At 40.1% G+C, this 72,089-nt stretch overlaps 2 protein-coding genes and 1 long non-coding RNA gene across 3 annotated transcripts; 1 reads left to right on the top strand and 2 right to left on the bottom strand.

Annotated features, from left to right (window-relative positions):
* Window positions 1-45,562: 45,562 nt before the first annotated feature.
* Window positions 45,563-46,301, top strand: LOC114404928 (probable calcium-binding protein CML25). Its single transcript, XM_028367650.1, has one exon. It carries the CDS (start codon window positions 45,619-45,621, stop codon window positions 46,075-46,077), a length of 459 nt encoding a protein of 152 aa, XP_028223451.1. The 5' UTR covers window positions 45,563-45,618; the 3' UTR covers window positions 46,078-46,301.
* A 2,209-nt stretch (window positions 46,302-48,510) lies between these two features.
* LOC114404927 lies at window positions 48,511-49,641 on the bottom strand. The gene is made up of 4 exons (XR_003665158.1): window positions 49,493-49,641; window positions 49,286-49,375; window positions 49,001-49,085; window positions 48,511-48,635 (listed from the first exon to the last, which is right to left on the bottom strand). It is a non-coding gene; the product is annotated as an uncharacterized LOC114404927 (long non-coding RNA).
* Window positions 49,642-49,898: 257 nt separating this feature from the next.
* Window positions 49,899-65,338, bottom strand: LOC114420880. Its single transcript, XM_028386622.1, has 12 exons — window positions 65,292-65,338; window positions 60,045-60,333; window positions 52,557-52,769; window positions 52,190-52,453; window positions 51,557-52,092; window positions 51,201-51,408; window positions 50,863-51,116; window positions 50,613-50,780; window positions 50,436-50,540; window positions 50,265-50,337; window positions 50,078-50,173; window positions 49,899-50,000 (listed from the first exon to the last, which is right to left on the bottom strand). Exons 2-12 carry the CDS (start codon window positions 60,327-60,329, stop codon window positions 49,899-49,901), a joined length of 2,304 nt encoding a protein of 767 aa, XP_028242423.1. The 5' UTR covers window positions 60,330-60,333; window positions 65,292-65,338.
* Window positions 65,339-72,089: the final 6,751 nt, after the last annotated feature.

Raw genomic sequence — 72,089 nt, 5'->3', positions numbered from 1 at the left:
ACTCCCAAACACGTTTCCATGTCATGCAGCTCGCCGGAATGCAGCAAACAGGAATCCTCCTTACGCCCATTATGGGGAATCACACCTCCCTTTTGTAGGGCCTCAAGATAAACCTCCTAGGGGTTGCCACATCCTTTAAAGGTTTAGACCTGCGCGGCCTATCGGACTCAACGGCGTTAACCGCTCCCCCTCCATGATTGGCGAGCGGGTTGGTTCTCACATTGGGCCGATCCTCTTGGAAAGTCAGCCATCCAGCATCTACCAAATGTTGGACCTTGTATTTAAGGGCCAAGCATTTTTCAATGGAATGCCCCGGGACACCCCCATGGTACTTGCAAGTTGCGTTAGGGTCATACCACTTTGGGAAAGGGGGTTGGAGGACCTTTCCGGGAGTTACCACGGCCAAATGGTTGGCGATGAGGGACGGCAAGAGGTCTTCGTACGTCATTGGGAGTGGGGTGAATTCTTGAAATGGCCTCGGAGGGAAGTTCCTTGTTGCGTTGGAATTACCGGCCGGGCGAGTTGTGTTCGGAGTTGGAACTTGGGGAGCTTCCCTCTGGGTAGGTGCCTTAGGCTGCACAGGTGCTGAACTAGAGGCGTTCCCGGTATGAGCCAAGAAGCTTGGGTGATCTTGCGCGTACTGATGGGTACCATGAGGTGTCTGTGGGGGTTTGACCCACGCGGGTGTTGAAGAGACGGCATGGGCATCTCCTTCCTTCCTTTTTTCCCCCGTTGTCCCGATTCTTTTGGCATTCGCACTCATGGAGGAAACGTAATCGAACTTTCCTCTTTTCAACCCTACCTCGATTCTTTCCCCGGCAAACACTAGGTCCGCGAAGCTGGATGGCATGTAACCTACTAGCTTCTCATAGTAGAACACTAGCAGAGTGTCTACCATCATGGTGATCATCTCTCTTTCTACCATGGGAGGAGCCACTTGTGCCGCTAGGTCTCTCCACCGCTGTGCGTATTCTTTAAAGGTTTCGCCCTCTTTCTTGAACATATTCTGCAGCTGAGTGCGATCGGGAGCCATATCGGAATTATACTGGTATTGCCTTAGGAAGGCAGTAATCAGATCCTTCCAAGTACGGATACGGGAAGCTTCCAAATTAGTGTACCAAACTACCGTGGCTCCGGCCAAGCTATCTTGAAAAAAGTGTATTAATAGCTTCTCATCCTTAGAGTGTGCGCCCATCTTGCGATAGTACATCATGAGATGGTTTTTTGGACAAGTTGTCCCTTTATACTTGTCGAAGTTCGGTACCTTGAACTTCGGGGGGATAACAACATCGGGTACTAAGCAAAGATCCGTCATGTCAGCGAACGGATAGTCCCCAAATCCTTCCACGGCTCTCAATCTCTCCTCGAGGAGATCGAGCTTCCTCCTTTCTTCAGTTGCCGGGGGCGGTCCTTCTGTGGACAAAACTATTGGTTGTGTCGTGATGTTGGGCTGAGGCAACATGCTGGGTGCCGGCCCTTCAGGGATCGGGGGATAGAACTCGACATCCCTTCGAGCATAGTCTTGAGGGTCTTTGTGGACCTCATCGGGCTGTTGAGGAGGTTCTCTTTCAAGGACGGGAGAAGCAATATGGCCTGCATCGTCTTGCAGGACGGGTGGTGAGTAGTTGGGCGGCAATCCATAAGGGTAAGCCGCTCGGTTGTATCCCAGATGAGGGTTGCCATCGTGCCCCAGTGTGTCCCTTCCCCGTCCTACTATGTTTGAGGGAAGATGGTGCGCAGTTGCCAAGAAAGTTGGGTCTGCTTCGGCAGCCGAACTGACGGCGGCAGCGATGGCCACGTTTTTCTCCATGAGCTGCCTCATTCCTAACATGGCCTCCATCATGGAAGCCATCTGTTCTTTCAGAGCCGACATGTCGGCTTTCATCTGTTCCTGTGTCTCCTCTTGATCACCCATCGTTCTAGATTTGGATCTGGTGCGATAGGGATGCCTTGTGGCGCGTTTAGTTATGGTGTTTTTCCCTAAAAAACCAAACGTGAGGAGTGGGTAAAGAAAGAAAGAATGCATGCTAGAGATAAAATGCGGGAGTGATTTGATTCGCACAAGCTTTTTTTTTTGGAGTAGAAACATGGGACCAACTCATTTTATTTCAAAAAGTCGTATCTAGTCAAGGTCTGAGAGACCATACAAGTTTCCTAGGGATTTCTAATTATGTGGGTCATTAAGTCTATCATATGCTGACAATAGCCGAGAAGCCCATGAATTTCTTCGGGGGTGGAGTAGGTGTCCACCATCGCCTTGGCCTTGGCTAACAATCGGGGAAGTTCTTGACTCCCGTTCAAGGTAAGAGCAAACCGATCCATCCACATGGTTGCCTCTTGGTGTAAAGAGTCGATCACCCTTCCTCTAGCCTCTTTTTCCACGTATACTTGGGCATACTCGTCCACGACCCTATGCTCGTGGGCCGTGGCTAGACCTAACTCTTCTTGGTACTTGGCGATGATAGCTAGCATGTTGGTCTCCATCTCGCATAAACGCTGAGACAAGCTCCTTTTGGACCTTGAATAGGCAACTAACTCCTCTTTCAAGACCATGCTATGTGCTCGCGACTGGTCCCTCTCTTCCCTTCGCAACTTGAGTTCACTGTTGCTACCCCACAGAGCTCCGCGAAATTTGTTACGGCCATACTCTTCCTTGCGAGCCCTCTTGGTCTCTTGTTCAAGGGCTCTTGCGGTAGTTGCATTCTCTTCCCGTAATCCTACACACTCCTTCCGGATATGTGTAGCGGCCAACTTGAACTTCTCCTTGGCAAGTTTTGCCTTTCCTAACTCGCTTTTGAGAGCTTGGACTTCTTCGTCCTCTTCCGGTGCTTCAAAACTCTCTTCGCCGACGACTTTTAACTTGGCAAGCCAATCTAAACCTCGTATATGAACTTTCAGCCATTCATGGTAACCACCAATGATGCCATTACGAATGCCCCTAAGTTCTTGATCTTTCCTTAACGGGGTTTCCCATGCCTTATGGATTCTTTGTATAGCCTTGAAATTTTGCGCGCCGAAATCCCTCACAAGGAAAGGAGACATGCTTTCTTCCGTCGGTGCTCCCCTCATGGGGTACCCTAGTTGTCTTATAGCGAGCGCAGGATTGTAGTTAATACAACCCCTCGTTCCTATCAGCGGAATGTTTGGGTACCCTCCACATGAGAAAAGGACTCCCTCCTTTCCTTCCTTCCATCGAGGGAACCAATTGATTGTTCTACCTCCTATCCCAACCAAAAGCTGGTCCCAATCTATTCTTCTCTTTTCAGTACACGAGTGATGGCTCTGGAGCGGACATGGATGCCTCGTGTCTTGCTGGAACAGGTGTGAAACCAACCAAACACAGAGGGCGGGCAAGCAACAGATGATCCGTGCGCTACTCTTTTCGCACCTTCGGTTAAATGTGTCAAATAAATCTGCCAAGACAACTACCACCGGACTTTCCTTGCTATGGTGGTATGCAAGGAAAGCGTCGATTGCTGCTAGGTCCACCAAACCATCTACGCTTGGAAAGAGGATGACCCCAAAAATTAGCAAAGCTAACACATCCATAAACGGGACCCAATCTCCTTGATTGGCCATACCCCTCGCCTTGTCTTCTAGGTACTTCCGTGGTAGGCCCGCTATGTCGTTTCGAGTCTGTTTTATGCGGTCCAAACTTCTTGCTGAATCCTTGACCACAGTTGCAATTCTGCTCAAAGAGGGGAGACACCCGGAGGAAAGGTATGGTTTTCTTCCCCCGAGAGGACATGCTAGAATTTCCTCAAATTCTTCAATGGTTGGTACCAATTGGAAGTCTCCGAACGTAAAGCATCTCAAAGGCTGGTCGTAGGATTGGGTGAGTGATGCAATGGCTTTTATGGATACCTCTGCTATGGTCAACTCTAAGATCTTTCCGTAAGTCTTGCGGAAGGCTTGCATTTGGAGAGGTTCCATCAACCGCCCTAATTCCTTGATGCTGGTGGTATCTAGGCCTTTAACCTTGACTTGGTAAAACCTCTTGCCGGTTTTGATTTGTTCCCATGCTTACTAAGGTGAGACAAAAAGCTTGTGCAAATCAAAACTCCGATATCTCATGGGTGGAATGGATGAATGCATGAAGGAATGCATATGACACAGATGTAATTTAAGAATGCGGGTGCCCGGGACATTGTCTCCTTCTTAGACACAACGTCTAGGGTAGCAAAGTGCCCCAACGTATGTATTTAAAACGGTGACTCGGACCCTCCATTGATTTGTCTATAGAGGGGATCAAGACAGAACCCATATGCGATGCATATGCAAAAGGCGTAATGCGGGAATGTACATAGTATGACAATATTCACTGAACATAAGCAAAAGGGTATATGATACTTATGCATGGCAGTGTGAAAAATGGCACGCAGCGTATTTGCTCCGTGCCCCTATTTAAGGGACCTATAAAGGAGAGAACTAACTAGGCATTTAGTGATAACCCCCAAGGTAGTCATATCTCTCTTGATGGTTTCTAGAGGTATTATCCCCTTCGAAGAACATACAGCAGCAGTAGGGACTACTAGCAACAATATGTTTTCAAAGAGGAAAACTCTAGATGAGGGTTCACTGTAATCAAGCAAGTCGGAGACCTAGCATGATCACAGATTCACCTCCACTCCTTATGTTCCTATGAACCCGGGTATAGGGCCCTTTTTCAACTCACAGTGTGTGCAAATAATGTTGGTGTTTGTGTGCATCAAATGAATAAATATTTACCTCATGCATACATTTTAAAACGCACTAAAAGCAACAAAGAGTTTATATACACAAGAACATAATGAAGGGAAACCAACAAAGGGTAAGTCACGGTAAAACATTGCACAAGATTAAATGGCCTAACTCTCTAAAAACAGTCCCCAGTGGAGTCGCCAACTGTCGCAACCTACCCTTCGGCGGGAGAGGCGACGCGTGACTCGCGGGATGCGTGTTCCACGAAAGGAATACGCACGGAGTCGCCACCAACGTTTATTTGAGGAAAACGTCGGAAAAACCGGAATAGACGTGATCTACGAACTTTTAAGTGAAAGGTTCGGGAGTTGTATTTACGCACGGGGAAGGTATTAGCACCCCACACGTCCGTCCCAAGGGACGGCAGCCTTTAATCGAATGTGCAAACATGACCTTGATTTTTATGTTCCCTTTTTATGTCTTTATACCTTTTTTATATTTTTTTCTCTTTTTGTGGTCGACAAGGGTGTTTCCCTTTGCTCCTACGTATTCCTCAATTGCGATGAGGAAATTAGACCTACGTAGTTCTTTCTTATCAAGTGATTCTTTTTTACTTAAAAGGTGATCATTTTAAGGCGTTAGACCTTGAAAATGATCCATTTCACTTAGTAAGAAATTGAAATGATAAACTTCAAAAACCTATTTTTATGGACGAGCTCGACTAGGCGAGTTGATTTTAGCCTTAGTTTCACTTTAGTTATTAGTCAATTCAATTAAGAATGAGAAATCCCAAAGAGAAAATGTCCGATTGATTTTTCGCTTTATTTTACTAAAAGACGTTTTTTTTATTATTATATTATTATTTTACCTCTTTTTTTTATTTCCAACGTGGTTACGGCACGACCGAACGGTCGGAATTCATTTTAACCGAAGTTAACGGATAATACAATTCAAACGATCGGTGGAAATTTATTTTATTTTTAGGTTAAGCGAGAAATGACTTAAATAAAATGGCTTAAGCACGTCAAAAGGGGGTATAAAAAGTAAATGAAACAAGAATAAAAATACACGAAACACAATGTGGACCACCACGGGTACATAGAATGAATCGAAAAGCTTGGTTCGAGGTACTTACCCGTTGAAGATCGAAGAACGATGAAGAACGAATGAAGAACGTCGAAGAACGGTCGAAACCTTCGCGAAATTCCTCACGGAAACGTTACGGAAACGTTCGGAAGCGCCTCGGCTTGGATTTTCTTCACGGAAACAATTTTTCCAAGCAAATTCGAAAGAGAGAGAAGTGCCTAAGGGCTGAACCCTTTTTCACTTCACTTCTCCCCCTATTTATAGAAAATTGGGGGAGAAGCTTGCCTCCTAGCTTGCCAGGCGAGCTCAGCTCGCCCAGGCGAGCAGGGTTGCTTCCTCCAGAAGCAACAGCCTTCTGGAGGAATCTTCTGAAGGGCCCAAGTGGGCCTGGTTGCTATTTGCACCCCCATTTTTACTAAGTACACCCCCTACCTTTTTTTGGTGATTCTTTTTTCGTAAAGTTACGGAAACTTACGAATTTCGTAACGATACTGGTTTTCTTTCCGTAATGTTACGGAACCTTGTGGATTACATAATCATCCCCTTTTTGACTTACGGAATATTACGGAACCTCACTAATTGTGCAACGATGCTTCCATTTGATTTTCGGTGTGTCACGGAACCTTACAGATTGTGCATCAATATTTTCTTTTGTTTTCCGGCATGTCCCGGAATTTCACAAATTGCCTAATGATGGGTGCCAAGCACCTCACAAGGACCAAACAAAAGTTGCATGTCATCAAGCAAAGGTCCCCGGACGAAATTAGGGTATGACAAGGGCTATTCATTATTCAGAGCTTTGTTTAGGGTTTTACGTTTTTTCTATTCTAAGGCTACTGTTCACGTAATGCAATTTTCCATTTTCTGCTTCTAATTACAATTTCGTTCTTGTTTCTTCTTCTGCTTTCATTTACGTTTCTGTTTCATTTACGTTTCTGCTTCATTTACGTTCTGCTTCATTTACGTTTCCGCTTCTAGTTTCATTTACGTTTTCTGTTTGAATCTATGGAAGACTAAATATTCTGGTGTTGTTTCCTTTTGAGGATGAAGCTCAACTCTCTTCGAGGTTTTGTTAATAATGTGACTTCCTGGCAGTTTTCCCTTCACCAGTTAACCCACATTCGTAACATTAATCTGTGCACGCTTCGTGTTCAATTAATTGCCTCTGAGCCTAACTTGCATTCATGCTCAATGGACGAAGGGCTAACTGGTGTATGTGTTGCCTAATCACGTATTGACAACCCTAAGTTGATTTTGCTTAGTAAATTGAAATAAGGTTGGATTAAGTGGTTAACTGTTAGGGACGAATTCTCCATAACCCAGGACAAGAGAATGACTTCTGAGTCAGAGGAAACAACCCGTTTTTAATATTATTAGTTTCGTATTCCAGTTTACTTGTTCTGTTCTTTAAATCACAAAACAAACAAACCCCTCCCCCCCCCCCCCAATCGTTACTGTTACTGCAAGTATATTATGAACATTTGGTTTATCATTGCTCGTTGGGAAACAACCTAGGATCACTTCCTAGTTACTGCATTTTCATGTTTATTTGATTCGGGTACGGCCTCAATCAAATTTGGCGCCGTTGCCGGGGAGCAGTGTCCAAAGGTTCATAATAGCTAGTGTCGTGTTAGTGTTTAATTATTTCGTGTTTTATGTTTAATTGTTTAGTGTTGTGTTAGTATGTGTGTTAGTGTTGTTTAGTGTCCTGGTATTTTGTTTAGTGTGTGTTCTGTTTAGTTTTTTTGTTAAGCACTTCCCCTGTTTCAATTTTAGGTGTTTTGCAGTGAATAGTGTTTTGCGACGGACTTAGCGACCACTTTTGCTTGCGGCAAAACAGAGTAGAAATCATTGTAGCGACGGATTTTAGCGACCACCCTTGCTGAATTATTTGGGATTTTTTGTTTTAGTAGCTAGAGTTGTTATTTTTGGCTGAATTTTTTTGTGGTAACTTCTTTTAATCTATATTTTTGTGGGAAAAATAGCTAGAGCCTTTAGTTTGGTCAGATTTGAAAGTTCCAAAAAAGTAGCAAATTTTGTTTTTGTCAAAACTTCAAACGACCATAACTTTTGCTCCAGTTATCAGAATCGCAATTATTATATATGTATTTGGGGTAGAAAAAATCTCCTACGCTGTGGTAGCCCGCCATAGGCTAGCTGAGGTCTCCATTGTCCAAAAAAGTGATTCTGTCAAAAGTTTTTTATTTTTCAAGTTTTATTCACTTATTTTTCTCAACCTACCATTTTTAGCTTCCATAGTTTAGACTTTGAATTTTGTTTGAAATTTTATGTCTATCTTCTCATCATTTTATAAGGTTGCTCACAAAATTTCAAGTCATTTGGATATCATATGAGGGTAGTTGTAGTTCAAACCTACACCTTTATTTACATGACAAGGCAACTAGTTGTGCATGTTGAATGTAGTGTATGACTAGAGGCAATCCATCTGACTTACAACCCTTTGATCCTGAGATAGATAGGACATTTCATAGATAGTTAGGCATCATTTTATACCTTTTGATCATCCTGAGCATTCCATTACTGGTGAATCTTTGCATTCTGTTATTGGTGATTTTGAACATCCTGATTTGAGCATTATAATTTTGAGCATTCTGATTTTGAACATTCCGGAGAACATGGCACAACCTCCACCCTGTGAGAGGACCCTAAGGGAAATGGCTGCACCTGATTTCACCTACGAAAGCTTGTGCATCCAATACCCTGATGAGGATGTCCCATATCATCTTAAAACTGGACTAATCCATTTGCTTCCAAAGTTTCATGGCCTTGCAGGTGAAGACCCGCACAAGCATCTGAAAGAATTTCATATTGTCTGCTCCACCATGAAACCCCCAGATGTCCAAGAGGATCACATATTTCTGAAGGCTTTCCTCATTCTTTAGAGGGAGTGGCAAAGGACTGGCTGTATTACCTTGCTCCAAGGTCCATCACGAGCTGGGATGACCTTAAGAGAGTATTCTTAGAAAAAAAAATTCCTGCTTCTAGGCCCACGGCCATCCAGAAGGATATCTCAGGTATTAGACAACTCAGTGGAGAGAGCCTAATACGAATACTGGGAGAGATTTTAAAAACTATGTGCCAGTTGCCCTCACCATCAGATTTCGGAGCAGCTTCTTCTCCAATATTTTTATGAAGGACTCAATAATATGGAAAGAAGTATGATAGATGCTACCAGTGGTGGAGCCCTTGGAGACATGACTCCTGCTGAAGCCAGAAATGATGCTATAGTCATTAGAGGAGTGCATGAGGTAGCTACAAACTCATCTGCATCATCTGAAACTAAGAAGCTTGATGGAAAACTAGATGCATTGGTTAACTTGGTAACCCAGCTGGCCTTGAATCAGAAATATGTACCTGTCGCAAGAGTCTGTGATTTATGCTCCTCTGCTGACCACCACACAAACCTTTGCCCTTCCATGCAGCAACCTGGAGCAATTGAGCAGCCTGAAGCTTATGCTGCAAACATTTACAATAGATCTCCTCAACCTCAGCAGCAAAATCAACCACAGCAGAACAATTATGACCTCTCAAGCAACAGATACAATCCTGGATGGAGGAATCACCCTAATCTCAGATGGTCTAGCCCTCAACAACAACAATAACAACCTGCTCCTTCCTTCCAAAATATTGTTGGCTCAAGCAGACCATACATTCCTCCACCAATCCAACAACAGCAACAACCCCAGAAACAACAAACAGTGAGCCTCCTCCACAACCTTCCCTCGAAGAACTTGTGAGGCAAATGACTATGCAAAACATGCAGTTTCAACAAGAGACCAGAGCCTCTATTCAGAGCTTAACTAATCAGATGGGACAATTGGCTACACAATTAAATCAACAACAGTCCCAGAATTCTGACAACCTGCCTTCTCAATCTGTCCAAAATCCCAAAAAATGTTAGTGCCATTTCATTGAGGTCGGGAAAGCAGTGTCAAGGACCTCAACCCGTAGCACCTTTCTTATTTGCAAATGAACCTGCCCAACTTCACTCTACTCTAGAAAAAGGTGACTGAGGCAATCGGTCGTACAACCAAATGTACTCGGAACATCATCCTCGTATATCGCGACCCACTTGACCTTCGTCTCCAGACCGCGCTTATAAAGCTTCTACTTATGTGGAGGGCGGGCTTCCTTCACTTTCTTGTCTCAACCACGAGCCTTGACCCCCACTCTTCCTTCCCGGATGCTTCTCTTTACATCTGCCTGAGTGGGCTTATAGCCTAAAACCATACTTCCCACGATTTCCTTTGGCATTTATCAGCATGAGTTCATGGTACCGTTACCGTTGCCGTCCGTTGTCTTTGCCTAACCCATTCCGGGTTCGTAACGTTCCCACAACATTAACTCGGGCCATCATTACTGCTGCATCGGACAGGCAAGCTTGCCCAGAGAAGGAATCCATGGAGGAAATGCTTACCACCATCGAAAGACTGGAAAACGGTTTCTAATGACTCCTCTGCGGCCTCCACATAAGGCATAGAGGATGGGCAGCCCACCAAGATGTCTTCCTCGCCTGATACGATGACCAGATGCCCTTCCACTTACGAATTTCAACTTTTGGTGGAGTGTAGAGGGAACAACTCCCCTGAGTGGATCCACGGGCGCCCCAACAGACAGCTGTAGGGGGGTTTAATATCCATTATTTGGAAAGTAACTTGACAGGTGTGAGGGCTATCTGTACTGGGGAATCGATCTCTCCCCTACCTCTCGACGGGTGCTGTCGAAGGCACGAACCACCATTGAAACTCAGCTTTAAGTGAGGCATTGAATGGTAATTCTCCAAAGTGCTCTTAGCATCACGTTTAACTGGAACCATTATCGATGAGCACTTTGGCTATGATATGGTCCATACACTTGACTGATACGTGCAAAGCTTTATTGTGCCCTCTCCCTCAGCGGGGATTTCTTCTTACGGCGAAGGCGAGATAGTTTGTTGGTAGTGATATTATTTGACCATCCCTCTGAACTTCTACCGAGATGTCTTGGGCACATGGGCCTCGTTCAGAACTTTTATTAGCAGAGCCCCGATGAGGCTGGAGCTCATGAGTAACTCCAACAGCGAGACCCTGGCCGGAGTTTTGTTGAGCTGTTCGAAACCTTGAATTCGCTCTGCTGAATTATATGGAGGAACTCACTGGCTTCTTTAAGCGACACCTCCTTTTTACCATCCTTTTTCTCCGGAAAGACCTTCCCCGGAATATCTTTATTCGAAGCGTGGAGTGCTTCACCATCTTGTTCCTCCACCACTTTTCCTTTCCCCTTGACGTTCGCAGGTTGGACTGGTAGGTCGGAGGCGCAAACACACGACGCTACGGTCACACCACTCAGTCCCGTGATATTTGTTACCTTAGCCGACAACGAGCTGACATCGATGGCTTCTTCTTCCTTCTCCCTCAGAGGTGTATATCTCCATGGGACTCTGCGGCTATATTTGGTATGAAAGGAACAGGTTTAGCTGCTAAGGGGTGTCCGGTTTTTGCGAAGCTGTGCCCTTGGTGAAGTATATCACCAAGGGTTTGGGCTTCGCAACACTGCTCCTATCCGTGGACTGCATGCAATATATGCTGCTTTTCTTCTTTCACTGCCAACTTCCAGTCGACCTTGATCTATCATCCGCTGTAACAAATTCCTCTACTCCAAACACGTTTCCATGTCATGCAGCTCGCCGAATGCAGCAAACAGGAATCCTCCTTACGCCATTATGGGAATCACACCTCCCTTTTTGTAGGGCCTCAAAGATAAACCTCCTAGGGGTTGCCACATCCTTTAAAGGTTTAGACCTGCGCGGCCTATCGGACTCAACGGCGTTAACCGCTCCCCTCCATGATTGGGAGCGGGTTGTTTCTCACATTGGGCCGATCCTCTTGGAAGTCAGCATCCAGCATCTACCAAATTGTTGACCTTTATTTAAGGGCCAAGCATTTTTCAATGGAATGCCCCGGGACACCCCCATGGTACTTGCAAGTTGCGTTAGGGTATTACCAACTTTGGGAAAGGGGGTTGGAGGACCTTTCCGGGAGTTACCACGGCCAACATGGTTGGCGATGAGGGACGGCAAGAGGTCTTCGTACGTCATTGGGAGTGGGGTGAATTCTTGAAATGGCCTCGTAGGGAAGTTCCTTGTTGCGTTGGAATTACCTGCCGGGCGAGTTGTGTTCGAGTTGGAACTTGGGGAGCTTTTCCCTCTGGGTAGGGCCTTAGGCGTGCACAGGTTCTGAACTAGAGGCGTTCCGTATGGAGCCAAGAAGCTGGGTGATCTTGCGCGTACTGATGGGTACCATGAGTGTCTGTGGGGGTTTGACCCACGCGGGTGTGAAGAGACGGCTAATGGGCATCTCCTTCCTTCCTTTTTCCCCCGTGTCCGATTCTTTGGCATTCGCACTCATGGAGGAAACGTAATCGAACTTCCTCTTTCAACCTACCTCGATTCTTTCCCCGGCAAACACCTAGGTCTCCGAAGCTGGATGGCATGTAACCTACTAGCTTCTCATAGTAGAACACTAGCAGAGGTCTACCATCATGGTGATCATCTCTCTTTCTACCATGGGAGGAGCCACTTGTGCCGCTAGTCTCTCCACCGTGTGCGTATCTTTAAAGGTTTCGCCCTCTTTCTTGAACATATTCTGCAGCTGAGTGCGATACTGGGAGCCATATCGGAATTATACTGGTATGCCTTAGGAAGGCAGTAATCAGATCCTTCCAAGTACGGATACGGGAAGCTTCCAAATTAGTGTACCAAACTACCGTGGCTCCGGCCAAGCTATCTTGAAAAAAGTGTATTAATAGCTTCTCATCCTTAGAGTGTGCGCCCATCTTGCGATAGTACATCATGAGATGGTTTTTTGACAAGTTGTCCCTTTTACTTGTCGAAGTTCGGTACCCTTGAACTTCGGGGGGATAACAACATCGGGTACTAAGCAAAGATCCGTCATGTCAGCGAACGGATAGTCCCCAAATCCTTCCACGGCTCTCAATCTCTCCTCAGAGGATCGAGCTTCCTCCTTTTCTTCAGTTGCCGGGGGCGGTCCTTCTGTGACAAACTATGGTTGTGTCGTGATGTTGGGCTGAGGCAACATGCTGTGGTGCCGGCCCTTCAGGGATCGGGGGATAGAACTCGACATCCCTTCGAGCATAGTCCTGAGGGTCTTTGTGGACCTCATCGGGCTGTTGAGGAGGTTCTCTTTCAAGGACGGGAGAAGCAATATGGCCTGCATCGTCTTGCAGGACGGGTGGTGAGTAGTGGCGGCAAATCCATAAGGGTAAGCCGCTCGGTTGTATCCCAGATGAAGGGTTGCCATCTGTGCCCATGTGTCCCTTCCCCGTCCTACTATGTTTGAGGGAAGATGGTGCGCAGTTGCCAAGAAAGTTGGGTCTGCTTCGGCAGCCGAACTGACGGCGGCAGCGATGGCCACGTTTTTCTCCATCGAGCTGCCTCATTCCTAACATGGCCTCCATCATGGAATGCCACTTGTTCTTTCAGAGCCGACATGTCGGCTTTCATCTGTTCCTGTGTCTCCTCTGATCACCATCGTTCTAGATTTGGATCTGGTGCGATAGGGATGCCTTGTGCGCGCGTTTAGTTATGGTGTTGTTTTCCCTAAAAAACCAAACGTGAGGAGTGGGTAAAGAAAGAAAGAATGCATGCTAGAGATAAAATGCGGGAGTGATTTGATTCGCCAAGCTTTTTTTTTGGAGTAGAAACATGGGACCAACTCATTTATTTCAAAAAGTCGTATCTAGTCAAGGTCTGAGAGACCATACAAGTTTCCTAGGGATTTTCTAATTATGTGGGTCATTAGTCTATCATATGCTTGACAATAGCGACGAAAGCCCATGAATTTCTTCGGGGGTGAGTAGGTTGTCCACCATCGCCTTGGCCTTGGCTAACAATCGGGGAAGTTCTTGACGTCCCGTTCAAGGTAAGAGCAAACGATCATCCACATGGTTGCCTCTTGTGTAAAGAGTCGATCACCCTTCCTCTAGCCTCTTTTTCCACGTATACTTGGGCATACTCGTCACGACCCTATGCTTCGTGGGCCGTGGCTAGACCTAACTCTTCTGGTACTTGGCGATGATAGCTAGCATGTTGGTCTCCATCTCGCATAAACGCTGAGACAAGCTCCTTTTGGACCTTAATAGGCAACTAACTCCTCTTTCAAGACCATGCTATGTGCTCGCGACTGGTCCCTCTCTTCCCTTCGCAACTTGAGTTCACTGTTGCTACCCACAGAGCTCCGCGAAATTTGTTACGGCCATACTCTTCCTTGCGAGCCCTCTTGGTCTCTTGTTCAAGGGCTCTTGCGGTAGTTGCATTCTCTTCCCGTAATCCTACACATCCTTCCGGATATGTGTCGCGGCCAACTTGAACTTCTCCTTGGCAAGTTTTCCTTTCCTAACTCGCTTTTGAGAGCTTGGACTCTTCGTCCTCTTCCGGTGCTTCAAAACTCTCTTCGCCGACGACTTTTAACTTGGCAAGCCAATCTAAACCTCGTCATATGAACTTTCAGCCATTCATGGTAACCACCAATGATGCCATTACGAATGCCCCTAAGTCTTGATCTTTCAACGGGGTTTCCATGCCTTATGGATTCTTTGTATAGCCTTGAAATTTTGCGCGCCGAAATCCCTCACAAGGAAAGAGACATGCTTTCTTCCGTCGGTGCTCCCCTCATGGGGTACCCTAGTTTTCTATAGCAGCGCCAGGATTGTAGTTAATACAACCCCTCGTTCCTATCAGCGGAATGTTGGGTACCCTCCACATGAGAAAAGGACTCCCTCCTTTCCTTCCTTCCATCGAGGAAACCAATTGATTGTTCTAACCTCCTATCCCAACCAAAAGCTGGTCCCAATCCTATTCTTCTCTTTTCAGTACACGAGTGATGGCTCTTGGAGCGGACATGGATGCCTCGTGTCTTTGCTGGACAGGTGTGAAACAACCAAACACAGAGGGCGGGCAAACGCAACAGATGATCCGTAGCGCTACTCTTTTCGCACCTTCGGTTAAATGTGTCAAATAAATCTGCCAAGACAACCCCACGGACTTTCCTTGCTATGGTTGGTTGCAAGGAAAGCGTCTGATTGCTGCTAGGTCCACCAACCATCTACGCTTGGAAAGAGGATGACCCCAAAATTAGCAAAGCTAACACATCCATAAACGGGACCCAATCTCCTTGATTGGCCATACCCTCGCCTTGTCTTCTAGGTACTTCCGTTGTAGGCCCGCTATGTCGTTTCGAGTCTGTTTTATGCGGTCCAAACTTCTTGCTGAATCCTTGACCACAGTTGCAATTCTGCTCAAAGAGGGGAGACACCCGGGAGGAAAGGTATGGTTTTCTTCCCCGAAGAGACATGCTAGATTTCCTCAAATTCTTCAATGGTTGGTACCAATTGAAGTCTCCGAACGTAAAGCATCTTCAAAGGCTGGTCGTAGGATTGGGTGAGTGATGCAATGGCTTTTATGGATACCTCTGCTATGGTCAACTCTAAGATCTTTCCGTAAGTCTTGGAAGGCTTTGCATTTGGAGAGGTTCCATCAACCGCCCTAATTCCTTGATGCTGGTGGTATCTAGGCCTTTAACCTTGACTTGGTAAAACTCTTGCGGTTTGATTTGTTCCCATGCTTACTAAGGTGAGACAAAAAGCTTGTGCAATCAAAACTCCGATATCTCATGGGTGGAATGGATGAATGCATGAAGGAAGCATATGACACAGATGTAATTTAAGAATGCGGGTGCCCGGACATTGTCTCCTTCTTAGACACAACGTCTGGGTAGCAAGTGCCCCAACGTATGATTTAAAACGGTGACTCGGACCCGCCATTGATTTGTCTATAGAGGGATCAAGACAGAACCCCATATGCGATGCATATGCAAAGGCGTAATGCGGGAATGTACATAGTATGACAATATTCACTGAACATAAGCAAAAGGGTATATGATACTTATGCATGGCAGTGTGAAAAATGGCACGCAGCGTATTTGCTCCGTGCCCCTATTTAAGGACTATAAAAGGAGAAGAACTAACTAGGCATTTTAGTGATAACCCCCAAGGTGAGTCATATCTCTCTTGATGGTTTCTAGAGGTATTATCCCCTTCGAAGAACATACAGCAGCAGTAGGGACTACTAGCAACAATATGTTTTCAAAGAGGAAAACTCTAGATGAGGGTTCACTGTAATCAAGCAAGTTCGAGACCTAGCATGATCACAGATTCACCTCCACTCCTTATGTTCCTATGAACCCGGGTATAGGCCCTTTTTCAACTCACAGTGTGTGCAAATAATGTTGGTGTTTTGTTGCATCAAATGAAAAATATTTACTCTCATGCATACATTTTAAACGCACTAAAAGCAACAAAGAGTTTATATACACAAATAACATAATGAAGGGAAACCAACAAAGGGGTAAGTTCACCGGTAAAACATTGCACAAGATTAAATGGCCTAACTCTCTAAATAACAGTCCCCAGTGGAGTCGCCAACTGTCGCAACCTACCCTTCGGCGGGAAGGGCGACGCGTGACTCGCGGGATGCGTGTTCACGAAAGGAATACGCACGGAGTCGCCAACCAACGTTTATTTGAGGAAACGTCGAAAAACCGGAATAGACGTGATCTACGAACTTTTAAGTGAAAGGTCTGGGAGTTGTATTTACGCACGGGGAAGTATTAGCACCCCACACGTCCGTCCCAAGGACGCGCAGCCTTAATCGAATGTGCAAACATGACCTTGATTTTTATGTTCCCTTTTTATGTCTTTATACCTTTTTTATATTTTTTCTCTTTTTGTGGTCGACAAGGGGTTTCCCTTTGCTCCTACGTATTCCTCCAATGCGATGAGGAAATTAGACCTACGTAGTTCTTTCTTATCAAGTGATTCTTTTTTACTTAAAAGGTGATCATTTTAAGGCGTTAGACCTTGAAACAATGATCCATTTCACTTAGTAAGAATTGAAATGATAACTTCAAAAACCTATTTTTTATGGACGAGCTCGACTAGGCGAGTTGATTTTAGCCTAGTTTCACTTTAGTTATAGTCAATTTCACATTAAGAATGAGAAATCCCAAGAGAAAATGTCCGATTGATTTTTCGCTTATTTTACTAAAAGACGTTTTTTATTATTATATTATTATTTTACTCTTTTTTTTATTTCCAACGTGGTTACGGCACGACACGAACGGTCGGAATTCATTTTAACCGAAGTTAACGGATAATACAATTCAAACGAGTCGTGGAAATTTATTTTATTTTTAGGTTAAGCGAGAAATGACTTAATAAAAATGGCTTAAGCACGTCAAAAGGGGGTATAAAAAGTAAATGAAACAAGAATAAAAATACACGAACACAATGTGGACCAACCACGGGTACATAGATGAATCGAAAAGCTTGGTTCGAGGTACTTACCCGTTGAAGATCGAAGAACGATGAAGAACGAATGAAGAACGTCGAAGAACGGTCGAAACCTTCGCGAAATTCCTCACGAAACGTTACGGAAACGTTCGGAAGCGCCTCGGCTTGGTTTTCTTCACGGAAACAATTTTTCCAGCAAATTCGAAAGAGAAGAAAGTGCGCTAAGGGGCTAACCCTTTTTCACTTCACTTCTCCCCTATTTATAGAAAATTGGGAGAAGGCTTGCCTCCTAGCTTGCCAGGCGAGCTCAGCTCGCCCAGGCGAGCAGGGTTGCTTCCTCCAAGAAGCAACAGCCTTCTGGAGGATCTTCTGAAGGGCCCAAGTGGGCCTGGTTGCTATTTGCACCCCCATTTTTACTAATACACCCCCTACCTTTTTTTGTGATTCTTTTTTCGTAAAGTTACGGAAACTTACGAATTTCGTAACGATACTGGTTTTCTTTCCGTAATGTTACGGAACCTTGTGGATTACATAAATCATCCCCTTTTTGACTTACGGATATTACGGAACTCACTAATTGTGCAACGATGCTCCATTTGATTTCGGTGTGTCACGGAACCTTACAGATTGTGCATCAATATTTTCTTTTGTTTTTCCGGCATGTCCCGGAATTCACAAATTGCCTAATGATGGGTGCAAGCACCTCACAAGGACCAAACAAAGGTTTGCATGTCATCAAGCAAAGGGTCCCCGGACGAAATTAGGGATACAAGGGCTATTCATTATTCAGAGCTTTGTTTAGGTTTTACGTTTTTCTATTCTAAGGCTACTGTTTCACGTAATGCAATTTTCCATTTTCTGCTTCTAATCAATTTCGTTCTTGTTTCTTCTTCTGCTTTCATTTACGTTTCTGTTATTTTACGTTTCTGCTTCATTTACTTCTGCTTCATTTACGTTCCGCTTCTAGTTTTCATTTACGTTTTCTGTTTTGAATCTATGGAAGACTAAATATTCTGGGTGTTGTTTCCTTTGAGGATGAAGCTCAACTCTCTTCGAGTTTTGTTAATAATGTGACTTCCTGGCAGTTTTCCCTTCACCAGTTAACTCCACATTTCGTTAACATTATCTGTGCACGCTTCGTGTTCAATTAATTGCCTCTGAGCCTAACTTGCAATTCATGCTCAATGACGAAGGGCTAACTGGTGTATGTGTTGCCTAATCACGTATTGACAACCCTAAGTTGAATTTTTGCTTAAGTAAATTGAAATAAGGTTGGATTAAGTGGTTAAACTGTTAGGGACGAATTCTCCATAACCCAGACAAGAGAATGACTTCTGAGTCAGAGGAAACAACACCGTTTTTTAATATTATTCAGTTTCGTATTCCCAGTTACTTTTCTGTTCTTTAAATCACAAAACACAAACCCTGCCCCCCACCCACCCCAATCGTTTACTGTACTGCAAGTATTTATGACCATTGTGGTTTATCAATGTCGTTGGGAAACAACCTAGGAGCACTTCCTAGTTACTTTCTTTGCTTACGACATATCGCTTGATGTCGAAATACCAAGGCTTTCCGTCCCATTCCTCTTCTACTTGGCAACAATGCGCGGGTTTGCCACGACACCAAAATTCAATGTAGGGTAGATCCCCGTGCGGCGTTAGCTGGAACATAGACGCCAAAGTAGCAAGCGCATCCGCCATTTGATTTTCCTCGCGGGAACATGATGGAAGGAGATCTCATCAAAGGTCTTAGCCAATTCCTTGATATAGGCTTTGTAGGGTATCAGCTTGGGATCTCTAGTTTCCCATTCCCCTCTCAGCTGATGGATTACCAACGCTGAGTCGCCGTACACCTTGAGTAGTTTGACATTGGAGTCAATTGCTGCCTGGACGGCTAGGGCACATGCTTCATATTCGGCCATGTTGTTGGTGCAGTCAAATCCTAGCCTGGCTGTGAAAGGTACACATTGATTGTCCGGAGAGACCAATACTGGCCCCAACGCCGTGGCCTAGAATGTTTGACGCTCCGTCAAACCATACGGTCCATTTGTCTCGATCTTCGTCCAATTTTTCCTCAAACAAGGCCATGATGTCCCATCCGGGAATTCAGGGATGCATGGGCTGATAGTCGTTAAGAGGTTGTTGAGCCAAATAATCTGCTAAGGCGCTTCCTTTTATCGCCTTTTGGGTGACGTAAACTATATCAAACTCGGATAGCAGGACTTGCCACCGGGCGATTCGTCCGTGAGAGCTGGCTTTTCAAAGATGTACTTAACTGGGTCCATCTTGGATATCAACCAGGTAGTATGGCTCAGCATGTACTGCCTTAGGCGATGGGATGCCCATACTAAAGCACAACACGTTCTTTCGAGCAAGGATTAATTCATTTCACAGGTCGTGAACTTCTTACTTAGGTAGTAAACAGCGCGCTCTTTCTTTCCGGATTCGTCATGTTGCCCCAGCATACACCCCATTGACTCGTCTAAGATTGTCATGTACAAGATGAGAGGCCTTCCAGGTACTGGTGGCATAAGCACGGGAGGATTCATAAGGCACTTCTTGATCCTTCCAAAAGCCTCTTGGCAATCCTCATTCCAGCGATCAGTTTGGTTTTTGCGTAAGAGCTTGACCAACGGCTCACAAATGGCGGTGAGCTGCGATATGAATCTGGCAATATAATTCAAGCGTCCCAGGAAGCCTCGGACTTGCCTCTCAGTACGGGGTTCTGGCATCTCAAGGATGGCCTTCACCTTTTCGGGGTCTACCTCTATCCCTTTCTGGCTCACGATGAAACCAAGCAATTTCCCTGATTTGACCCCAAAGGTACACTTGGCGGGGTTCAACCTTAATTGATATTTCTTAAGCCTTTCGAACAACTTCCGCAGGTTGACAAGGTGCTCTTCCTCGGATTTAGATTTAGCAATTATGTCGTCCACGTAGACCTCGATCTCTTGATGCATCATATCATGGAACAAAGCTACCATGGCCCGTTGATAAGTTGCCCCGGCATTCTTGAGTCCAAAGGACATCACCTTGTAACAGAACGTCCCCCACAGGGTGACGAAGGTAGTCTTTTCCATATCCTCTGGCGCCATCTTTATCTGATTGTAACCGGAGAAACCGTCCATGAAGGAAAATAAAGCGAAATTGGCCGTGTTATCCACGAGGATATCGATGTGTGGCAAAGGAAAATTGTCCTTGGGACTGGCCCAATTCAGGTCCCGATAATCCACACACATTCATACTTTCCCATCTTTCTTAGGGACCGGTACAATGTTGGCAACCCATTCTGGATACCGAGCGACGGCCAGAAAACTAGCGTCAAATTGCTTCTTCACTTCTTCTTTTATCTTCAAGGATGTTTCGGGCTTCATCCTTCTCAGTTTCTGCTTTACTGGGGACCACTCGGGATTTAGAAGTAATCGGTGCTATACAATGTCAGAACTCAAACCGGGCATATCTTGGTATGACCAAGCAAAGATGTCTTGGTAGTCCCTTAGCAGGATTATTAATTCTTCACGGATAGGTGCGGTAATACCTGTGCCTATCTTTACTTCCCTTTTTTCCACTGCCAATTCCCAAGTCTACTAGTTCTGTTTCTTCTTGATGAGGCCCCATTTCTCGGTCCTCATGGGCGACCATCCTTTCTAATTCTGGGGGAAGTCCCACATCCTCGTTCCCTTCATCTTCCGTTTGATTCGTTTCTTGCTCGAAGTTGATAGGCGGGTCCCAGGTATTAGTACCTTCGGGGGACTCGTCATCGGACCTGCCGTTTCAGAAAAGAAGTAAACATGCAAATGGATGAGAATGGGTAGAGACGTAGGAACAGATGAAGAAAGATCCTTGTATTATAAATTTAAAAAACAAAATACACAAAGCCTTAACCAAAAGAAAAACTCTAAAGCCTAGGCCCAACTATAGAGCTTTTAAAACCGTAAAGGTTTACATTATGCTCGCTGCGTAAATGTCGGGGCGTTCCTCCACTCCCAATTTCCCAGCTGGAAATCAGGAGGGCATGGTCGTACCAAATCCAATGTACTCGGAACATCATCCTCGTATATCGCGACCACTTGACCTTCGTCTCCCAGACCCGCGCTTATAAAGCTTCTACTTATGTGGCAGGGCGGGCTTCCTTCACTTTCTTGTCTCAACCACGAGCCTTGACCCCCACTCTTCCTTCCCGCGATGCTTCTCTTTACATCTGCCTGAGTGGGCTTATAGCCTAAACCATACTTCCCACGATTTCCTTTGGCATTTATCAGGCTAGTTATGCCGCCGTTGTCTTTGCCTAAACCCATTCCGGGTTCGTAACCGTTCCCCAACATAACTCGGGCCATCATTACTGCTGCATCGGACAGGCAAGCTTGCCCAGAGAAGGAATCCATGGAGGAAATGCTTACCACCTCGAAAGACTGGAAAACGGTTTCTAATGACTCCTCTGCGGCCTCCACATAAGGCATAGAGGATGGGCAGCCCACCAAGATGTCTTCCTCGCCTGATACGATGACCAGATGCCCTTCCACTACGAATTTCAACTTTTGGTGGAGTGTAGAGGGAACAACTCCCCCTGAGTGGATCCACGGGCGCCCCAACAGACAGCTGTAGGGGGGGTTAATATCCATTATTTGGAAAGTAACTTGACAGGTGTGAGGGCCTATCTGTACTGGGAGATCGATCTCTCCCCTAACCTCTCGACGGGTGCTGTCGAAGGCACGAACCACCATTGAACTCAGCTTTAAGTGGGAGGCATTGAATGGTAATTTCTCCAAAGTGCTCTTAGGCATCACGTTTAAACTGGAACCATTATCGATGAGCACTTTGGCTATGATATGGTCCATACACTTGACTGATACGTGCAAAGCTTTATTGTGCCCTCTCCCCTCGGCGGGGATTTCTTCTTCGGCGAAGGCGAGATAGTTGTTGGTAGTGATATTATTGACCATCCCTCTGAAACCTTCTACCGAGATGTCTTGGGCCACATGGGCCTCGTTCAGAACTTTTATTAGCAGAGCCCGATGAGGCTCGGAGCTCATGAGTAACTCCAACAGCGAGACCCTGGCCGGAGTTTTGTTGAGCTGTTCGATAACCTTGAATTCGCTCTGCTGAATTATATGGAGGAACTCACTGGCTTCTTCTAGCGACACCTCCTTTTTACCATCCTTTTTCTCCGGAAGACCTTTCGCCGGAATATCTTTATTCGAAGCGTGGAGTGCTTCACCATCTTGTTCCTCCACCACTTTTCCTTTCCCCTTGACGTTCGCAGGTTGGACTGGTAGGTCCGGAGGCGCAAACACACGACCGCTACGGGTCACACCACTCAGTCCCGTGATATTTGTTACCTTAGCCGACAACGAGCTGACATCGATGGCTTCTTCTTCCTTCTCCCTCAGAGGTGTATATCTCCATGGGACTGCGTGGCTATTTTGGTATGGGAAAGGAACAGGTTTAGCTGCTAAGGGGTGTCCGGGTTTTTGCGAAGCTGTGCCCTTGGTGAAGTATATCACCAAGGGTTTGGGCTTCGCAACACTGCTCCTATCCGTGGACTGCATGCATATATGCTGCTTTTCTCTTCCTTCACTGCCAACTTCCAGTCGACCTTGATCTATCATCCGCTGTAACAATTCCTCTACTCCCAAACACGTTTCCATGTCATGCAGCTCGCCGGAATGCAGCAAACAGGAATCCTCCTTACGCCCATTATGGGGAATCACACCTCCCTTTTGTAGGGCCTCAAAGATAAACCTCCTAGGGGTTGCCACATCCTTTAAAGGTTTAGACCTGCGCGGCCTATCGGACTCAACGGCGTTAACCGCTCCCCCTCCATGATTGGCGAGCGGGTTGGTTCTCACATTGGGCCGATCCTCTTGGAAAGTCAGCCATCCAGCATCTACCAAATGTTGGACCTTGTATTTAAGGGCCAAGCATTTTTCAATGGAATGCCCCGGGACACCCCCATGGTACTTGCAAGTTGCGTTAGGGTCATACCACTTTGGGAAAGGGGGTTGGAGGACCTTTCCGGGAGTTACCACGGCCAAATGGTTGGCGATGAGGGACGGCAAGAGGTCTTCGTACGTCATTGGGAGTGGGGTGAATTCTTGAAATGGCCTCGGAGGGAAGTTCCTTGTTGCGTTGGAATTACCGGCCGGGCGAGTTGTGTTCGGAGTTGGAACTTGGGGAGCTTCCCTCTGGGTAGGTGCCTTAGGCTGCACAGGTGCTGAACTAGAGGCGTTCCCGGTATGAGCCAAGAAGCTTGGGTGATCTTGCGCGTACTGATGGGTACCATGAGGTGTCTGTGGGGGTTTGACCCACGCGGGTGTTGAAGAGACGGCATGGGCATCTCCTTCCTTCCTTTTTTCCCCCGTTGTCCCGATTCTTTTGGCATTCGCACTCATGGAGGAAACGTAATCGAACTTTCCTCTTTTCAACCCTACCTCGATTCTTTCCCCGGCAAACACTAGGTCCGCGAAGCTGGATGGCATGTAACCTACTAGCTTCTCATAGTAGAACACTAGCAGAGTGTCTACCATCATGGTGATCATCTCTCTTTCTACCATGGGAGGAGCCACTTGTGCCGCTAGGTCTCTCCACCGCTGTGCGTATTCTTTAAAGGTTTCGCCCTCTTTCTTGAACATATTCTGCAGCTGAGTGCGATCGGGAGCCATATCGGAATTATACTGGTATTGCCTTAGGAAGGCAGTAATCAGATCCTTCCAAGTACGGATACGGGAAGCTTCCAAATTAGTGTACCAAACTACCGTGGCTCCGGCCAAGCTATCTTGAAAAAAGTGTATTAATAGCTTCTCATCCTTAGAGTGTGCGCCCATCTTGCGATAGTACATCATGAGATGGTTTTTTGGACAAGTTGTCCCTTTATACTTGTCGAAGTTCGGTACCTTGAACTTCGGGGGGATAACAACATCGGGTACTAAGCAAAGATCCGTCATGTCAGCGAACGGATAGTCCCCAAATCCTTCCACGGCTCTCAATCTCTCCTCGAGGAGATCGAGCTTCCTCCTTTCTTCAGTTGCCGGGGGCGGTCCTTCTGTGGACAAAACTATTGGTTGTGTCGTGATGTTGGGCTGAGGCAACATGCTGGGTGCCGGCCCTTCAGGGATCGGGGGATAGAACTCGACATCCCTTCGAGCATAGTCTTGAGGGTCTTTGTGGACCTCATCGGGCTGTTGAGGAGGTTCTCTTTCAAGGACGGGAGAAGCAATATGGCCTGCATCGTCTTGCAGGACGGGTGGTGAGTAGTTGGGCGGCAATCCATAAGGGTAAGCCGCTCGGTTGTATCCCAGATGAGGGTTGCCATCGTGCCCCAGTGTGTCCCTTCCCCGTCCTACTATGTTTGAGGGAAGATGGTGCGCAGTTGCCAAGAAAGTTGGGTCTGCTTCGGCAGCCGAACTGACGGCGGCAGCGATGGCCACGTTTTTCTCCATGAGCTGCCTCATTCCTAACATGGCCTCCATCATGGAAGCCATCTGTTCTTTCAGAGCCGACATGTCGGCTTTCATCTGTTCCTGTGTCTCCTCTTGATCACCCATCGTTCTAGATTTGGATCTGGTGCGATAGGGATGCCTTGTGGCGCGTTTAGTTATGGTGTTTTTCCCTAAAAAACCAAACGTGAGGAGTGGGTAAAGAAAGAAAGAATGCATGCTAGAGATAAAATGCGGGAGTGATTTGATTCGCACAAGCTTTTTTTTTTGGAGTAGAAACATGGGACCAACTCATTTTATTTCAAAAAGTCGTATCTAGTCAAGGTCTGAGAGACCATACAAGTTTCCTAGGGATTTCTAATTATGTGGGTCATTAAGTCTATCATATGCTGACAATAGCCGAGAAGCCCATGAATTTCTTCGGGGGTGGAGTAGGTGTCCACCATCGCCTTGGCCTTGGCTAACAATCGGGGAAGTTCTTGACTCCCGTTCAAGGTAAGAGCAAACCGATCCATCCACATGGTTGCCTCTTGGTGTAAAGAGTCGATCACCCTTCCTCTAGCCTCTTTTTCCACGTATACTTGGGCATACTCGTCCACGACCCTATGCTCGTGGGCCGTGGCTAGACCTAACTCTTCTTGGTACTTGGCGATGATAGCTAGCATGTTGGTCTCCATCTCGCATAAACGCTGAGACAAGCTCCTTTTGGACCTTGAATAGGCAACTAACTCCTCTTTCAAGACCATGCTATGTGCTCGCGACTGGTCCCTCTCTTCCCTTCGCAACTTGAGTTCACTGTTGCTACCCCACAGAGCTCCGCGAAATTTGTTACGGCCATACTCTTCCTTGCGAGCCCTCTTGGTCTCTTGTTCAAGGGCTCTTGCGGTAGTTGCATTCTCTTCCCGTAATCCTACACACTCCTTCCGGATATGTGTAGCGGCCAACTTGAACTTCTCCTTGGCAAGTTTTGCCTTTCCTAACTCGCTTTTGAGAGCTTGGACTTCTTCGTCCTCTTCCGGTGCTTCAAAACTCTCTTCGCCGACGACTTTTAACTTGGCAAGCCAATCTAAACCTCGTATATGAACTTTCAGCCATTCATGGTAACCACCAATGATGCCATTACGAATGCCCCTAAGTTCTTGATCTTTCCTTAACGGGGTTTCCCATGCCTTATGGATTCTTTGTATAGCCTTGAAATTTTGCGCGCCGAAATCCCTCACAAGGAAAGGAGACATGCTTTCTTCCGTCGGTGCTCCCCTCATGGGGTACCCTAGTTGTCTTATAGCGAGCGCAGGATTGTAGTTAATACAACCCCTCGTTCCTATCAGCGGAATGTTTGGGTACCCTCCACATGAGAAAAGGACTCCCTCCTTTCCTTCCTTCCATCGAGGGAACCAATTGATTGTTCTACCTCCTATCCCAACCAAAAGCTGGTCCCAATCTATTCTTCTCTTTTCAGTACACGAGTGATGGCTCTGGAGCGGACATGGATGCCTCGTGTCTTGCTGGAACAGGTGTGAAACCAACCAAACACAGAGGGCGGGCAAGCAACAGATGATCCGTGCGCTACTCTTTTCGCACCTTCGGTTAAATGTGTCAAATAAATCTGCCAAGACAACTACCACCGGACTTTCCTTGCTATGGTGGTATGCAAGGAAAGCGTCGATTGCTGCTAGGTCCACCAAACCATCTACGCTTGGAAAGAGGATGACCCCAAAAATTAGCAAAGCTAACACATCCATAAACGGGACCCAATCTCCTTGATTGGCCATACCCCTCGCCTTGTCTTCTAGGTACTTCCGTGGTAGGCCCGCTATGTCGTTTCGAGTCTGTTTTATGCGGTCCAAACTTCTTGCTGAATCCTTGACCACAGTTGCAATTCTGCTCAAAGAGGGGAGACACCCGGAGGAAAGGTATGGTTTTCTTCCCCCGAGAGGACATGCTAGAATTTCCTCAAATTCTTCAATGGTTGGTACCAATTGGAAGTCTCCGAACGTAAAGCATCTCAAAGGCTGGTCGTAGGATTGGGTGAGTGATGCAATGGCTTTTATGGATACCTCTGCTATGGTCAACTCTAAGATCTTTCCGTAAGTCTTGCGGAAGGCTTGCATTTGGAGAGGTTCCATCAACCGCCCTAATTCCTTGATGCTGGTGGTATCTAGGCCTTTAACCTTGACTTGGTAAAACCTCTTGCCGGTTTGATTTGTTCCCATGCTTACTAAGGTGAGACAAAAAGCTTGTGCAAATCAAAACTCCGATATCTCATGGGTGGAATGGATGAATGCATGAAGGAATGCATATGACACAGATGTAATTTAAGAATGCGGGTGCCCGGGACATTGTCTCCTTCTTAGACACAACGTCTAGGGTAGCAAAGTGCCCCAACGTATGTATTTAAAACGGTGACTCGGACCCTCCATTGATTTGTCTATAGAGGGGATCAAGACAGAACCCATATGCGATGCATATGCAAAAGGCGTAATGCGGGAATGTACATAGTATGACAATATTCACTGAACATAAGCAAAAGGGTATATGATACTTATGCATGGCAGTGTGAAAAATGGCACGCAGCGTATTTGCTCCGTGCCCCTATTTAAGGGACCTATAAAGGAGAGAACTAACTAGGCATTTAGTGATAACCCCCAAGGTAGTCATATCTCTCTTGATGGTTTCTAGAGGTATTATCCCCTTCGAAGAACATACAGCAGCAGTAGGGACTACTAGCAACAATATGTTTTCAAAGAGGAAAACTCTAGATGAGGGTTCACTGTAATCAAGCAAGTCGGAGACCTAGCATGATCACAGATTCACCTCCACTCCTTATGTTCCTATGAACCCGGGTATAGGGCCCTTTTTCAACTCACAGTGTGTGCAAATAATGTTGGTGTTTGTGTGCATCAAATGAATAAATATTTACCTCATGCATACATTTTAAAACGCACTAAAAGCAACAAAGAGTTTATATACACAAGAACATAATGAAGGGAAACCAACAAAGGGGTAAGTCACGGTAAAACATTGCACAAGATTAAATGGCCTAACTCTCTAAAAACAGTCCCCAGTGGAGTCGCCAACTGTCGCAACCTACCCTTCGGCGGGAGGGCGACGCGTGACTCGCGGGATGCGTGTTCCACGAAAGGAATACGCACGGAGTCGCCACCAACGTTTATTTGAGGAAAACGTCGGAAAAACCGGAATAGACGTGATCTACGAACTTTTAAGTGAAAGGTTCGGGAGTTGTATTTACGCACGGGGAAGGTATTAGCACCCCACACGTCCGTCCCAAGGGACGGCAGCCTTTAATCGAATGTGCAAACATGACCTTGATTTTTATGTTCCCTTTTTATGTCTTTATACCTTTTTTATATTTTTTTCTCTTTTTGTGGTCGACAAGGGTGTTTCCCTTTGCTCCTACGTATTCCTCAATTGCGATGAGGAAATTAGACCTACGTAGTTCTTTCTTATCAAGTGATTCTTTTTTACTTAAAAGGTGATCATTTTAAGGCGTTAGACCTTGAAAATGATCCATTTCACTTAGTAAGAAATTGAAATGATAAACTTCAAAAACCTATTTTTATGGACGAGCTCGACTAGGCGAGTTGATTTTAGCCTTAGTTTCACTTTAGTTATTAGTCAATTCAATTAAGAATGAGAAATCCCAAAGAGAAAATGTCCGATTGATTTTTCGCTTTATTTTACTAAAAGACGTTTTTTTATTATTATATTATTATTTTACCTCTTTTTTTTATTTCCAACGTGGTTACGGCACGACCGAACGGTCGGAATTCATTTTAACCGAAGTTAACGGATAATACAATTCAAACGATCGGTGGAAATTTATTTTATTTTTAGGTTAAGCGAGAAATGACTTAAATAAAATGGCTTAAGCACGTCAAAAGGGGGTATAAAAAGTAAATGAAACAAGAATAAAAATACACGAAACACAATGTGGACCACCACGGGTACATAGAATGAATCGAAAAGCTTGGTTCGAGGTACTTACCCGTTGAAGATCGAAGAACGATGAAGAACGAATGAAGAACGTCGAAGAACGGTCGAAACCTTCGCGAAATTCCTCACGGAAACGTTACGGAAACGTTTCGGAAGCGCCTCGGCTTGGATTTTCTTCACGGAAACAATTTTTCCAAGCAAATTCGAAAGAGAGAGAAGTGCCTAAGGGGCTGAACCCTTTTTCACTTCACTTCTCCCCCTATTTATAGAAAATTGGGGGAGAAGCTTGCCTCCTAGCTTGCCAGGCGAGCTCAGCTCGCCCAGGCGAGCAGGGTTGCTTCCTCCAGAAGCAACAGCCTTCTGGAGGAATCTTCTGAAGGGCCCAAGTGGGCCTGGTTGCTATTTGCACCCCCATTTTTACTAAGTACACCCCCTACCTTTTTTTGGTGATTCTTTTTTCGTAAAGTTACGGAAACTTACGAATTTCGTAACGATACTGGTTTTCTTTCCGTAATGTTACGGAACCTTGTGGATTACATAATCATCCCCTTTTTGACTTACGGAATATTACGGAACCTCACTAATTGTGCAACGATGCTTCCATTTGATTTTCGGTGTGTCACGGAACCTTACAGATTGTGCATCAATATTTTCTTTTGTTTTCCGGCATGTCCCGGAATTTCACAAATTGCCTAATGATGGGTGCCAAGCACCTCACAAGGACCAAACAAAAGTTGCATGTCATCAAGCAAAGGTCCCCGGACGAAATTAGGGTATGACAAGGGCTATTCATTATTCAGAGCTTTGTTTAGGGTTTTACGTTTTTCTATTCTAAGGCTACTGTTCACGTAATGCAATTTTCCATTTTCTGCTTCTAATTACAATTTCGTTCTTGTTTCTTCTTCTGCTTTCATTTACGTTTCTGTTTCATTTACGTTTCTGCTTCATTTACGTTTCTGCTTCATTTACGTTTCCGCTTCTAGTTTCATTTACGTTTTCTGTTTGAATCTATGGAAGACTAAATATTCTGGTGTTGTTTCCTTTTGAGGATGAAGCTCAACTCTCTTCGAGGTTTTGTTAATAATGTGACTTCCTGGCAGTTTTCCCTTCACCAGTTAACCCACATTCGTAACATTAATCTGTGCACGCTTCGTGTTCAATTAATTGCCTCTGAGCCTAACTTGCATTCATGCTCAATGGACGAAGGGCTAACTGGTGTATGTGTTGCCTAATCACGTATTGACAACCCTAAGTTGATTTTTGCTTAGTAAATTGAAATAAGGTTGGATTAAGTGGTTAACTGTTAGGGACGAATTCTCCATAACCCAGGACAAGAGAATGACTTCTGAGTCAGAGGAAACAACCCGTTTTTAATATTATTAGTTTCGTATTCCAGTTTACTTGTTCTGTTCTTTAAATCACAAAACAAACAAACCCCTCCCCCCCCCCCCCAATCGTTACTGTTACTGCAAGTATATTATGAACATTTGGTTTATCATTGCTCGTTGGGAAACAACCTAGGATCACTTCCTAGTTACTGCATTTTCATGTTTATTTGATTCGGGTACGGCCTCAATCAAATTTGGCGCCGTTGCCGGGGAGCAGTGTCCAAAGGTTCATAATAGCTAGTGTCGTGTTAGTGTTTAATTATTTCGTGTTTTATGTTTAATTGTTAGTGTTGTGTTAGTATGTGTGTTAGTGTTGTTTAGTGTCCTGGTATTTTGTTTAGTGTGTGTTCTGTTTTAGTTTTTTTGTTAAGCACTTCCCCTGTTTCAATTTTAGGTGTTTTGCAGTGAATAGTGTTTTGCGACGGACTTAGCGACCACTTTTGCTTGCGGCAAAACAGAGTAGAAATCATGTAGCGACGGATTTTAGCGACCACCCTTGCTGAATTATTTGGGATTTTTTGTTTTAGTAGCTAGAGTTGTTATTTTTGGCTGAATTTTTTTGTGGTAACTTCTTTTAATCTATATTTTGTGGGAAAAATAGCTAGAGCCTTTAGTTTGGTCAGATTTGAAAGTTCCAAAAAAGTAGCAAATTTTGTTTTTGTCAAAACTTCAAACGACCATAACTTTTGCTCCAGTTATCAGAATCGCAATTATTATATATGTATTTGGGGTAGAAAAAATCTCCTACGCTGTGGTAGCCCGCCATAGGCTAGCTGAGGTCTCCATTGTCCAAAAAAAGTGATTCTGTCAAAAGTTTTTTATTTTTCAAGTTTTATTCACTTATTTTTCTCAACCTACCATTTTTAGCTTCCATAGTTAGACTTTGAATTTTTGTTTGAAATTTTATGTGCTATCTTCTCATCATTTTATAAGGTTGCTCACAAAATTTCAAGTCATTTGGATATCATATGAGGGTAGTTGTAGTTCAAACCTACACCTTTATTTACATGACAAGGCAACTAGTTGTGCATGTTGAATGTAGTGTATGACTAGAGGCAATCCATCTGACTTACAACCCTTTGATCCTGAGATAGATAGGACATTTCATAGATTAGTTAGGCATCATTTTATACCTTTTGATCATCCTGAGCATTCCATTACTGGTGAATCTTTGCATTCTGTTATTGGTGATTTTGAACATCCTGATTTTGAGCATTATAATTTTGAGCATTCTGATTTTGAACATTCCGAGAACATGGCACAACCTCCACCCTGTGAGAGGACCCTAAGGGAAATGGCTGCACCTGATTTCACCTACGAAAGCTTGTGCATCCAATACCCTGATGAGGATGTCCCATATCATCTTAAAACTGGACTAATCCATTTGCTTCCAAAGTTTCATGGCCTTGCAGGTGAAGACCCGCACAAGCATCTGAAAGAATTTCATATTGTCTGCTCCACCATGAAACCCCCAGATGTCCAAGAGGATCACATATTTCTGAAGGCTTTTCCTCATTCTTTAGAGGGAGTGGCAAAGGACTGGCTGTATTACCTTGCTCCAAGGTCCATCACGAGCTGGGATGACCTTAAGAGAGTATTCTTAGAAAAAAAAATTCCTGCTTCTAGGCCCACGGCCATCCAGAAGGATATCTCAGGTATTAGACAACTCAGTGGAGAGAGCCTATACGAATACTGGGAGAGATTTTAAAAACTATGTGCCAGTTGCCCTCACCATCAGATTTCGGAGCAGCTTCTTCTCCAATATTTTTATGAAGGACTCAATAATATGGAAAGAAGTATGATAGATGCTACCAGTGGTGGAGCCCTTGGAGACATGACTCCTGCTGAAGCCAGAAATGATGCTATAGTCATTAGAGGAGTGCATGAGGTAGCTACAAACTCATCTGCATCATCTGAAACTAAGAAGCTTGATGGAAAACTAGATGCATTGGTTAACTTGGTAACCCAGCTGGCCTTGAATCAGAAATATGTACCTGTCGCAAGAGTCTGTGATTTATGCTCCTCTGCTGACCACCACACAAACCTTTGCCCTTCCATGCAGCAACCTGGAGCAATTGAGCAGCCTGAAGCTTATGCTGCAAACATTTACAATAGATCTCCTCAACCTCAGCAGCAAAATCAACCACAGCAGAACAATTATGACCTCTCAAGCAACAGATACAATCCTGGATGGAGGAATCACCCTAATCTCAGATGGTCTAGCCCTCAACAACAACAATAACAACCTGCTCCTTCCTTCCAAAATATTGTTGGCTCAAGCAGACCATACATTCCTCCACCAATCCAACAACAGCAACAACCCCAGAAACAACAAACAGTTGAGCCTCCTCCACAACCTTCCCTCGAAGAACTTGTGAGGCAAATGACTATGCAAAACATGCAGTTTCAACAAGAGACCAGAGCCTCTATTCAGAGCTTAACTAATCAGATGGGACAATTGGCTACACAATTAAATCAACAACAGTCCCAGAATTCTGACAACCTGCCTTCTCAATCTGTCCAAAATCCCAAAAAATGTTAGTGCCATTTCATTGAGGTCGGGAAAGCAGTGTCAAGGACCTCAACCCGTAGCACCTTTCTTATTTGCAAATGAACCTGCCCAACTTCACTCTACTCTAGAAAAAGGTGATGACAAAAATTTACCTAACAATTTCTGTGCAGGTGAATCTTCCACTGGTAATTCTGATTTGCAGAAGCAGCACATCCCTCTTCCATTCCCTCCAAGAGCAGTTCCCAACAAAAAAATGGAAGAGGCAGAGAAAGAGATCTTGGAAATATTTAGAAAAGTAGAGGTAAACATACCTCTGCTGGATGCAATAAAGCAAATTCCAAGATATGCTAAATTCTTGAAGGAGCTGTGCACTAATAAGCGAAAGCTTAAAGGAAGTGAACAAATTAGCATGGGCAGAAATGTCAACGCATTGATTGGTAAATCTGTCCCCCAAATTCCTGAAAAATGTAAAGATCCAGGTACATTCAGCATACCTTGTATTATAGGGAATAGTAAGTTTGACAATGCCATGCTAGATTTAGGAGCTTCTGTTAGTGTTATGCCTCTGTCTATTTTTAATTCTCTATCTCTAGGTCCCTTGCAGTCAACTGATGTGGTAATTCATTTAGCTAATAGAAGTGTTGCCTATCCTGTTGGTTTCATAGAAGATGTCTTAGTTAGAGTTGGTGAACTGATTTTCCCTGTTGATTTTTATATTTTGAATATGGAGGATGGATTTTCTCAAGGATCAGTTCCCATCATTCTAGGCAGACCCTTTATGAAAACTGCTAGAACTAAGATAGATGTATATGCAGGCACACTATCCATGGAGTTTGGTGATATAACTGTTCATTTTAATATTCTGGATGCTATCAAACACCCATCTGAAGATCTTTCTGTATTTCGTGCTGAAATAATTGACCATGTTGTTGATGAATACATGACTGATCTTTATTCTAATATGCATGCCTCTCACTCTTCATGCATTGAGTCTGAAATTGTACTTGATCATGTCTGAATTTGATGCTGAGAGTGAATCTGAAATTGATATTGATTGCATGTCTGGTGGTGGTGGTGGTGGTGGTGGTGTTTTACCTCTCGAGATTGATTTTATAGAGTCAGATAGGACTAACCATGTTTCAGGAAGTACACATACCTCTGACTTTCTTTATGAGGTACAGGCTGAGAAACCATCTCCTTCTACCACTCTTCAGCCGGCCACACCAGAATTGAAGCCTCTGCCATCAAATTTAAAATACGCTTACTTGGATGATAGCAAAAGTTTTCCAATAATTATATATGCCTCCCTTGCTGATGAGCAAGAGGAGAAGTTGTTGTCTGTTCTCAAGAATCATAAGAAGGCTATAGGCTGGACCCTGGCAGACATTCCTGGTATTAGCCCATCCACATGTATGCATCGAATAAATTTAGAGGATGGAGCTAAACCAGTAAGACAGCCACAGAGAAGACTCAACCCGGTGATTCTTGATGTAGTGAAGAAGGAGATAACCAAGCTTTTGCAAGCTGGAATCATTTATCCTATCTTCGACAACCAATGGGTGAGTCCCGTCCAGGTAGTCCCGAAGAAGACTGGCCTCACAGTGATCAAAAATGAGAAGGAGGAGTTGATTCCTACTCGGGTGCAGAACAGTTGGAGAGTCTGCATCGACTATAGGAGACTGGACCAGGTTACCAAAAAGGACCATTTTCCCCTGCCATTCATTGACCAGATGCTTGAACGCCTGGCAGGTAAATCTCACTATTGTTTCCTTGATAGTTTTTATGGTTATATGCAAATTACTATTGCTCCTGAGGATCAGGAAAAGACCGCATTCACCTGCCCCTTCGACACTTTTGCCTATAGGAGGATGCCTTTTGGCCTGTGCAATGCCCCTGGTACCTTCCAGTGGTGCATGATTAGTATTTTCAGTGATTTCTTAGAAAATTGCATAGAGGTGTTTATGGATGATTTCACTGTATATGGATCCTCTTTTGATGGTTGTTTGGATAGTTTGGAAAAAGTTTTGAATAGATGCATCGAAACTAATCTTGTTCTAAATTTTGAAAAATGTCATTTTATGGTTGAGCAAGGTATAGTTTTAGGCCACATTATTTCCAATAAGGGTATTGAAGTAGATCCTGCAAAAATTTCTGTTATTTCACAATTGCCTTACCCCTCTTGTGTGCGAGAGGTGCAATCTTTTCTTGGTCATGCAGGATTCTAAAGGCGCTTTATAAGAGGTTTTAGCAAAGTAGCCCTTCCATTGTCCAACTTGTTGCAAAAGGAGGTGGAGTTTGACTTTAATGACAAATGCAAAGAGGCTTTTGATTGCCTCAAAAGAGCGTTGACTACCACCCCCATCATCCAAGCACCCGACTGGACAACCCTTTTTGAGCTTATGTGTGATGCATCAAATTATGCATTGGGGGCTGTCCTTGCTCAGAAAATTGATAAATTGCCCGGGGTGATATATTATGCTTCTAGGACTTTAGATGCTGCCCAAGCAAATTATACTACTATTGAGAAAGAGCTTCTAGCCATAGTTTTTGCTCTTGAAAAATTTCGGTCTTATTTGCTTGGTACCCGTATTATTGTTTATATTGACCATGCAGCTCTAAAGTACTTGTTGAAGAAGGTTGATTCTAAGCCTAGTTTGATCCGATGGATGCTCTGGCTCCAAGAGTTTGACTTGGAGATCCGTGATAGGAGTGGAGCACAAAATTTAGTTGCTGATCATTTGAGTCGGATCGAACGTGTATCTGATGCGGATTCACCCATTCGGGATTATTTCCCGAATGATCATTTGTATATACTGTATAGTATTTCTGACTCTCTTTCTACTCCTTGGTTTGCTAACATTGTCAATTATTTAGTTGCTTCTGTTTTTCCTCCCTTAGCATCTAAGGCCCAAAAAGATAAAATTAAAAGTGATGCTAAGCATTTTATTTGGGATGACCCCTACTTGTGGAAATTATGCAGTGATAAGGTCATTAGACGATGCATTCCAGATCATGAGACTGACTCAATCCTGCAGTTCTGTCATTCTTCCGCACTGGGAGGTCATCTGGGTGTTCAAAGGATAGCTCGCAAAGTGCTTGATTGTGGCTTTTATTGGCCCACCATCTTTAAAGATGCATGGAAGATCTACAGCACTTGTGAGCAGTGTCAGAGAGCAGGAAATACACTTACATGGCGACAACAAATGCCTCAGCAACCTATGCTATTCTGTGAGGTGTTTGATGTCTTGGGTATAGATTTCATGGGCCCTTTTCCTGTCTCTTTTGGTTATGTTTACATTCTCCTTGCAGTTGACTATGTTTCAAAATGGGTGGAAGCCAAGCCCTCTAGAACTAATGATGCTAAAGTTGTTGCAGATTTTGTCAGATCTAATTTGTTTTGCAGGTTTGGAGTACCTAAAGCAATTGTTAGTGATCAAGGAACCTATTTTTGCAACAGAACAATGCATGCCTTGCTTAAAAAGTACGGGGTTGTACACAGGGTATCCACACCATACCACCCCCAGACCAATGGACAGGCAGAAATTTCTAACAGAGAGATCAAGAGAATTTTAGAGAAGATTGTGCAGCCAAGCAGGAAAGATTGGAGTACCAGGCTAGATGATGCTCTTTGGGCACATCGGACTGCCTACAAAGCACCCATAGGAATGTCTCCTTATCGGGTTGTCTTTGGAAAGGCTTGTCATCTTCCAGTGGAAATTGAGCACAAAGCATACTGGGCAGTGAAGACTTGCAACTTCTCTATGGATCAAGCTGGTGAGGAAAGAAAGTTGCAACTGAGTGAGTTAGATGAAATCCACCTAAAAGCCTATGAGAATGCCAAGTTCTACAAAGAAAAGACCAAGAAGTTCCATGATAGCATGATAGTTAAGAAGGACTTCATGGTTGGGCAAAAAGTGTTATTGTATAATTCTAGGCTTGGACTCGTGAGTGGTAATTTGAGGTCTAAGTGGATTGGTCCTTTTGTTGTTACTAATTTTTTTCCTTATGGTACAGTTGAGATCAAAAGCGACTCCACAAACAAGAGTTTCAAGGTCAACGGACATCGACTTAAGCCATTCCTCACAAACCCTTCTTTAGTGGACGTAGTGGTGGAAGAGACTTCCTTAATCCACCCAACTCTTCCTCCACCATGACTTAGGGAGTTCTTCTTTTCCTATCTCCTTCTGTGCTTTTATTACACTTGTCAAATTCTATTTGATGGTTTAATTGCTTTTAATCTTTTAATTGTGCCACATTGAGGACAATGTGTTGTTTAAGTATGGGGGGGAGTGTTCTTTGGTTTTGCTAGTTCTGTTGGTTTTGTTAATTTGTTAATGTTGTTAGTTTTGTTGGGTTTCTAGTTTAATATTTTAGGTCAATTCTGTGTGCATGTACAAATTTGCATGTTTTTTTTTCTTTGAATTAGAGGATATGTTCAAGAAATGGGTAATTGTTTGTTTTTTAAAAAAAAAGCCTCTTGACATTTTGCGATTTGAAATCCTTGCTTTTCCTCTACATGTCATGATAGTTTTGAAAGCTCAATTTGAAAGTGATGAGTTCACCTTTGTGAGAATTTGAGCCATCCATCATCATAATCATTTAGTGTGTTTTGCCCCATTGATTGCTTGCACAATAGCCTTGGCTTGATTCTTGTTGATGCTTCCTAATTCACATGCATATTTGGAAATGATTTAGGCAATTTTGTTCTTATAAGCTCCTAGCCAAATGGACTTACCTTGAATTAATTCCTTTGATAGCTCTTTTGAGCCTTGTTTCCCTTTCCTTGTTTTGAAGCTCACTACAAGCCTTAAGTGAAAAACCATGATATCACCATATCCTTAAGGAATTTTGGAGCTTTTGAATTTTTCGGGAATAAGTGTGGGGGGTTTTTGTTTCATTGGATAACATGTTTTGTTGGCTATGCTTCATGATGTATTTTGGGCCATACTTGATGTACATTGTATATTGGTTAAATGTTGGACATGCTGAATGAGATGTTGTTTCTCAAAGGCTACAAAAAAAATCGAAAAAGAAAAAGAAGAGCAAGAAAGTTGAGTGAATAAGATCTTAAATGACAAAAGAATGATGAGACTCTTGGTTCTACTCTTATTTTTTAAATTTTATCTTTAGTTCTTTTTATTTTTTTTATTTTTTTCTTAATATGCACTTATTCCCCATTGCTCCTCTATTCCTTTGGGATTTAGCCACTTATTCCATATTTTTCCATACCTTGTCCTTGGCCCCATTACAACCTTAAAAGACCTTTTGATCCTCATGTGCTTGTGTTTATGGGTTGATTGTCAATTTTAGAATCTTGCCAAGTTTATGTGGTGTTTGTTTTCATGGGTGCTTTGAGGGTAAATAGTAGCCTAGACACTTGAGAGATAGAGTGTATATCTTGTGAGGTTTTATCACTTTTCATTCTTGAGCTGATTAACTATTTTGCCATGATTGGGTTGCTTGGATGATTTTCATGAATGTCTTGACTTTTTGGATCTCCTTATGTTAGATGTTACCCATTCCTTTCATTCCTTGATGTTCATTAAGGAATATGTGAATGTTTATGTTTGTCTCTCTTTGATATCCTTGGATTTTTTTGTTCTTTGTTTCATTTTGCCCATGAGTGCAAAAGGCTAAGTATGGGGGGTTTTGATGTGCCATCATTTTCTTCTATTTCTTAAACCCTTTTTGCACCATTTTAATTACTGATTAGTCTTAATTGTCAAATTAATTAGGCAGTTTTATTATTTGGGCTCATTCAGCTAATTTGATGTTTTTAATCTAATTTCAGGAATTAATGAAACATTGGGCTTAATCCGGATTTTGGTTGTGGACTTGCAGAGGGCAAATAAAGCAGCGCTTACTTTAGTTAATTTCTAATTAGGAGATTGCAATTTTATTTTATGTGGTTCAGTGTTTATTTCATTTTGGGCCAGAATAATGTAATAGGGCCCAGTTACTTTGACTGACTCTTTTTAAATAGCGGCCTTGAGATTCATGCATGGCTATTCTGTGAGGGCTATTCATTATTCAGAGCTTTGTTTAGGGTTTTACGTTTTTCTGTTCTAAGGCTACTGTTCACGTAATGTAATTTTCCATTTTCTGCTTCTAATTACAATTTCGTTCTTGTTTCTTCTTCTGCTTTCATTTACATTTCTGTTTCATTTACGTTTCTGCTTCATTTACGTTTTTGCTTCATTCATGTTTCTGCTTCTAGTTTCATTTACGTTTTCTGTTTGAATCTATGGAAGACTAAATATTCTGGTGTTGTTTCCTTTTGAGGACGAAGCTCAACTCTCTTCGAGGTTTTGTTTATAATGTGGCTTCCTGACAATTTTCCCTTCACCAGTTAACCCATATTTGTAATATTAATCTGTGCACGCTTCGTGTTTGATTAATTGCCTCTGAGCCTAACTTGCATTCATGCTCAATGGACGAAGGGCTAACTAGTGTATGTGTTGCCTAATCACGTATTGACAACCCTAAGTTGATTTTCGCTTAGTAAATTGAAATAGGGTTGGATTAAGTGGTTAACTATTAGGGACGAATTCTCCATAACCCAGGACAAGAGAATGGCTTCTGAATCAGAGGAAACAACCCGTTTTTAATATTATTAGTTTCGCATTCCAGTTTACTTGTTCTATTCTTTAAATCACAAAACAAACAACCCCTCCCCCCTCATCGTTACTGTTACTGCAAGTATATTATGAACATTTGGTTTAACATTGCTCGTTGGGAAATGACCTAGGATCACTTCCTAGTAGACTGCATTTTCATGTTTATTTGATTCGGGTACGGCCTTGATCACAAGGACTCATAGCTCCCTCTACACACTATAAGTACCAGGTTCCTTCGTACTCTCTCAACACAGTTACGCAATCAAATGCACATACCTGCTCACAAACTCGTGTATTCTCACTTACTCTTCTAACAAATATACTTACTTGAGCGCTAGAGTCCTTTATTTTGCTGGTCCTCCCCTTTTTCCCTCCTAACAAAGGCCACTCTCTAGCTGACATGCGAAGTCTAGGAGCCCACCTTAGCCACGTCTACCCTGACGTGTGCTAGCTTCAAATTTTGGTAAGTATATTTGGCATCCACCATGGGGCCGCAGTAAAATATACCCCTTAGTCTCTCTTTTTTTTTCAACCATGGTTAGCACGTAGTCTAGCCTTAAATGCAAGACCCCTATCGAAGGATCCAATCCTCCTCCAACAACTCCAAAACCACATTGTGGAGATGGAGTGACACCATGAGGAAGAGCTCAGAAAGTTAAAGCTTGACCACGATCAGTTGGAGGCTCATGTCAGACGCCCCCAGGGTGACGAGCACTCTGCTCATACATTACTCTGAGTGCACCTGATCAGTAGTTCTGTTGGCCCGGTCAATAGAACTTTCAGAGTTCAATATCAGTATAAACCCCTAGCCCCATAAAGACACAATTCATGGAAGACATTCTGGTAGAATTTGTTGGGAATGACCAAACCACCACAGACTGGTGGAACCTTTATGTTGACGGCGCGTCCAACATGAAGGGAAGTAGGGTATGAATCATCCTCGAAGGACTTGATAATGTAACCCTAGAGCAGGCCATCAAGCTCAACTTCAAAGCCTCAAACAATCAGGCTAAGTACGAGGGGCTCATTGCAAGTCTAAAACTAGCAAGAGAAGTCGGGGCCAAGAAGCTATGATGCTACATAGACTCGTAGCTTGTCCAAGGGCAGGTTGCCAACAGATACCAGACCAAGGAAATAGTCCAGCTCAAGTACTACCATATTGTCAAAACTCTCATTGACAATTTCAAATTCTTTGAGATGTACTATATACTTAGGGAGAGCAACACCAGAACTGACCTGCTCTCCAAGCTGGCTAGCACTTAAAAGACCAGGCACCTTAAGACTCCAAACTCCCACCATAGACACTAAAGAATTGATGGTTGAAGAAGAGGAGGAACCAGACTGATGACCCCCAACAAGAATTTCCTAATTTGGGGGATGTTGTCGTCAGACGAGAATGAAGCCCGACGCCTGAAACGGAAGGCTAACTACTATGTCATCCTTGATGGCGAGCTATTCAAAAGAGGGTTGACAACACCCTTGTTAAAGTGCCTGAACAGCCAATAGGCAAATTATGTCATGAGAGAACTCCATGAAGGGATTTGTGGTCTCTATATAGGGGGACGTTCCCTTGCAACAAAGGTGGTGCGTGTTGGCTACTATTGGCCAACACTCAGGACATACACCCTTGACTTCACAAAGAGATGCAAATGATGCCAAGAGTTTGCAGACATTTCATCCATCTCTCCTGATAATCTCCATAGTCTGAGCTTCTTTTGGTCCTTTGTCATGTAGAGAATGAATATACTGAGACCACTGCCAAAGGCCCTAGGACTAGTCAAATACCTACTAGTGGCTATCAATTACTTCACCAAGTGGATCGTGACAAGACCACTGCGAGAAATTACGACCAATGTGGTGAAGTTCACTTAGAAAAACCTCATGTAGGTATGGCCTCCCTTACGCCATTGTCACTAACAACGACACCCAATTCAAAGCTTAGGCTTAACAAGACTTCCTAACGAGGTCCTCCGTTTACCATTAAATGCTTGATTGTTGAATTCCCTGCATGAAGTAAAATTTGAAAGCTAATTAATTGATTGATTGTCAAATTCCCTGCATGAAATGAAATTTGAAAGTTAATGAAGATGATTGCATACTCACAACCGAAATTCTAGTTTGTCCTCTGTTGAGAATCTCTTGAGGGATAATGTCGGGCTTTCTTACTTACATTCCTGCACCCACATCTAGGCATGACAATTCTCCCCACAACTCGGGTATCCCCGTGGGGACTACCCCATTCAGGGCCCTGCGGTCAGGGAAAAATTCCTCCTGGGGATGGGGATGAGGATAAAAAGCCCCCCGCAGCTAATTCGGGGACGGGAACGAGGACGTGGACTATGCTCCCTTCCCCGCAGGGTCCCCGTATCCCCGCACATATAGAATTTTACTTATATACCCTCATAACTTATAACATGTATAACATAAATATCAGGGCTAATATAGTATTTTACTAGTAAAAAAATACAAAATAAAATTATCATATATATAAGTAATATCTTACAAGTCACAAAGACACAAATATTGCCCAAACCCTAAAATGCTGCATCAAACATTCAGACTTCGTTCCTTGACTTCCTTCTTCACTGCTTCATCGTTCGTTTCACCGTTTCACACTATCTTCACCCTCTTCACTTCTTCGCTCCTTCACCGTTCGTTTCACCATTCCTTCTTCACTGTTTGTTTCAGCCGTGAACTCGTGGAAGCCTTTGTTGCACCTTTTTCTTCTTCGAGTCGCACTGTGCATTTCTGGGTTTCGCAACTTCGAATTGTTCTTCCTCTGTTGTATGTTCTTCCTTTGTTTTATTTATTTATTTATTTCTTTTGTATTTTCAATTCTTTGTTCTGCTGCTAGCTTATTGTGATGTTTTGGTTTTGCTGATTCATTGAGTTTAAAATTTGTAACCATATTTGTAAATTTGTAATCTAGCAATAATAGTCAGATTTGTGCATTTACAATTTTACATGACTCATATTTGTAAATTTTGTTACTTGTTTGTTGTACAGAAAATGGGTATGCCTATTGATCCATCCGTTAATAGTATTGCTCCATTAGAAACACAACAAGTTGCTAATGATGCACAATCTGATGGAAGAAGCAAAAAATTCTCCAAATATAGAAGAAGTTGAAGATGTTGAAAGAAGTCCAAATAAAAGAGGATTAACTTCCGTTGCTTGGACCCACTTCAAAAGAAAGAAAATAGAGGAAAAATGGAAAGCTATATGTAAATATTGTGAAAAGAAACTTGGTGGTGATACAAGATCAGGTACGAAGCATTTGCACAACCACATTAGAACCTATAAGCTTTGAACAGTGAGGGGTCCAAAGCAATCAATACTAAAAACTCTTCAACAATCATCATCTTCAATAGGAGATAGAGGCGAATCTATTTTAGTTGGAAACTATACCTTTAATCAAGATGTTGCTAGGATGGAATTGACAAAGATGATTGCATTGCATGAATACCCTCTTGCTATGGTTGATGACATTGGGTTTCGAAGGTTTTGTAATGTTGTCCAACCTTTGTTCAAAGTAATATCCCGTAATACATTGAAGTTGGATATACTAAAGTTCTATGAGAGTGAAAGGGCCAAAACTATGAAGCTAATTCAAAAAAATTCAAGGCACCTAGCTATAACAACAGACATGTGGACTGCAACGAATCAAAACAAAGGCTATATGACTATTACAACCCATTTCATTGATAACAATTGAAATTTGAAAAGTCGACTTATGAGGTAAATAATCATTCACTTGAAAGTTTTATGATTTTAATTTTATATAATTGGTAATATGTGTAGTTATAGTAAAATGTATTCATAGAACTTGGTTTTAAGATGAATAATTATTTTATTTTAGGTTTATGTATGTTCATGCACCGCATACTACTGAAGTTCTTGCAGAGATTATAATTGAACATTTTTTTTAATGGAATCTAGATAGAAAGGTATCTATAATAACTGTTGATGATTGTAGTACTAATGATGCAATGATTCCTAAAATTCTTCGCAAGTTTAGACGTAGTTCATTTATTTTGGGAGAGACTTACTTCCATATGCGGTGTTGTGCCCATATTTTAAACTTATTGTGAAGGATGAAATGTCAATTATCCATGATTCCATTGAGAAGATTAGGGATAGTGTTTCCTTTTGGGTTGGAACACCTAAGAGGGAAGAAAAATTTATTGAGGCTTGTGAACAATTGGAAATTCCTTATTCAAAGAAACTTAGTAAGGATTGTAGAACTAGATGGAATTTAACTTATTTAATGTTTGTTTCTGCATTGCCATATCTTGAAGTTTTCATAAGTGTTTGACTCAACGAAAGCCTCAATATATGTCATTGCCAAGTGATGATGATTGGAAAATGGCAATTGAAATTTGTGAGAAGTTGGAAATCTTTTATAAAGTTACTGAGTTATTTTTGGGTACACAATATCCAACTTTAAATGTTTATTTTCCAAAAGTGTGTGAAATTCGATTGGCTTTGAATGAATGGATTTTTTCTTCTAATAGAACCATTCAAGGTATGGCTGACAGTATGATTCCCAAGTTTGAGAAGTATTGGGGCATGATCAATGGGGTGATGGCAATAGGGGTTATTTTGGACCCTAGGTTGAAAATGAAGTTGCTAAATTATTTTTCCCCTCTCATGTATGGAAGTGAAAACACAAATCAATTGAATAAGGTGACAAAATTATTAAAAGATTTGGTTTCTAAATATCAATCTAGGGAAAAAAAGACTACTTCTATTTCCACTTCATCTTCAATAGTGTCTGGTTTGGATAATAATGGTGGAAAGGTTGATTGGAGTTATGACTTTTTAAAATATGTTCAAGAAACTTCTTCTGGTGATTGTGTTAAATCTGAATTGGATTTATACTTGGAGGAGCCTGTATTGTTTAATCAATCAAATATTAGTAAATTTGACATTTTGGGATATTGGAAAAACATTGGAGTCAAGTATCCTACTTTGCAAAGGATTGCTAAAGACTTTCTAGCTATTCCTATATCAATGGTTGCTTCAGAGTCTGCATTTAGTATTGGTGGATAGTTTTTGACTCCACATTGTAGCAAATTAAATGAAGACACTGTTGAGCCATTGATGTGCTCTCAAGATTGGTTGCGTAATGAGATTGAAGGTAATAAATTTAATTTTACTTGTAAATTTTTCTTCTAAGCAATTAATTTATTTTAATGATTGTATAATTGTGTCATTAGGTTCCTTAAAATCAAAGATGGAATTTTGCTCAATAGTTGACGATGCTGACACAACAACGCCAACGGTATGAAAATTTCATTATATTAATTTATGACTTTTTTATATTTTCTAAACACATATTTACATGTTTCATTGTGTAGGTTTGATGTTGAAGATGTTTCATTGCGCTTGGATGGAAGTATGAAGACTTGATTCAGTATGATAATGTTAATTTATTGTATGAAGACTTGTAATGTTATGTTAGTTTTATTGTTTTCATAGTGTAATACTATAACATTAATGTGTACTTGGATACTTCTTGGATGCTTTTATGTTTATGTTATTTTATTACTATTATTATTGATTTATTTTGGTATTTTTAATCATGTTTTAAACTTAGAATTAAACCTTAAATTTATTATTGTTGAAAAATTGAGATAAAACAAAAAATTGTATTTTTTATAATTTTTTATATTTTTTAATGTAAAACAGGGTCCCCACAGGGAGCCGGGAACAGGGACGGGACAAAAAATACCCCAAGGGGAGCGGGGACGAGGAGCAGAATAAGGTTCGGGAGCTGAGAGCATAAGAGTACTCCCCGTCCTTGCCTCACGCAGGTGCCATGCCTACCCATATCGAGGAGGAACTAGAGTACGTGTTTAAAAAGCTTGATGTTAATGGTGACAAATAACTCCTCTTTGGACTTTGAGAAACTTCTAAAAATATTTAAAAATCCAAGTGAGAAAAAGGAAGACGTGTTTTTTTTGTTGGTCATGTATTTGTATTCTTCATTTTTTATTCTTTTCGTTTCCTTTTGCTTTTCTTCCTTCTTTCCATTTTTAATTAATTATTTATTTATTCATGAACTTTATTTTAAATTCTAAAAAAAAATAATGTGATTTTTATTTAGTGATATATCGGACATGTATTTATTTCTTTTTTTAATTTTATTTTTTTTTATTTTCTTAAAAACAGGTTATATAAATAAAAGTTAAATATTTAGATACATTAAAATTATGTTTGTTTTCACACATGTACATTAATTAAATTAGATACGTTAAAATTATGTTTATTTTCAGACATGTACATTAATTAAATTAAATACATTAAAATTATGTTTATTTTCACACATGCAGATCAATTAAATTAAATACATTAAAATTATGTTTATTTTCAACAACCCCGTTCCGGTGCTGGAATCACGCATTAATACTATAGAGAGAGAGAAAATAAGTCTCTCTCTTTGCATGCCAAAAACAATTAGTTAAGATTCCCCTGAAATATGGATTTCAAATCCCTTTTTAACAAGAAGAAGAAACTTTCCAAGACCTTGACATCGTTGTCGTCACCATCATCATCTCTGTTGTTGCAGCACTCATGTGCGGCCCCATAACAGAGGACCTCGAATATGTATTCAAGAAGTTCGATGCAAACGGCGACGGCAAAATCTCCTCTTCGGAACTAGGCTCCATCATGAAGAGCCTTGGCCAACCCGCCACCGAAGAAGAGGTCAAGAGGATGATTCAAGAGGTTGACGCCAACGGTGACGGCCACATCAACTTAGGTGAGTTCTTGGAATTGAACACCAAGGGCGTGGACCCCGACGAGGTTTTGGAGAATCTGAAGGACGCTTTTTCCATCTTCGACGTCGACGGTAATGGGTTGATTACCGCCCAAGAACTTAACATGGTCATGGCGAGCCTTGGAGATGCCTGTTCCATTGACGAGTGCCAGAAGATGATCGCCGGCGTCGACGGCAACGGAGACGGCATGATCAATTTCGAAGAGTTTCAGTTGATGATGACCGGAAACGGAAACGGGAACATGAACAAATAAATAACTACGTCAAAAAGGTACTTTATTGTTATCATGCACTCCTCTCCTATTATTCTCTAGCTTCTTTTCTCTTTCCCGTTAACAAATTAGGGTTTCAAGAATTAATGGTGTACGCACGCATTAGGTTTTCAAGGATTGATGTTGTAATTCACTTTCTTATCTTGTTTACGGGAAAGGAAAGGCGAGTATAGATTTCCAAGTTTCTGGATCCGATTTCTTTGATGATCGATATGAGATTTTCTGTGCATGATTGTTATTCACACTACTTATGAGTTAATTATTTCGTCTTTTTTCCTTTCTTTTTTTTTTTTTTTTTGAAAATTCTGCGTAAATGGTGTAGTATCTTAATTTCTATGGCTTAATTTTATTCAATATAGGCAACTGAATTGTACTGTTATGATATGAAATCAAATATATGAGTTTGGTTATAATTTCTAGACTCTTCACCTATATGAAATCAAATATGAGTTTAGGTACCGATCATCTTTCATATAGAAAAGGCGAAATATTACCTCGCTTATTTAGTTATAATATGTGCGTCATGTAATAAATTTGTTATTTCAATTATTATAGTATGATTTTAATCTGGTATTTCAATTTTTGTTTTAATTAAGCCGGGAATGGAATTTTCTTACTTGGGATTAAATATTATATTTGTTAATGGAATGATATTTTTTTTATGTAAATGGAATGATTTTTTTTTTTGGACTGAAAATGGAATGATATATTATAACGCTGTGATATGTAAACATTATTGTATTACTATTGAATGCACCTATTTTGCATATTCTGTTATGCAATTGTTGAATCGGTGCATTTTTTTGGGGTAGATTTGTATTCATTTTTGGATATATTGAATAAGTCCATTTGGTATGTTATGTTCACATCCCATGATCTGGTATAGTTTTTAATGGATTTGAATATTATTTTCAATTTGGATGCACTATGGTACTGAATTTTATTTCAATTGTTGAAATGGAGGAATTATGTATTTGCAGTCGTTTGAATTGATTGGTAACAATGTTTTTTTTTTCTTTCATTTTTAAATTAACCAACTATACTAAATTTACATGGCTGTATATTGATAATGAGAAGGACACATGTCCTTGGAACTTGGGTTGGCTCTTGACAGGCCTCTACACTTTTTGCCCACTTTTTGCCCATTGCCTCACTTTTGTTTTTGATAGAAAGCCTCTACACTTGTTAACTGCGTATTTGAATTAGCATTGGCAAAGTTTGCAAATTTAATTTTGGTTAAAAGTGATTTGAAAGTCACGGAATTTATGTTTAAATATGTTTACACAACTACAAAAAGAAGCTTCTACATCGGTTGAAAACCGGTATCTACGACGGGCCCCACACCATCTTTGTTCCAGATGTCGTTGTATGTCGACAACAACAACATCGGTCATCCTAGGACCCGTCTTTGTAATGCAAGAATACAACGTCAGTGGCTATAAAAGAATAGACGTTATAAAAAAGGATTCAACGACGCACATATTAGACAACCCGTCGTTGTTTTGGTCCATTTCAACGTCGGGTTCGCAAGACTCGTCGTTGTTGTTGTCCATATCAACGTCGGGTACCAATAACACCCGTATTTGTTTTGTTTCCTGTCAACATCGGTGGCGGGCTCACCACCGACGTTGTTTGGTAGTATGTCAACGTCGGTGGTGTGTACACCGTCATTGTTGTTTGAGGTTTCAACGACGGTGGTTGGAGCACCCGTCGTTGTTGGTAAATAAGGCTATAAAGACGGGTTTTCATAAGGACCGTCGTTGAAGTATTTTGCCTGCTCACAAAATTTGGGTTATACCATTCAAATTTCAAAAACAAAGCTACATTTATATACAGCAAACATATATAAATACATTTAAAGGATAAATAACACAATCATGCATCAACCAAAAGAAAAGGGATATCGACGGTGACACTCACAGTGAGAATGTTATAGGTGGTTCAAAGTTCATCAAAGCCTTTCATGCATGCATTGTTTATATATATGAAAATAAAACAAAACCAGATAGGGTATATATATATATAATTACCACTCGAGCCAATAAGCAAAGGGAGCAATGGACACAGTAGCAAAGAGTTGTCGATAAGCAACAAGGACAAGAGGGCTCATTCCAGATTCTATTGCAAGCATTTAAGTAATGTTCATCACTGCATAGACCAATTGCACAAGAACCAATTGCAAGTAGACCGGCACCCATATTAATTGTCTCTTTCTCACCCCTCAGTCTTAATTTGAACTTTGGAGAGAGTGTTGTATGTGATGAATGAAATGCATGAGAGTGATGAAGTAACTTATAACTAGTTGATTCCAGTCATGTGCATGTCAACAAAATTTAATGATGCTTCTGATAGAAAACAAGGCAGCAAGTAGGGTTCACCGCGAATATTGAGAAGATAGATAGAACGTACCTATATACAACTGCGTTGAACCATTGCTATTCATAGAAATTGTTACTAGTCTTCTGTGTTGGGCCAAAGATCAAATTTGCATCCTTTCAGGCCAAGCAGAATTTAACCTTCGTGCAAAATCTTCCACTTCCCTACAAGAAAAGAAACAAAGTCATCAAATGCAACATAAAAGACAAAACAAAAAAATAAACCACTCAACAATTAGCTGACAAGATTATCCTTTTTCATAGGTTATATTTTGATATCACCATTCCAGAAGTTGTCAACTAAAATTAAATAAATGAATGAACTAGTACATAAGACAAATGCAGCACGCTCAACACTGAAGTCAATTAAGCAAGACTCCTCTTGATTAATAATATTTTACATCTTATGCAATCAATGAAACATGCACTAAACCAGTCAGGAAGATTCTGCATTTCATCAAATGACGATATTAATTGCATGCAGCATTCAAAATATGAGAATTTCACCCAACTGCTTTAGCACTAATTACCTGAGCATGTGACAAACTCCTCAAGAACTCTCTTTAATCATATTTTTCATCCCCTGGTCCCCTTCCCTTGGAATCCCTGCAATCTCTTTAATCATAATAATGATAATATCAACCAAAATATTATTAGACTGAAAAAATGACACTAACAGTTGATATAATGTATGCCTAGCTGATCAATTCAACAATTCATGTAAGCCTAGCTAATCAAATTTTATAACTAGAACATTTTTCAGTTTCATGTATTAACTTATAGTTCATGAATCCACAAACAAGGAGGAAACACACCTCTTCAATGCTTGTGCTGCTAGTCACTTTGCTGCTACTGAACTTTAGGAGCGGAATCAAAGCAAAAGCAAGGTCAAATGATAATATCATCTGCTCAAATGATAAAATCACTTATCATGGTAGATAATCCACATGTTGAATAACTAGTCTTCAACCCAAATTTAGGTATATAATAAACAAACAACAACAAAAGATTATCTCAATTACCTTCAAAATAACACTTGAGGCAGATTCAACCAAAATCTCCAGCCCCAAGGTAGCCATCAGTCATGCAAAAACAATGATACCCTGCACAGGAAATCTTATTAGTTATTAGCATGTACCTCTACCAAGCAACCATCCAATGACTGTGGACACTTCATTTGTTCACTTAACTGCTACAGTGGCAAGCTTGGTGGTACTATAGCTGCACTAAATTGTTGTTGTGGTAATCAAATGCAGATGCAATGCAGTAGAAGGGGGTAAAGACAATATATTACTACAATTATATGAAATTGAGTAGGTAATACTAAGAATAGAATATTAGTAGCATGACCGAAAATAAAATAGCCGCTGTGTCAAATAACATAACAATTGTCTCAAATACAGGGAAAAAAATACTCCAACGCCATCATTAGCCGTTTTGACTTATTGTTGTCTTTAAAAAAAATGTTGCCCATTTCTTTCGAATTGTGGTGATGATGCCGATGTCCAACGGTGTGTCATTAGCAAACCACTGCAAGTATTCATAATTGTAAGTTAGTACTGCAAATATAAAAATTCAGTTCCAATTGTACTGAAGTTTATGCATACCATGGACCAATCACTCTTTATGTCGCTGGCTATGATGTTCCAGATCCAATGCATTATGTAATATCCACATTCATAACAGCCGGTTTGAACGTGACTCTACATATGGAAAACATTTGAACATCGTATACATTACATAAGTTCATGACTTAACTAGACAACACTAACACATGGTACATAGCTGACTTACCTTTACTTCAATCCACTTTGGTGCAACTGCCTTAGTTTCAGGAGACAAGGTCTTCTTCAATTTTGTCATTACACTGCTTTTAAAAAACCACATCAACGCATATACAACAAAATGTCAATCAATAATGACCATTAAAGAAGGCTTGCAAAAAGTTATATGGTATGAGATAACCTATTAATTGTAGCTTTGATATGCATATCAGGTTTCCTACGCAAAGAACAGAACCAAACAACAACATGTTGCCTAGGACACAAAATTATGAGTTGCCAATGTTCCCTGCATGTCATTCACATTAGATACGTATACACCCAAACATCATTTGAAGTATGTTTGTTAAATAGCACTTACTGATGGAAGTAAGGTCCAATGTACACCTCTCGGTCAGATTCCTTAAGCCATCTTTCAAGATATTGTTCGCATTCGCTGCGTCTATCCTTTGAACAAACCAACGACTGTGGCTCAAGGAATGCATACATGAAACCTTGACTGAATATCTGACTCCACTCATGAATATACCTATTCACATGATTTGAAAGTATTGTAGTGGATCATGATATTGAATGAATGAGGAATGAGTTATATGAAGGAATTCACTTACATTAACCATAATTGTATGACAGATATGTTCAGACTTTTGTCTCCTACTATTATTTCAATAACATCTGAATATGTGATGAATATCGATGTAGATGCATCTACAATTCCAAGAAATCTCCCATCAAAGTTGATTTGAAGTGGCTTGTCGTAAAGATCGAAACTGTACTTCATCAATTCACGCAACGGATCATCTGCGTTCACATTAGCCGGCTTCGGCACATGTGCATCCTCGTTGTGTGGAATACGTTGTGGATGCTACATGGTTAATGAAAGTGGGTGAGTATTTGTACTGTAATCTATGAATGTTTTACTTTACGTATGTCAAATGAAACATGTTACCTCATCTAATACAGCTTTCACAAGGTGTGTGGGCCAAGCTACAAATGTATTGACGGCCTGCTTCACATATTGTATTTCTGAGGTGGCATAGGGGACCTCAGCCTCAGGATCAATAACTGTTTCTACACTTACCCTGACAACATCATCTGCATATGCCACTGTGTGTATGATTGAATCCCCCTCCATTATTTTCCCCATGGCCACCAACCTTAAATGAACCATAAACAAAGCTTTTTTTAGTGCATATAAAACAAAAACTAAACCATGAACAAAACACAAACCAAACCCAACAATTACAGCTGCAAGAAAAAACAAAACTCCGATTCAATTGTAAGTAAGGTAATATTTCTACAAACCTTTGTGTACCATCGTTACGCTGCACAAACAGTCCCATCAATGGTATGGCATCAGCATCATGTTCTTGTGAAGCCTGCGCATTGGTAACAGCATTACTTCCCTGTGTGCTGACACGCGCACCTAGTTGTTGTATGTCCGGCTGAATTTGGAGTGCCTCTTGGGATCCTTTATTTGACAACTCTTTTTTAATAGCCTCTTTCAATGCATTGGTCATTATTTCCAAGCTCCTTTTATTTTCCTCTTCTAGCTGAGTCCTCAATTCTTCCTTAATTTGAGTCCTCAATTCTTCCCTAATCTGGCCAGTCATGTCTTCCCTAAGCCTTGCAACAACTTCATCTAGTTGTTGTTGGCTGATGGACGTGGACGAGCTGCTGCATGTCCTTGATGCCCTTCCGTAGTACTGAGTAATAGTGACACCTGAGCCTGCTGCCCGAACGCGACCCCCATGGTCAGGTCGTCCAATGGCAGTGTTCAGTATGTCTTGCCGACCATGGGGTACAAACGAACCCTGCGTTACCTGCTCTTCTAAGGAGTCCTACACAAAACAAGTGACACAAAAATACACAACGTGCAGTCATTTTCATTACAAAATACTTAAACATATGAACATTGCAACATATTGGTGAACTTACTATTTTATCTGCAATTTCCTGTGCAGAGTCAGATGTCATATTGCCAACAGCCCTGGTCCGAGCAACCTTCCACTTAACATGCCTTTTTATTGGGGATGGGGGTTCATCAACACTTGCTGGATTTTCACTCAACAATGCTTCCTCTTGTATCCTTTTTCGTTTCTGGTCTAACAATTTCTTCTCAAGCAAATCATATCCCCCACGTGAAAGTACGTGAGGGCAGTCGTTGTGTTTTTGAATTGATTGTGCTCGTTTCCTAATACCCTGTAATGTGACATACATAATTGCGGAGATTTTTTTGAAATTAAAATAATCAAATTGGCAAAAAAATATTCATTTGAAGTTACCATAAACAGATTCAACTAACCTCCCAGTTAGGTGTCAGGCGGGTTTCTTCAAATTGTTTCCACGCTTCAGGATCTAGTCCATATTTTGTCACAACATCCTGTGTTTGTTGACCTTCAGTCTTAGCAAACACAAATTTGCTAGTCAATGTGGACTTAAATTGCCGCCATCTCGTCGCTACTGTTGACATAACCTTCGTCTTCACCTTCGTAGCTTCTGCGATATCAAACTTTGCCTACATAACCAGGTGTCAAAATTTGTGGAAAAAGGCAGCCAAATGTATATCATTATACAATACTAGCAATCAACAATTTAATGACAATGTTCTGCCATAATACCCCAAGTAAAGCAAAAGCATCCAATCAGCATATAATGTAAGTTTACCATGCAGTCACAGCCATCAAATTTAATATCCAAATTGAACAAATAATAAATGAAAAAAAATATTGTGACACTCACTAATAACAGTTATTGCCTTAAAGTATGAATTCCTAGAAAAACTTCTTTTCATGGTTTGTTAAGAACATGCTTCAGCCTTCGCACAATTTGAGTTTTTATCAATGATGTTATTGATAATCCATGTACATTGATAATTCTTAAGTAATTTGAAATCATTACTAAAACATTGATTTCTCATGTTTTCTGCACAGTAGTTAAAACAACAGAGTAATAATCAAAACTTATGGCATACGCAGATTATTCACTAATAAAACAAAAGAAAAGTCGGTGCAGGTGATTAGTGAATTCATCTACCAACTATGCAGATAGTATTTGCTGTTTTCCAAAATTTGGGTGCTAGAATTTCATGGTTCAATCACAAATTACCTTTATGCTGATGTTGTTATCACAAATTACCAACTATGCATTATAATTAATTTGTGGACATCATACCACCTATTTAACACCTAACATCTAATTAAATATTGAGATACATGGTTAAAAAATATAAATATAATAAACCATATGATGTGATAGAAGAAGAAACAAAATATAGTCAAAGTGTTTAAAATAGAAGAATACCTACCTTTTATTACAAATTTAATAAAATATGAAGAGGTATTTATCTCTCACAAGGCGACAAAAAAGGTCTTAATGTATGCTGTAAGAGGTATTTACGTTTGGTGCCTAATTATCTCCGAAGAAACATGTCTTAAATTAATTCAAAATCTTAGGTAAAATAAGCCAAGAAATTGACACATAAAAAAACCAAAAGCTGGTAATAGAATTGCAAAAAAAAGGACCAGTAGTGCTAGTATTGAAAATTTTATTTCAGCTATGTACAAACAGGTTATTCAACCAAGAAGCAATGTGCCCTTCAATCCAAAAACTTCCTAAAAATGAATCTGAAATCCACAAATAATGCACTAACAACAAATCTACACATTTTGCAAGCAAGGAAAGTTCACAAGCCTAGGCATCATGACTCCAATCAAATGTCTCAGCAATTAACTTCAAACCAGATAAGCTTAGTAGCAACAGAATTAAAATTCTTCGAATTCGAAGCAGAAACCCCATCCTGTTTCGAAGTAGTCTCACTCTGACCTAAAATGTGGAATATCTTCCACTCCCAAACCTGCTGGAGCTACCAGATACTTGTTCAGCTGAATTAGAACTATGTTCCGTCCCATCAACATCTCTAAGAAATTCAGGCTCCTTAGTGGTAACCATGAAGTCCATCAAGTTGCGGCTGAACCCCAAATCAGAATACACCCTCAAGGCATCCTAGATATGAAAATAGATACTACTAGATATAGCAGTGGCAGAACATTAAAAAAACTGATATATTGAATAATATCACAATAAAGCACCCATATATATGTTCATATCCTCTACTGTCAAATCAGACAAAGAACTCATATGACTGTGTCTCATTCCTTATGCAGTAGCCATAAAGCCAAATGAAAACAAGCTAAGACTAAGGCCTAATGATTTAAAAAAATAATACATTAAAGTACATGCTTCCTTTACTTATTTTGACAGTCTCATGCTATCATATATAAACATATTATGTATAAACATAATATTTTGACAGTCTCATGCTTCCTTCATTTTTTATTTTCCATTCAGCTACACGTGTTTTATTTTTGTATCCTTATACAAATTAAAGGAATTGTAATTAAAAATGTATGTGCCTGGTAAAATAATTGCTGCAATGGCATGTTGAAGAGTTATACAGTATCAGAGGCAAAGAAGTTAACATAGACAATCAAAGGCTTGAGAAGGGAGATTATAGTGAAGTCAAACGAATCACTGCAGCCCAGGTCTAATTCTAATTCTTAATTATGTCAGGGAGATTATAGTGAAGTCAAAGGAATCACTGCAGCACATGTTAAAAATTGTCTTATTATAAATTTATTAATATTTATAAAATTAAGTTAAAATTTAAAATGATACGTATCATAATTTGTGATTAGCAAGTACTTTATATTATCAGTAGATCACCTTTAAATTCATATTTATATTTAAAAAACGACCTAAGTAGATTAACAAAATTAGATATTGAAGTAAAATTGTAATTAAAAAAATACCACATAATTTAAAAGTTACATTTTAAATTACTTGTTTAGCTGTTATTCCTTATGGTTCGAGTAATAATAACGATAACAATTCAGCCTGAATTGTTTCAGATTAATTTTCTTTTTTGCAAAAAACAAATACGGGAACGAGCAACAATTTGAAGGTTGTACATTCAGGAACTAAAGAATTCAAAATAGCTAGTAATAAGAGGGATTTGTTTTTGGGATTTTCTGAGCACCAATAGCGGGTACGCTAGAAGCTTGCACTTGAGGAGGGAAGCATATTGGCAGCTAATGAACAACTTTCTTAACTATTTGCCGTTCAGATTTGACTGTTTCTTTTGGTAATATGTAAATATAAATAGTATAAGGCTATGGCTTATGGACATGGTCTTTTTGACCCCTAACAATCTTAGAAGTCAATATAGACCATGTTTTTACGCCATAGCTTATACTATTGTGATGTACATATTAACAAGAAGAACCAGGAAAGTCTGAAGGACAAGTAGTTAAGAAAGTTGTTCATTATCTGCAAACATCCTTCCCTCCTCAAGTGCAAGCTTCTTGCGTAGCCGCTCTTGGTGCTCAGAAAATCCCAAAAACAAATCCCTCTTATTACTAGCTATTTTGAATTCTTTAGTTCCTGAATGTACAACTTTCAAATTGTTGTTCGTTCCCCTCTTTGTTTTATGCAAAAAATGAAATCAATATCAAACAAAACATGCATACAATTGTCATCGTTATTGCTACTTGAACCATAAGGAATACCATCTAAAGAAGTACTTCAAAACGTTTATTTATTTTTTTTGGTATTTTTTGAATTACAATTTGACTTCAATATCTAATTTTTTAATGTACTTAGGTGGAGGATGTTGACGAAGAGAACGAGAAGGAAGAAAGTAATTTAAAGAAGATTAAGGAAGTGTCACATTTTTTTTTCCTCAACAAGGAAGTGTCACATGAATGCTCGTTCGTGAACAAGCATAAGGCCATTTGGATGACAGAGCCTTAGGAGATCACAAAGGAGGAGTATTATGCTTTCTACAAGATTGACTCCAATGACTGGAAGAGCATTTGCCTGTGAAGCACTTCTCAGGTGAGGGACACTTATGCCTGTAAGCCTATCCTCTTTGTTCCTAAGAGGGCACCTTTTGACAAGTTGACACAAGGAAGAAGCCTAACAATATTAAGCTTGGTGTGATTTAAACAAGGAAATAACTTAAGACTTGCAATTGTAACTTACCTCTTCATCTCTTTTATGTTAAAGTTGTTGACATTGTGCATGGCACAATAAACAAGGAAATAATTGCTGCCTGCTCGTACAAAGATGCTGCTTCCAAGGATTCTGCAGACGAATTTGTGATGTCCCCAGCACAAACTGGTAGACATGAATTTTTAGCATGCTAAAAATTGTCCTACCCCAGCCCAGCAACTGCAAGATTTAAGTTCTATTGGAACAGTAAATACAGGGCTGAAAACTGTAAATAAGACTGATAAACTTCTGCACCCTATGAAGATTTTAGTTTCTAACATTCTGTTCAATACTAAATTTCATATACCAGAAGTTAGGTTTGACTAATCTTTCTGGATTCTATATGGTGAGGATGACCAAGTAACTGTTAAATCAATCAGCAAGCAACTCCATGATGTGGTGTTGACTCGAGCTTAGATAAGACACTAGAGTTGTATACATGAATATGTTGTATGTTTCTATTGCAGGTAGAGACACCTGAAAATTTGAAGTTTGTGTTCTCAAACGATATCAATGACCTTAGAAATATTGTATAGAAAGTAGAAATAATAAAACAAGGATTTGTTTCTTTGCTGACCCAAATAATGTCTTCGAAGAGGCCAAAGAAGTCTTGTTTGGGAAATATTTTAGGAAGGCCCTTTCAATAATTGTTATTTGATTAATTTCATGTTTGTTCTCTAAGTTCTCTTACACCATTTGAAGCCAGAGAAGATCTGAAGTAAACTTTTGTTTTGCAAACTTTAGCTTCCTTGACTCAGATAACAAAAACATATCCTTAAATTACTGAAGCAGATTGGCATAATTTACTTGAAGCAGACTAATGAATTCAAGATACAAGGAACTTTTGCCAAGCTTAAAATTAAATTATGTGGGAGCAGAAACAAAGTTAATTTTTGAAACATAAGAGGCTAAGAGGTTTGAAAGTAAGATTTTAATAGTTCAAAGGGTACTTGCATGATAGTACCATAATCACTGGTCTACCAATCTTAGTGCAGGATTTTTAAGAATACCTTGATATGTGTATTATAACCATTCCTGTATCCACACTCTATCCATGGTCAGAATTAGGTCTACCTGGAATCTAATATGATCTCTAATTTGTACCTTATCTAGTACCTCTGGTACTCTTTAATATATATATTTTATCTTTCCTGTATCCACACTCTATCCATGGTCAGAATTAGTTATCTCCAACTCTTATTCTATCCCTTCGTTTCATCTTTCAAATTCTTATTAAAATATTAATTGTACCTAGTTGTTGAATATCTAGAGTAGACTCAGTAGTTTAAAATAAAATTTATAAATTGAAAGTCCAGGTGAATAAAAACAATATTTTAGGAAAATATAATTAACTCATTTGCGAAAAACAAGAAAAGGAAAGTTGATGATTGAAATATTTTCTCGCTGGAGCATATATAGCTGTTAAACAGAGACGTATGCTTAAGAAATAAAATAAATTCTGATAGACCTGGGACAAATTAGTTTTTCTATTTGTTACAATATCCTAAAGCATAATAGCATGAGTAGTAACTATCAAAGAAAACGACTGCAATCGGAAGTCAATAGGTATTTGTTAGTAGCAGTTAAGATCATATTGGTCCAGAAACAACTGGATAAAACTAGGAGAACTAGTATTTGATGTTAAACATGTAGCAAGAAATTCTCCCCTACACACATCTATAAGGTTCATATAAAAGAGCTTGTTGTAGCTACAAAATATAGATCCTGTGTTGCTGGAGGATTGTTACCCCTAAATTGACAAGTTTTAGCCACGTGGGGACATTAAGATGAAGAGCCATTGGGTTTGAACTTGGAGTTTAAATTATTGGGCCAACCTACTGTCTGATTTGCCTGTCTAGTGAAATTGATGGAAGTTCTGGGTTACACTCATTTTAACTAAAAATTCTTGGGCCCTAGGACATACCAAACACACGCCGCTCTTTCAGACCGATAAAGAAAAAAATCAGGGTTTTGTTTGTTTGATGTTTTTTTTTATAAATAATTTACAGTTTTATAAAATTTTAACAGATTCAAATGTCCAAGAATTGTAATGAGGCCTTGCTGGGCAAATGGGGCTGGGAATTGGCGACTAATCAGAATCACTTTTGGCCCAGAATTGTAATGTCCAAGTATGGTGGCTGGAATGCTCTGATTCATGGGAGAAACTCCACAGCTTTCTCTAAGTGGTGGAAGGACTTAAAATCTATTTTCCAGCAGCAACACACTAATAGGCTGTTTTATAATTTGTGTTGGAAGTTGGGTAATGGGGCAAAAATCAGGTTCTGGAAGGATAAATGGAGAGAGGATGATTTAACTCTTCAAGAAAAATACCCTACTTTGTATCAAGTGAGCTACCAGCAGGATTCTTCTATCAGCCTAATGGGAATTCTTGTTGATAATAAATGGGAATGGAGGATGCAATGGAGGAGAAATTGATGCTGAGATTGATGCTGTCCAGATTTGCCCAACCAGTATGGACTCCCTTATTTGGAAGGTTGATCCTAGTGGAGCCTATTCCACAAAGTCAGCCTACAATATCCTCAAGAATGATGGCAGATCTGTTAATGACGACAGAGCTTTTAAGATTATTTGGAATCTGAAAATCCCCCCAAGAGCAATTGCCTTCTGTTGGAGAATTTTCATTGTTATTAATCAACACATTAAAAAATAGAAATTACATATTAAATTATTATTGACTAATTTTACGAAAGAAACAGATTGCCTTCTGTTGGAGAATTTTCAGAAACAGATTGCCTACTAAGGCTAACTTGAGAAAGAGACACATCACTTTGCCTTCGTATAGGTGCCCGTTATGTGATAGTGAAGAGGAAGATATTGGCCACATCATGTTCTCATGCAGAATGACTAGGAATTTATGGTGGGAGGCTTTGAGATGGGTCAATAGAGTGGGCCCTTTCCCCATTGAACCTAAAAATCATTTTATGCAATTCTCTCATTGGAATCGCAAAAGCTTTATAGACAATAGATGGGTGATAAAAATGCTATTAAGTGTTAACTGAGTTTGTATAATTCTAAGTGTTTGTAAAAAACAAAAAAGAAAAGAAGTTCCTATTAATCATAATATTTGGAGGGCCACTGGATTATGTGGATTGGAAAGCAATGCTTTATTTGGCGGTGCAAGTGGGTAGGCAGCTATTGTCATAGTTTTAGGAAATTTGGGATGTTTACAGTGATACAAATCAATTTATTCCATACAAAAATAGTATAACATAAAAATCAAACTTATGGTTACATTAGCATAAAAAATAATATGCATTACCCTATTAAGTATTTAAGGATAAAAATACTACCCCTGCTCCCTAACACAAAACCCATGCCAATTTTCATTTGTTTAAGTTATCAATTTAAATTTGTGAACTTATTATACACATGATTTGTTCTGGTCTCTAACTTTGATCTGACAATATTTGTTCTCAACCTCATCTAACTAACTAATATTCATGTTTAAAATAAAAACTGCCCTTGTGCTGTTCTTTACAAATATAGGAGTCTAGGATAGTGATTAACTATTCAAATAAAGGACAAGTCATTTAAAATAAAGGGCATGAATACTGTTCTCTACCAAGGACAAGTCATTTAAACTGCCCTTGTGCTGTTCTCTACATGTGTTTCGAAACACATGTAGAGATTATAAAGGACAACTATTTGTTATAGTCAATTATGTTTTTAACAGAAAAATTGATTCTTAATTCAAATATTGTAATTGGTATGAAGGACTTACTAGAATGTCATTCCACACAATCTCCTTTAGCGTTTCAGGTACGTCTTTCCAATTATTGTGGATAATGGGAACCTTTTCTCGCGCCACTACGCCTAGGTAGCTGTGGAACTTTTCACGCATCGGTCCGGATGCTCTCCCGGTAGCGGGATCCACATAAACAGCCGGTCTGGGCTGATCCACGGTTCTTAATGTCAATGTTCTCAGCCGTGTCGTTGTTCTACTCCTCTTGGAAGTCGCCTCTGATTGACCATCGGACTGCGGAGGAGACGTCGGATCTGTGGCCATGATCCTGTAAATAAAATACACAATTAATATTAACGATTACATTTAGACATTAACAAAAGCAAAGGCGTAATACTAACATAATCATTATATTTACACATTAAACAAAGCATTACTTTCGCACTCAGCCTGTAGGGATGTTTTCCCATAGACCTTCATCATGATCTACACGATTTGCATGTCCATCATCCACTTCATCAGCTTCATTCATTGAAGGCAATTGTTTTGAAAAACTAGACATTTGACCAATGTCAAGGGTTGACTCATCATTATGGTAATTCATTCCACTTGGTCTTCCTTGCAGAGCCACAGACAAACTTGAATTACATGGATCTTGTACATAGAAAACTTGTCTGGCTTGTGCTGCCATAATGAAAGGTTCGTCTATATATGCCACCTTACTAAGGTCTACCAAAGTAAATCCCAATGGATCTTGAAACACACCCGTTGTCCCGTTCACCCACTGACACTTAAAAACAGGCACTCTAAATGATGTATAATCAACCTCCCAAATTTCTTGAATGACACCAAAGTAAGACATGGATGCTCGAATGGGGTTGTTATCCGATGTACTGGAAAAGTGCTCCGAATCAGCATCAACACAGACCCCACTGTTTTGTACCGAACTTTTATCATCTTGGGACTTTGTGTAGAATGAATAATTGTTAATGTCATACCCCTTCCATGTAGGGACATTCAAATTTGGGCCAATGGCTAACAATGTGAGTCGTCTGGAAACACTTTTATCAGCAAGTATTGTTTGTCTAAACCAATTTATGAAAGTTTTGTTGTGCTCTTGCAATACCCTCATCATGTTCATTTTGGGGTGACTATCTCTAACATGTTTTTTGTGAGCCTCTATGTACGGAAACACCTCTGTTGTGTTGTTTAATATATACAAATGTGCTTGTGACACGTCATGTCTAGTCATTGTCACAACATTGTATCCACGAGTACCCTTGCCGGCTATTGGCTGGTCATGCCGGGATGCAGGAACACCGACAGGTTTCAATGAGTCAATGTACTGTGAGGCAAACTCAATGCATTCTTCAGCAACGTATCTTTCCACTATTGAGGCCTCTGGTCGATGTCGATTCTTCGTATAACCCTTTAAGACCTTCATGTACCGCTCAACTGGATACATCCATCTAAAATACGTAGGACCACAACACCTTATTTCCCTTACCAGATGAACAACTAAGTGTACCATAATGTCAAAAAATGAAGGAGGGAAAAACATCTCCATTTGACAAAGGACAACGACAACCTCATCTTCCAAAGCATCCAACTGTTTAGGGTCAATGACCTTGGCACATATAGCATTAAAAATGAAACACAAGCGACTGATTGCAACACGGACCTTCTCAGGCAATGTTCCGCGGATTGCAACAGGCAAAAGTTGTTGCATTAACACATGACAATCATGTGATTTCAAGCCAACCAACTTAAGCTCATTCACAGACACAAGACTCTTGATGTTTGAAGAGTAGCCTTGTGGGACTTTGATATTACGCAAGCATTCACAAAAACTTCTCTTTTCAGCTGTTAACATTGTGTAACAGGCTGGGGGCAGATATGTCCTGTTACCTTTTGAGATAGGATGCAACACTTGACGTATACCCATGTCAACCAAGTCTTGACGACACTTGAAACCATCCTTTGTCTTGCCTTTAATGTTTAGGAGGGTCCCAATTAAAGAATCACAAACATTTTTCTCGACATGCATGACGTCTATACAATGCCTAACATGATGATCGGACCAGTACGGAAGATCAAAGAAAATAGACTTCTTTTTCCACATGTTTGAAGTGGATGATGGTTTTTTTTGGGACTTGCCGAACATATTTACGACATCCTTGACCCGCTGATATACTTCATCACCAGTTAATGGATTTGGCGCGGTTTCATGTTCTTGACTTCCATCGAATGCCTTCTTCAAGCGTCGATACGGATGATACTGTTTGAGAAATCTTCGATGCCTAGTATACACAGTCTTCTTTCCATGTTTAAGTTGGCGGAAACTAGTATTCTGCTCACATATAGGACATGCGTGATGTCCTTTGACACTATATCCACTTAAATTTCCGTAGGCTGGAAAGTCATTGATGGTACAAAAAACCATTGCACGCAACTTGAAAGCATGCTGCAAATTTGCGTCCCATACATCAACCCCTTCATCCCACAATTTCCGCAAATCGTCAATTAACGGTCTTAGATATACGTCAATATCATTACCTGGTTGTCTTGGACCAGCTATCATCATACTCAGCATAACATACTTTCGCTTCATGCACAACCACGGAGGGAGATTATAAATGAACAGCAAAACGGGCCACGAGCTATGGTTAGTAGTTAAGGTTCCAAATGGGTTCATTCCGTCCGTTGCAAGACCAAGCCTTAAATTTCTAGGCTCGGCCCCAAATTCAGGATACAGACGATCAATTGCCTTCCATTGCGGGCTATCTGCAGGATGTCGCATCAATCCATCTGATTTTCTAGTATTTGCATGCCATATAAGGTTCTTTGCATCTTCCCCATTAGCAAACAACCGTTTAAACCTTGGTATTATTGGGAGATACCAACACACCTTTGTTGGACGGCGGTCGGCGTCTGAGACTAGTACAGTAGAATCTCCGTTGGTCGGTCTGTACCGAGAAACCCCACACACAGGACAGTAATCTAGTTCAGCAAAATCATCTCTGTACAAAATGCAGTCATTACAACATGCATGAATTTTTTCGTACTGCATCCCAACTGGACATAAAATCTTCTTTGCTTGGTAGTGATTCTTTGGCAAGATGTTATCAGCAGGAAGCATGTTTGTCAACAACATCAGCAACTCACTAAAACTCTTGTCACTCCACCCAAATCGAGCCTTCAAGTTAACCAGAGCTAACACAGCTGACAATTTTGTGAAAGATATGCAGCCGGAATACAAAGGCATTTTTGAATCAACTTCTATGTTGTCATACAACGCTGCATGTGCCTCTTCAAACCCCTCTTGCCCAAGATCACAAATCATTTCTTCTATAGGATTTCCGCTGTCTGTAGTAACATCGTCAGCCTGTGACATGTCAGCTGTATCGAGGGATTCCCCATGCCATATCCACTTTGTGTAGCTACGAATTATTCCCTCACAAATAAGATGAGTTCTTATGTCATCAATTGTTTGGCGCCTCCCATTTCCACACTTCACACATGGACAAAAAAATTTTCCCCACATAGGTTGCGCTTTACTTTGAGCAAACAGCAAAAACTCTTCAACACCATTCTCGTACTCTTCAGTTATACGTGATGCGTTCATCCAACTTCGATCCATGTTACACCTTCTATGTCAAACGTTAGTGGCTTAGGGGTTACTTGACATGCATCACAAGCATAGAGCACCAATTGTAGTAGAAAACACACCAGAACTGCACCTTTTGTACAAAACGCTGCAGTGGAAAACACATTAGCAATTGCAGTTAGTTGGACCAGCAATGCTAACAAGAAAAATGGTGCATGGCTGTTTCAAGGGATTCGGCATTTTTCAGTTTGTTGGCCTCTATTACCAATGCTTATAAGAAAAAATGAAGAAAAACTGCACAAACGACAACATCGAAATTTAATGACGAAAGTGGTGCAATTGAAATTCAACATCATTTTTTAAACATTTATAAAATCAAATCAGCTGAATTTGGGAAAAATAATCTATGTCAAAGTAGTTGATTTCTGGTGGTAGAAGAAATTTCACTTCCTAATGGTGGCAGGATTTAAAGAGTATCTTTCAGCAGCAACACAATAACTGCTTTAATGATAATTTAAAGTGGAGGGTGGGTACGGGGTCCAATATTAGTTTGCGGAACGATTTATGGCTGCAGGACAACTGTAATATCCAACGAAAGTATCCCCAATTATATGTAATAAGTAAACAGCAGAATTTTCTAATTAATTCTATGGGAGAATTTGTGGACGGCAGATGGGAATGGAAGTTATCTTGGAGAAGGGACTTTTTTGACTATGAAATACAAATGGCAGCTGACTTTGTAGATGAGATTCATTCTGGTCACATACATGTTATTTGCAACTCTACAATGACAAGGAGACTTTGGTGGGAGCCTTTGAGATGGGTTAATAGAGTGGGTCCTTTTTCCACAGACCCAAAGAACCACTTTTTGCAATTCACTCAATGGAACAACAAAGCTAGTATAAACAACAGATGGAAATTTCTGTGGTTAGCTCTATCCTTCTTCGTCTGGCATCATAGAAATGCTATGATTTTCAAGAACCACCCGTTTGATCCTGAAAAGGTTATCGATGATACCTTGTTCCACACTTGGTCTTTGTTAAAATGTGCAGAGAAGGACTACACCAGGGACTACACCATCCATATGTAGCAGTTGCATGTGGAGGTCAACACCAGGTTGTCTCATGAACGACAACTCCATTAGCCATCTTCCAGCGGTCAATGACATGGTGTGCATGCAACGGGACTCGAGAAATTTGAACACCTTGCAATACATGTTCTGGGGGTGGTCGGGTAAGGACATAAAAAGGCGGAGATGAAGAGATTTATTGTAGAATATTTCAGTACACCTAGTACTGAATTTTATACATAATATATTTGCTTTTTGCCTTGCAAAAAAAACAACAAAGGAAGGGTAAATGCTGACACCTCTTCCAAGAGGTGCAACATACATGTAATTAAGTTATGGGGTGTAGCTGGTCCACAATACCATCCTCAAATTCAACCACAATTGGGGTTAATTTATACTTGTTCCTATAGTACCTATGGTACTCTCGTAATTGTATGATATTGGCACAAAAATACATAATAAACATCATACTAGACAGCTCAAAAGAACAATTACACGGCATGAATATGAAGGCATTAAACGAATACATGCTTTCAGGCATCATACATGTTTGTGATTTGTGGAATTTCAAAAACATATTTTAAACTATTACTAGAAACAATAAACACACCTCCAAATAATGAAAGGAGTTCTTTGGTGATTCTTTGGTGCCTGATTCAGCCTGAAAAATAATAACACTTTGGTCAATCAACCGCTTCTATGACAAACATTTGTGTAATATGTAGAAAATAATTTGTGGCAATCAACTTGATATGATACAGAATTAAATTGCAAGGCATTTACTAAAGAAAGCAGTGAAGACAGAGTTCCAACAGTCATATATAAAGCTCAAATGATGGAAGAAGGTCTTCACTACATCATATTCTTTCTAGCTATATAAAGCTGAAATCATCATTGCAAGACAGGAATATATAATTAATAAATGGCTCCAAAAAAACAATTAGTGTAAATTTTGAAATGGAAATGTTCTAATATGATCTGATTTGTATTGTAGAAATTATTGTCCTAGCATTTGGATGGAATCTCTATGCCCTTGCCCTGTTTCATTTGACATGTACTTAGATTTTGCTTTCCTTTATTGAATCTGATATCACAACATCATATCTTGGCATCTACAAATTACAGCTAGCATTTGGATGATGCTCTGCTTTTACTTTGGTCATGGCTCAAGTCCAACGAGAAAGATTTTACACTTCACTTTAATCAATGTTCTTCCAATGTAACACTAGGTTTCTATACTTAGCTTGGGAGTGTGGGGGCTGGACTTTTGTAGCATGGGTTAGGTAGCAGGGTGCTATGGTGCTGGCTTTGTTCCTACTAATAATCATAGGAACCAGCTGGCCCCTAAAATTTGTAACTTCAATACCACTGGTACTCATTATTAATATATCATATCTATGTTTGCTGACAAAAAAAAAATTAAAAGAAACTATTTGTGTAAATTTTTAATATGATTAAGCATATAATGTAATATAAATTACTTAATTTATATGTATAAATTTCATAATAGTGGTTATTCCACTATCTACTATCCTACTATACCAGTTTTGGGGTGAAATGCTCTGCATCTGTATTCAGGAATTGATAATGATGCATACAACTCTCATTGACCATATTAGCCCAGAAAGGGAGCTTGCACTAGCCTAGCCTGAGTCTAAAGGGTGAAGGTTCTTTGTGATGGGGTTAAACTGGTGGTATATTGATGGAAAATTTAATGGGATCTTAAATTGTGACCAGTCCTGATATCAATTGGTGGGAGGTATTGGTTTGATTGACTTAGGGATATTTTTGAAAATCAACCTATTGTTCATATGGAATTAGAGGTCAATTTGTTTTTTTAATAGGGCAGAAACATTTATCAGGCTGGAGGGGTAGAGAAGTGAATGTGCAACGGGATGGGTTGAGGTTGAGTACAACATGTTGGATTCTATATCCAGATGATGCAAAGGCCCAAGCTGTTCACTCAACAGAGGCAATGGAGCCTGATAGGGGGGCACATCAGGATTGACTGAGTTATATCCGAGTGCCATGGTACACAGTCCTTGAATCTCTGAACACAGATGGAGCTTCATAAAGGGCCACATCATGGTTAGTCAAGACATATCTGGACGGTACACTAAGCAAATGGTTTTTTTTCCTAAAATACCAGAGAATGGAGTTCTTGCTCATAGTAATGCCACCAAAAATAAGAATCCAAGGAATGTAATTAGAAACCTTGGAACAAACACCCCCTTAGATATTGGGAAAAAACTCTAACAAATGAATGAAATTAGAAACCAAGGAATGTCTATTTTTCCTTGATTAGTAATATCAGCCTGTAGAGATTATAAAATTTGATTGCATCATACAAAGAAGGATTGGTGTAACAGAAAAGTGCAACAATGAAAGCTTTCTGAACCAAATTCTCATACAAGGATGTGAGAAAATGGGCTTCAAAGTAGAGTCTGTGGCTATAAATTCCTCAGCAGATGACTATTGTGGTTCATGTTGTTATGGTTGCAGAACAGGAGATAAGAAGGGAACTGACTCCACTTGGTTGGTTGATTCTGTAGGCAATGGTGCAGTGATCCTCACTGGATGTAAAGCTGAGAGATTCATACTTGAAAATGTAAAGAATGGAATGAAGAAAAAGAAGTGCTTAGGAGTGATTGCTGCAGCAAGTTGGAGGAATAAGGTAAGAAAGAAACTCCAAATTCAATACAAGGTAACCATCTCAGCATGTGGCTTTCTCAAGACTCGTCCTCTAATGATTTCTAGTGGACTAGTATGCTACGAAGACATAATTTGCACCAAGAAAATAATTAACTAGAAACTAAAAGTTTGCAGTGCAAACCTCCTATCATTTATGCTAAAACACACTGCATTATCCCATCTTCGCGATGAGTCCATGACAACTAAGAATATAGTGAGATTTCAACTCATGTAAGCAGACAAGAATAGACCATAGTCACTGTTTACATTATTTCCTGTTTATATAAATTTCTCGTTAAATATTTAAAGAAAAGGAAAATAGTAAAGTAGAGCTATTCACCAAAATAAATTTTAATATATAAATAACAATAATAAAGAAAATCATTAAGAATTACGTTGTTTATGCCCCTCAATAACTAAAAATTTTCAAATTGAAATTTTATATTTTGTTTCAATTATTTAAATTATTAATAATTGGGAAATAAATAATTTTAAATAATATTAAAAATGTTGTAAGGAATATATCTAGTGGGAGAGCTATTTTTAAATGATTGTGAGTAAAAATAGTAGGCTTAAATATATTTTTGATTCCTGATAAATATCTGATTTTGCGTTTACTCTTTAATAAATTTGTATTTTGCGTTGAGTTCTTAATGAAAAAAAATAATTTTATTTTGACCCTTAACACTTATTCTTAGTTCCTAATAAATTAGTAAATTTTGTATTTACTCCTTAATAAAAAAAATTATTTGTTATTAGTCGACACTAAAAAAAAATTATTATTTTATTATGGAGTATATACAAATTAACTAATTTATGAGAGACTAAAACAAAATATCAAAAATAAAATATAAAATTGTTATTTTAGTAACGACTCAGCGTAAACCAAAAATTCATTAGAGACCGAAGAGAAAAATGAAATATTTATTACAAATCAAAAGCCAAAATAGTAAATTTCCTTCACTTGTATGATTTAATTAATTTATGATATTTAAAATTTATAATAATATTTTGAATAATATGTAAATATAAATAACAATTAATTATATGAAAACTATTAAAATTAAATATTATTTAAAATTAAATAATTAATCTTTTATTCTTTAATAGACAATTCATATTTCATTAGTAATTTTGTTACAAGAGTTGCTTAAGGTGTTTATTAGCAGTATCTTGTACTTGCGAGAGAAAAACATACTAATTGTTATATTTTGTAACATAAGTATTTTTTTTTCTTAACATAATCATACAACATTAATTGATCATAGAAAAAATATATTAATTGTAATAAATATCTACAAAAATGATATTTTTCGAAAAAATTCAATCAGTCTTTCATTGAGGGTTTCTAATGATATTAATATTGCTTGTTGTAAGTATATTAAAATTAAAAACTATAAAAAAAAATTTCATTGTTATTAATCAACACATTAAAAAATAGAAATTACATATTATAAATTAATCAAGTAGAAACACATGTGACAAACATGTCTACTAAAATGAATATCTCTACACATGAGAAGGTTATTAAATAGACCTCACTTTGAATTTCAATCAATAAATAATTTTTTTGTAAATATAAAAAAGCAAAAAAAAAATCACTTAAATATTATATATTTTAAAATCTAAAATTTTCATGTTCTTCCAAAGAAATTGCTGGACACAAGAGAAAGCACCACCAACCAATCTTTATTTGATTTCAAATCGTGAAGGTGGCCATTGCATATGGAGAAGATACGGGGAAAATTCTAAAGTGTATCCTGAAAAGCTTTGAATTGGTCTCTGGTCTTAAGATAAACTACAATAAGAGAAAATTTGGGTGTTTGGGCAAATCCGAGGACTGGTGTAGGGAGGCAGCATCTTCTCTCAATTGTAGTCAAATGGATATTCCATTGTCTTACCTTGGAATTCCTGTAGGGGTCAGCTCTAAAAATAGGTCTGTGTGCCAACCCATTATTAGCAAATGCGAGGCTAAACTTACAAAATGGAAGCAAAGAAATCTATCAATGGGGGGTAGAATAACCCTCATTAATTCAGTCTTAACAGCCTTACCCATTTATTTGCTATCCTTCTTCAAGATTCCTAAGCTTGTGGTGCAAAAGATTACATCTATACAAAGGAATTTTTGATGGGGCAGCCTCCAAGACTCCATTAAGATTCCTTGGGTGAGGTGGGACATAGTCTGCCTACCTAAGAGTAAAGGTGGGTTAGGGATCAAAGATTTGATTAAATTCAACGAGGCTTTGCTTGCTAAATGGGGGTGGGAGTTGGCAAATAATCAGAATCAGTTGTGGGCCACAATTCTATTGTGTAGATATGGTGGTTGGAGGGATTTGATTTCTCATAGGAACTGCAGTTTAGACTCTCCTTGGTGGAAAGACCTCAAGGTTATCTTCAAGCAGCAGCAAAGCAACACAATTTGTAAAAATAGCTTTATTTAGGCCATAGGTAAGGACGGTCCATGGAATACAAACCAAGTACTTATTGGCTTGACAACAAAAAAAACACTCATTGGAAATATATATGTTTAGCAATTAGCATAGACTCGCTGAACAGGAATGGAGAAATATGACATAATTAGATTTTTCCTTTCACAAAGAATGTAGAAGAAACTAAAGACCTTCTCTTTTAGGGGTACAAATAATTTGAAATATAAGTAGAAATTGGCCTTCTGGGCAGAGAAGATGCTAATGAGGATGACAATTTGATAACACTAGTGCATTGACTAGAACTTGCTTTAGACTTGGTCATGCAAATTTCATCATGCTTATGTGTGTTACATTACATGTATTACAGGTGTATGCATGTGAAAACAGAAGAGAATGTCCATGACCTTGAATGGAGGAAAGAGATACAAAAGCAGAAAAATTGCATAAAACTGGATGATGTTGGGCTTTCACATAATAGAGGAAGAGAGAATATATATATGTGTGTGAGTGTGTGTCAATCTCCTGCAGAAGCAGAAGGAACAAAAAGAAGTGGAAACCAAGCAATTCCAAAGTGATGATGCACAGAGAAGAGAGAAAAATTTGAGTGACCCAAGAAGAGATGTTTTTCTTTCTTTAAACTGACCAGAGGAATATCTTTATTTTCTATGTTTAATTTTTTGCTTTTTTCTCTTGCAGAGGGAACAAAACAGCTATAAAGGAGCCTAAAGAGTGTGTGAGAGAGGAGTTATGGGGTCTATATATATGAAGATGGCAAGGCAAGTGTTGAAAAAATTGGGTCGGAAGAATAAAAAACTCACAGTGAAAACTTTTTTTTTTAAGAAAATGTTTCATAAATACTCCATATATTATCCTACACTTAGAGAGAAAATAAAAAAGAAATAAAAAATATAAATATAATAAAATTTATAATGTGATAGCAAAAAAATATTGATGATGTATTTAAAATGAAAAATGATTCACCTACAATTATTTTTAATCATAAAAAAATGTATGATTATTTTTTTAATTACATTACGTAAGAAAAAAAGGGTGGAATTTGGGGTGTCAAAATCTGAGTGCATGACACAGATAAGAGTTGTTAAAATACATAAGAAACCAGTTCTGGACTTATCAAGGGCTGTGTGAAACCAGTTCTAGTAAAAGAAAAATGTACATGTATTTATATTGTTCACATTAAATTCTTGGTATGAAAAAAAAAAGGGAAATGATAGTGGAAATGATGGGGGAGGGTGGAGTAAATGAATAAAAATGCAGTTTTTTATAGGTTGCAATTGTTCTTTGCTTCTAATTAATGAGAAGATAAATATGCAACCTTACGCAGCACATTGAAAAAATAACAAAGTAAAACCCTTGCAGAGGAAAATTTTCATTTGGCAAACATAATACATGAGAAGGAAAGATAGAAAAAAAATCCAGTTCTCATAATTAATGTCGAACTCACCTATATACCCATCGGGTCAAGTGGCATAAATAGATGTAAAAGGATGTGTTGTATTGTCGAGCCTTTGTCATGTCTGAATAATGTTCGTTATAAAGGTGAAGGGTCTAAGGTGTTAGGGAAGCGGAGAAAAAAGAGACAAACTTTTTGCCAAGAACATAAAGAAAAAGGAGGGAAGTGAGGTGTGTGAATGCGTGGGTCAGAGATGAGGCAGATATGCTGTGGTCATTTCATAGCACTTGTATGCAGACACAATAACGTGGGTGGGTATTTGGCTTGGGCCTCTCTCTAGGAGCATGTGGAGTCTGTCAAAGAGTGAGGGAAAAACTAACAAAAAAGAAAGGAAGAGGTATAGTATATTTTGGTGTGCTTGATACTTCAAAGAACTTCTATTCATTTTAGAGGTTTATTTACAGACATTTTTATCAATCAAGTGTATGGAGTAACTAATAGTCTTAAAATTCAAGTATTAAGTATATGGAAGTGGGTTAAATACTTTAAGCAAGAATTTTTCCACTTATAATATATGTATTCAATTTGACTTAATCACTACTAAAAGAGAAGGTCTTTAGTTTCTTCTACATTTCAAATTATTTGTACCCCTAATGGAGAAATATGAAATAGTTAGATTTTTCCTTTCACAAAGAATGGAGAAATAGGGAACCAAAGCAAGATTTTAGAAAGACTTCATTGTGATGCACAGGAGTTGAGAAACCTCCAAATCACCATACAAGATTTGATGAAGAAAGTAGACATAACTGAGAAGAGCACAAAAGGAAAAAGTGTTGAGTTTGGTGAGGTGAAAGGGCATCAATCAAAATTGACATGG

Source organism: Glycine soja, chromosome 1, assembly GCF_004193775.1.
Source record: "Glycine soja cultivar W05 chromosome 1, ASM419377v2, whole genome shotgun sequence".
NCBI lineage: Eukaryota > Viridiplantae > Streptophyta > Magnoliopsida > Fabales > Fabaceae > Glycine > Glycine soja.
Note: the sequence above shows the minus strand (reverse complement) of the source record. Positions and strands in the feature narration are given on the sequence as shown.

Bases quoted from the DNA above. Each gene is read 5' to 3' on its own strand.
- LOC114404928 (XM_028367650.1), top strand. From the start codon at position 45,619: ATGTGCGGCCCCATAACAGAGGACCTCGAATATGTATTCAAGAAGTTC.
- LOC114420880 (XM_028386622.1), bottom strand. From the start codon at position 60,329: ATGGCCACAGATCCGACGTCTCCTCCGCAGTCCGATGGTCAATCAGAG. The intron at 52,093-52,189 runs GTAAGTTCACCA...TGTTTTGTGTAG, and splicing joins AGGAAATTGCAGATAAAATA to GACTCCTTAGAAGAGCAGGT. The intron at 50,001-50,077 runs GTATGCATAAAC...GAATACTTGCAG, and splicing joins TAAAGAGTGATTGGTCCATG to TGGTTTGCTAATGACACACC.